This window comes from Ptychodera flava, chromosome 10, assembly GCF_041260155.1.
Source record: "Ptychodera flava strain L36383 chromosome 10, AS_Pfla_20210202, whole genome shotgun sequence".
Lineage (NCBI taxonomy): Eukaryota > Metazoa > Hemichordata > Enteropneusta > Ptychoderidae > Ptychodera > Ptychodera flava.
In genome coordinates, this window is record NC_091937.1 from 33806223 (window position 1) to 33862546 (window position 56324).

Consider the following 56324-nt stretch of genomic DNA (forward strand, 5'->3'; position numbering starts at 1 on the left):
TAACACAGCAAAGTGTAACACTTTGCAGCAGGGGAAATACGTACCCGTTATCGACGCGATTACATATGCAAATCTTAATGGCACAAAGGTTTCAAGAACCATTTTGTGACATGCTCATACGCATAAAAAGTCGAGCCTAATATTGAGCAATAGACGTAGGAAAGCAATCAGTTCAGAGTATATGCATTTGCTTTTCTGAAGACAATGTTATCAATAAAAACGGCAGAGTGCTTCATTGTAAAATAGAAAGACAATTAACAGATCTGTTTGAGTACCAAACCAGGTTTGGCATGACATCAGGAAAAATATTGATTCAATAAATTCTATATAAAAGGATATAGAACAATGTGCATTCTATCAGCAATGTAGAAGTACCGTTGTCGATGAAGTCAGAAAGGCCAAGATATCTTACGAAAATGTTTAGTAGGCCACATAAAATATAAAACTAAATCAAAGGGCATCTTTGCATACACCAACTCAAAATACATAAGTAAGGACATACATATACAATTCTTAATGATATTGCAAGGTTTCTGGAATACTTATGGAGTGTTGAATATTGTTTCATATTTTCGTAAGGCTATATAAGAACATATAAGGAAAGAAAAAGAAAGGATAAAAAGAGATGAAATATTATTATTAATATATAAAAAGAATCTGATGAATCTGAGGATGTGACACGTACATTACAATTAACGAATCAGGTTTGGAACGGGCATAAAGCGTTGGGTTTTGCCATTCAAAAGAGAGGGGATTCTATCATAGACCCTTGAAAACAAAGCTACAAAAACTAGGGTATTAGAAGACGAATTTTTAAGAATGTGTACTCAGAAGAATCGATTGGCAATTGACAATTTTAGATGTTTATTTTACATGGGATGTGACTTGATAAGTGCAAGAGAAATACCAGTCTGTCAAGAAGCAAGAACAGAAAGGAAGTTTACAACCAGACGGAATGGCATTGTTCAGGTATAAGAATTTGGAACAAAGAACAATCAGTCGATACAGGGGAAGAATGTTGTATAAATACTGCACTAAATTATTTATGTTCAAAAAATTCTGAATGTCTATACTGAGACAATTACCATTACTATCCAATGCTATAAGAGTTTTAATGACCCAATTACCAAAGGCCGTCGCATTAATAATAAATTCGAAACGTCAAAAAAACATCAAGATACATTTAAAGACTACGTTATCTTGTGTATGTACCAACGCCCAGAGTAAAATAAGCCACCGGGAGGAATCTGTCTGTCTGTTTTCTGTCTGTCTGTCTGTCTGTCTGCATGTCTGTCTGTACGTACGTACGTACGTACGTATGTATGTATGTATGTATGTATGTATGTATGTATGTATGTATGTATGTATGTATGTATGTATGTTATGTATGTATGTATGTACGTACGTACGTACGTACGTATGTATGTATGTATGTATGTATGTATGTATGTATGTATGTATGTTATTTAGCGTAAATCCATTCTGGCCTACATGTCTGTAGCCGGAGGCTATATTTTGTAAAATTTTGTTGTTTTTAACCTAAAATTGTGCAGTTGCTGCAGTTAGGTTGTTCACTATGTTAACCAAAGGAACCCAATGTGATGTCGGCAAAGAGTTCAGCTAGGTATTAAACATTATCATATACCTACATTCACGTGCCTATGCAAAGCTATGGGGCAAAGCGCCCTCACATCCATTCATTTTTTACTTATCTCGTGCATTTCGTGCATATCATGCATTTCTGCTACCCGTAAACCATTCGTACAGAAAGCCATCACAAGATTAGGTAAACGTCTGCTCACTCAGATCGTAGTTGCGCTGGAGTCGCGACGGTGACATCGGCTTTTATTTCTAAATTCTAGTGAAATCCTTGTATACTAAGTGCGTGCCTGTTCAGTGTAAATTACAATAAATTTACATCACGCTTTTGTCCTTTTTACACCTCGATTTCAGCCTGAATCTCTGTTGGTCACGTACTAGTACGCATGTTGCTTTGTGCGTTTTAGAATTCTGCAGGTAAACAAATGATGTCATCATATATGTCAATCCGCGACGGGAAGCGGCCATCGCTTCTCTGAAAAATTGACACAAATGGCGATGAATTTATCTCCAAAACAATGCTGAATATTATGTAAACTACATATTTATCATTCCATAAGGCATATGATAAAACCTTTACGGCCTTGGTCGTACGGCGTACGGGGCCCTCGCTCGCTTGGGCCCTTCCACCGTACGACGTCGGTCCGGAAAAGCCGTATCAGGGCCGTAAAGATTAGTACAGTGTTTACTTGTCGGTAGAAGTTAAAGCTGGAAAGTGAAGTAGTTATGTTGGTATTTTTAATTTAACGTCATAGAATTGCAAGTTGTGAGAATAAAGAAGCAAAGCAACCTGGCCTATCTTCCTCAGCGAAAATGCGTACGATGACAGAGTTGTTATTAGAATTCTGTTTACTCAAAAATGTTAACCGATACCATGAGAGTTTTGATGAGCTTACTTACTAAATGGCAATAAATTGACGGTAAAATATAAAACTCAAACGACATCAAGATAACGTTTACAATAGATTTATGGAAACAACGTTAACTAGATAACATGAAGACGACCCCGGCCATCTACCAACGCCAAGAGAACAACAAATAAGCTGGACGAACTATCCGTTTTAATCATAGAAAGAAAGTATGACATAAGGGATCGTTCAGTTATTATAGCTTGGGTGTGGCTAGCAAATTCGTCTTGTGCTTCCATGAAAATAATACGACCCCTCCTCTTACCAACCCCAAAAAATTGACGACCCTTCTTAAAAGCTGATAAAAATGTGATGACATCCCTACACACGCCATTGCTAAAGGAAATTTTGATATTTTATCAATTTAGTCCTTTGTGTAAAAACTGCCTGTATAGTAGCTATCTTGTAACGTGTTATTGTGCATTGTTTTCGGTGAAAAATAAATTTGAACCTGACTTTGATTATCAACACTAAATAACACAAATATGTAGTCAATGGCAACAAGCTGAGTACTGTGTATCTCATCACTCTACGGGAAGTACACAACTAGAAACTGTTGACGACACATGCAACAAGACCCTGGACCTTTACAAAATTACCAAGAGGAACAGTTATTAGGACTTTAATTACACATGTTGCAATGAGCATCATTTGGTGTGGAATCACAGTCTGGGTATACATAACGCGATCGGAGCTAATTTGGGATAGTTGGATGTTGAAGTAATTTCGGTTTAATATGCAAGTGTAAGCTCATCTGCTTTCTTTTTAAGTTATACACTTGTTTTATGAGCAATTTGTAATATTACATTTGCCACCCAACACTTTTGAGAAATTTGAAAATAAGAAGATCCAATTATCCAAAATTAGTTCTTATCGTGGTGTATTTATACACAATCTATTTCAACGTATTATTTGAAATCAATTCGTAACAACAGAATAGCACATCTGTGTCAAAGAGCTTACTGGTTCTCAAAATATTTGTTATGGAACTGATGAGAATGGAACTTAAAATAATATATCCCAATTAATATATCTGACATGGGTCCTACTTTAGGTCCTACCGTAGTGAAAATAACTTGAGCCAAGTTTCAAATGTTTTGTGCACTATTGGCCCATTTATAGGGCGTCAGCTACGCTATATGTCATATGTAAACACTTCCCAATGATTTTAAGACTGTTGGTATGGCAAATTCAATTCAAATAAATTTAGTGTACTAAATTAAGTATTGTAAATCCCGAATGGGGTTACAATAATCGGTGTCAAATATGATATTTTTGAGTTATATGAGTCCAAATGTATGAGGTGCAGGCTACACCACATGTTTCATAGGTCAGCGCTTCCCAAACTTTCTCTAGAAAGATGTTGCAATGAAACTTCAAATAAATTTAGTGTATTAAATGTTGTATCAACCATGGAATAAAAGAACTTTTATCACATATTTTGTGCAAGATCGGCCACACTGTATGAGATGTTGGTTAAGTCATGTCTCACAGGTAAACATGTCTCCTTTTTAGAAGAAAGCTGTTGATGTTGATGTTGAAACTGCAATGACTTTTTATTGCAAAGAAAATGTATTATCCTAACTAGATCCTACTTTGATACAAATCTATAATGGAGTGTCAACTCCATTATGTTTTGCATTACATGGACCCATGTAAAAGGCATATGCTATAATGAACGTCTCATACCTTGCACTTATGGTTTGCTTACTTCAAACATAGCATGCCGAGAACCTGCAGTTCACACTCAGCTGGTAAAAAAACTGTTGTATGACAAGCATATACTGGTACATACACTGGTACCGAGATAAGAAATGAGTAATACAGTATCCCGATCATAGTGTACAGACAAGAGAGAATGAAAACACAATACAAGGAGTGTCAACTTTCTATCCCGGAATTCAGCTTTATTTCCCGTAATATTTTGTACACTGTAACACGGTTTTTAGGAAGAGTGTTTATTTTTGAAATCAAGTGACTTCCAAACACCTCCATCCCTATGCTTTTTGATAAAAAAACATGACGCCCCTGGAGTTTTCGACTTTGAAAGGACCCCTGGATTTTGCTAGCTCACTCCATGGCTACAGCAAGTGAAGTTTCCTTATTGCATTAAAGGTATACAGTCACCAGTAATCTAAATATGTCCATATATGGTCAAAGAGGCGTTCCTTGGTATTCCAAATGCCCATGTGAGGGCGCTCTTTTTAAAAGGCGACCACGCGCTTAAAATCTGTGATTGGTCAGATTTTCTCTTTCCATTGTAAATGTAGCAAAATTGGAACATGTGACAGCATACCTTTAACAGAATCGTGGACACATACTGATAGTTGGCCCACACTCAGTGGTGTTCTCTTCAAGTGACCAAAACTGCGTCTGCTTCTATACAGTGTAAAAACGAGTTGCACTCTACTTTATTATGTTTAGTTGTCTAAGATTTATGTATGCAGAGTGTTGAGAGTGATTTTGAAGAGACAATGAGGGAAAGTTAGTAAGTTTCGATACCTTCGGGCACCAGTCACTACCTGAACGCTCATGGAATTATTAAAATAAATCAAGCCTTACATTTAAGAATCTAAACGGAAGGGAAATCAATTCTCGAATCAGAATATTGGACTTTTTAAAGACACTGTTATCAACGCAACATTGATTATCTGCATTAAACATACAATCATCACGTTAACAATGCTGTGGTGACTAGATTTGAAGATCAGTCTCCTGCCGGACATACTCATTTCACCAGTTCAGTTTTTCCAAAACCCACACACATCATTTACGTACCATTTTTGCTCGACAGAAACCAAGTAGGCATTTCAATTAGGCAGTACATACTAAAGGGTACAAATTACAAACAAAGGCAAAATAATGTACACATAGGTAACAGAATAATATACACTTATTACTATGTAAGTCTACATACTTGCTGCGTTACACATGCTTACCGCCAGCACGTGCTCAGCGACGTACCCAAGCTTGTGTTGTAATCGGATATGTTATATTCTCCAAGGGGCGTTCTGCCATCGTATACTATATGAATCACCGCACTCTTACAAATGTCACCGTGACAGTCTAGCATGCTCGCACTGTCTTGTCCTTCTGTTCTCTTGTGAAATTTAGAATTCAACAGAAGACATCATGTGTTTCTGTCCTTAAATTGAAAGTCAGACTACGACAGGCAGCTAGCTTGTCAACTAAAAAGGCTCAAATATTGAAGTTTTCTGTCTAGTTTTTCTGCAACTGCAATCTGGTGGCGTTCTTCTTCAGATGGAATACAACGTATCTCGTTTTAGCAGAATATTTTGGCAATATCTAATATATCTGGGAAATCACTGACAACGTCGTAATTCTTCCCTCTTTGAAATGCTCTTCTCTCACGGAACACAAAATCCGACCAATTCGACTTTCCGATGCCGACAAATACTTTGCTTCCTTTAAAATGAAAGTGAAAACAAGAAAAAGAGATTTATTTTGGGGTCACTGAAAACAAGACTGGTTGTAGAGTAGGGCAAAGTATTTATCCGGTTAGCCAAAATATGGAGCGTCAGGTAATTAAAGATGGTAAAAAAAAGAGGAATGGATAACAAAAAGAGATTGTCAAACGATGTAATACATACATCCATACATTCATACATCCATACATCCACACACATACACACACACATACACACATACACACATACACACATACACACATACATACATACATACATACATACATACATACATACATACATACATACATACATACATGTACATACATACATACATGTACATACATACATACATACATACATACATACATACATACATACATACATACATACATACATACATACATACTGATACTCAAGGTCCCCACCACAACTTTGTTTGCACCAAACAAAATAGAAACGTTTTCGAAATGGATACATGCCACACGATAGGTAAAGTTGTGCAGCTTCTCATCTCCTTTATGTATATGTCTCCTCGGTTGGAATTATTTCACGTTATTTCATGTTTGACAATACATACATACATATATACATGAACACATACAAATATTATTCTCTCCCTCCAGACTTAAATCGTGTGAACGCCAACACATCAAATGATTAAAAGACGTACTTGCACAAAGTTCCTGTTCAATCAAGGATAAAAAGTAATCATCATCACGGTACGTTTCAACCTGTGGGATATGCAGCTTGATGACGTCATCAATCGTTAGGATTTTTGAGAGCTTGTGAGTAGCCAATTGACGCAAAACGTTCTGAAAGATAGCACACAGACAGTAAGAAATGGCGTGGTGGAAGTAAGTCATTTTCATGTGGGTATGGAGGTTAGGTTTCAAGCACAGGCACGAGCAATGTTGCCAATTAAGAGCGCCTCCCACGGCTATTCATGTGAGGCGAGTGTCTGGCCGATCCGTAGTGGCTCTCCTTACCACTACGGCTCGACCAAGGCCTCGCCTCGAATGGATGGCAGTTGGAGGCTCTCTAACCATAGTTTTCTTGGAGGGCCTATGCTCCAACTTAGCAACACTGCACGTGCCTGTGGTTGCAAGCATTCAGAAGATCGTCCTCCGGTTATTTCAGTCGTGACCTTTGGAAGGTCTATATGTAATATTTATAAGTAGGTAGTTGAAGCTCACTTGAATAGGCAAAATTCTACTCATTAATTAGCCTTGATGCTTCACTGTCATAGAGCAAAGGTGCAAGTACTAAGCGATGCATTTACCATGGCATGCATATGACATTCTAATTTTTCAAGACTTGCTTCAATATGAAAACTGGCGCCTCAGCATTGAAAAGCTATATACTCCTATTAGCTTACGACCAAATGAAGTTGTTCATATAGAATTCAAGAGCGAAGTACATACATCGTGTGATTGGTTTCATCATCAGGGATAAAAGGTTATTAATAGGTCACGAAAGAAGGATTTTCTGAAGATGTTACCTCTCGAGGTTCTTTCGGCGCGCTGGCCATGAAAATGCAACCTGTATCCTCCTCTGATATTATCAACGACATGTGTGATGCTATACTCTCCACAATTCTGTACTGTGCCTGTAAAAGCTTACGACACACGGGGTCGTTAGTCTGTCCTTTCTTGCCTATGCGACACCTGTGAAAGAAAACGATGCAGAGCTTTAGGTATAAGTAAAGGATATTCTAAACAGCAAATAAAAAACGTGTTCTTTGTCAAAGTAGTACAGTCGAAGCTAAGTAACATTTTATAATCTGAAGCCCTATTGAAGTAACAAAATATTCAAATGATCAAGTTGGTTGTGCCTGGAAAGCACCACATTAATTTCATACATGCGCCAAGTAAACAATAATCTGGCAATACCCTCAGCGATTATGAATCAACATGCGTGCAGATTCGACAGCAAGACCAAATATTTCGTTCTGATTATCATTTTCTTCGATTATTGAATAACCTTTCCCTTTATGTCTTAGTTTTCGACGTTTTCACACTTCTAATTGTATTCCTTCAAGTTTGAACTTGTGGCCCTTTTCATCTCCTTAGATATATAATGTTATAACATTATGATCATTTCAATACACGGGCGACGCAATGATAGTTTTTGGCATGTTTAGTCCGATTCCTAAAAATGTCGACCAAGGTATGCGCCAATGTCACTTTCCACTTTCTTTAGTTTATTGCATGCCTCGATGTGAGTGCAAATCAGTGCATTAATTTGAATAGGAACATCCGGGTAGTTAGCGGTCAATGTGAACGATGTACTGACCAATTTCCGTAGTTCACGGTCCGGTGACACCTTTCAACGTTTTTGAAGTCAAAGTAGACGTTGAACGTTAGATGTGAAATATCCATGAGTGCACTGCTATTTTGACTTTCGTTAAAATCTCTTTGATGCTGGTCGATAATCGTAAAATTGTGTGGGGAATGCTCTGTAACTAAATGTCAAATAGCGTTAACTGGGAAGAGGCATGTAATAAAAATATTATTGCCTGAATACATGGGTTTATGTGCCCTCGCAGCAGGAGACAATTTGCCCATCTGGCGTCGGGCAAATTGTCACCTGCTCTCTGGTACATAAACCTATGTAATCGGGCAATGATATATAAAGTTGAAATTTGCTTCTAAATTTGGACTGCATGTATTCTTCTGACACATGATTTCATGTCTTGATAACAATGTACGTCGCGTATGCTGAATGTTTGACTATGAAATAATCAAATTTCTTTAATTGTAGCTTATTCATTTCCGTAAGGTTCAGTGGCAGTACGCTACTTTTTCTTTGAATGTTTAATGAATGCATACCTGGGTTTCCTATAAAATAAATTAAAACACGACACATTGTATTATCATATACGAAAGCCCATGTCGCTCTATTCTGGTGACGTTTACCGTTAATACCACCATTGATAGTTTTGAAATGCACATGAAAAACGTCATATCAGTTTTGAAGTCTTTCCGAACTACATTTGCAATTGGATAGTACACAAAGTGAACAGACTGAATGGCTATGACCTACGATGCGATGTTGCCCTCATCATAAAAATTTGAAGGGCTTTGAGGAACAGGGATATTTCAGGTAGCTAAATATGGGAATAATATGTGAATCTTCTAAAGTCATCCCGTGGTTATTGTAATTTTTAGACAAGCTCTAGCAAACATTTTGCACGGCATGGTCTACCTCCAGATAGACAATCTCTGACAATAATGGATAGCTATAACTTTGCTAGGGTGTCTGACCAAGGGCCACAATCTGTTGGGTGCGAGGTCAACAACTAAGGTTCTCCTGCTATACGCTAAAATGCCTGTGTTGAGATTGCCGAGTAGGTGAGCGCCCGGCTATGTCTCTTTTGACATGACAACTCTCGATGTATACAAACGAAATATCGAAATAGTCTACAAATGTATTGCTGCCATTGAATTTTCATAAAATAGTTCTTGCTGTCTCCCTATACAGCATGCTGAAACGCAGTATTCAATTTGTTGACAAAGTCTGTATATGTAAACAGTATTAGTCGATAATTGAAATAGAGTCAAGATTGAAAGTCATTGTTGGAAAACGAGTTAGACGCATTAGGCAACCTGAATGGATGAATACCGGTATTTCAAATGTAATGCATGAAAGAGATTCTCTGCTAAACCATGGCAAGTGAAATCGGACCCTAGTAAACTTTGTCAGTATAGATTGGCAAGGAATAAGGTTGTTCAAATGATTGAAAAAACTAAACGCGAGTACTTTCTGCAAGAACTAAGAAGTAATGATTCTAATCCTAAGGCAGTTTGGAACATTTATAAAAACAATGCAAAACCTGCAAAAGAAAATTCCACACCAATAATGGTTGACAGTACCCTTGCCTCGGACCCTTCTGTTATTGCTGATGCGGTTAATTCCTTCCTCGTGAATATTTCAAGTTCTCTTATTGTTTCCGTCGACAATAATATATATTTTTCTCCATTGGCAGAACATCTCTGTGGCAAATGTGACGATTTATGACGAAATATTGACAATGGTCGTCTCTCAGCAGTCCTTTTTCTAGGTATTTCTAAAGCATTTGATCATGTTGATCACGGCATTCTTCTTAAGAAATTGTCCCTGTATGGGCTGAAAGGTAAAGATCTAAAGTGGTTCAAATCTTACTTGTCTGGTCGTTCACAGATTGTCTGTCATAGGGGCAAGCTCTCAGAAAGACAAAAAGTCATGGTTGGTGTACCACAAGGCTGAATACTTGGTCCTTTGCTCTTTACAATTTTTATCAATGATTTACCATTGTCCCTAACTTGTAGTTCTAACTTAGACATGTACGCCGATGACCAGACTCTTCTTTCATCTAGTCCTTCGATTTCCCAAGTTAACAATTCACGTCAATCTCTGTTAACAATTGGGTCAAAAGTAACGGTATGGTTATGAATGCGAGCAAAACAAAAGTTATGTTAACTGGGTCTCGCCTGAAACTGCATAATGCAGACTCAAATGATGATAAAATTGAATTGTTATAAATGATACTTGTATTGCTAATGATACCTTTCAGAAGATTCTTTGTGTAACTCTTGATAATTTGGTCTCTTGGGATAAGCACATTGACAACTTATGTGCCACTTTGAGTCAAAGAATTGGTTAACTTAGACGTCTACAAACATTTATTCCTTCCCATCTTCGAATGATCCTATACTATGGTTAAATCCAATCTGCAATTGACTTCTGTTGCGTTGTTTGGGGAAATGCAACCTTGAAAAATATCGATAGGGTTTGTAAACGGATAGAGTGAGTATATATATATATATATATATATATATATATATATATATATATATATATATATATATATATATATATTATTCACACTATCTATGCAACACCAGATTACCAGATGTCCAGAAGTCTCCCTGTATACATAATTGATGTCAATGACTTATATCGAACAGAGAACAGTTGTAAATCAAAAACGTCAGTAGGTATACTGTTTGCAGCCATCATGTTAGGTATTTAGAAATCCATGCTTGGCTCATTGAAAGCCTGGTTTTTCCCCATTTTTTGTAAAGCTAAATTATTGAAGGGACATTTATCTGTATCTTATCAATCCAAAAAGTCCACTGATGCGTTTAAAAATGAATCTATTGAAACCTGCAAACTGCTGAAATTGCTATAACACCTCGAAAAAAGGTATTGTCCAACATCTGCGAGCAATACATGTTTATTTTTTCTTCGTATACATCCCTAATAAATATCCGGCCATATGATAGTTTAAGGAATGGACATTTGATAATTTTTGATCATATAGATGGAGTTTGGCATTTGAAACTTTTGAGGGTATTGAGGGGGGTCTAAAAGAAAATATTTAAATCGCGATTCCTTCAGACCACCCCCACCATTATTTGTGAATGTAACCTTATACGATTGTAATGACATACGTTACTGTACACCTGCGTCTGTAACCTATTGAGTTTTATCGCACAGGAAGTTTCGGTATCAGGGGACGGGGATTCCAATAACTTTAACAATGAAGCCTGTTTACACTAATATTTTTATATTTATGTCTGTCGCAGCACAAATGCCACTCACACTGGTACGACACATGATCATACGATATTAGGTGATGACCTCTAACAAGTGCCCATATGCGGCCCGAGACACCAGTCAACAACCACAGCCGCACGTGGGCTGGGTTGTCTGCTTGATCCATCGATTGCCTGTTGGATCTATTGACCGCTTACCCTTTGCTCTGCCCTTCACTGCAACTAAAATAGCTCAAGGAATGAAACAGAATCACTCAATCTCCATGCTACCTGATTTTCAACGTGCCTTGCGCTCACGCAAAACATTCAGAATTATCATTTCATATATCTTGTTGGATCATAAAATTAGCCATCTTCCCGAACATGACGCCGAAAAACATGTAACTCGCATCATCTTGAAGGAATCGGCATCGTTTTGAGGCCATACGTTGTGAAACACGGTCTCCAGAATGGTTCTACCGTAGATAACGTAATTTATTCAAATCCTTTGCTGCTGATTGGTTAATCGCTTAATATGAGCAGCGCCTCTGTCGACCAAATCGAGAGAGACAATTTAAAATAAAGCAAGGCTGGATCTCCTCGTGTGGGAAAATGTTAGGTATATCGAAAGCAACACAGTGTAATTCGCTCCTAGACCCTTTGACATAAGTAATTCGTGATGTATCGGTTATTGAAATACGTCACTTGGGCTGGATTTAAGTCGCCGTGGAGGGCGGAGGAAAGAGTATGAGATCGATAGATCGAGCAGATCAAGAAGACTACCCAGCCCACGAGCGCCTGTCTCAAAAGCCCAGTATGAACAGGTATATTGAAATGTTGTGATCTACTCACTGTTCGCCCGTCTTATTCCTCCAATGGAAGCCCAATATTGGATTCCCATCACAAATCCTGGCTAGCACGTCCACTACTGCCTTCTGCAAAAACGACGTTCTCACCAAATGCCCGTCGATGGCGTCTGACATCATTTGTTTATTAGGCAGTTGCACCGATTCAAAACCCACGGGAGATACCATTACTACGCAGCGGTCAGCGGCCGTTTTCTCTAGCTTGCGCCATGATTCCGGTATAGATTTCGGAAAACTGACTGACTTTACATCTGGGATTTGCACATTTGCTCTCTCAAGTAACCACTGTCTGCTTTGTTGGTAGAATCCAGCGATTGAATCATACCTGTATCTCGTGCTGTGGTAAAATGTCCAAGCTGCTCCAACGCGTGGTCCACACTTCTCTCGGAAGTCCTGTATGCTTACAGCTGGCATAAGTTGTTTGAATACGCTCGCATTGAATGTGTCCTCGAAAAGAGCCCTCCCAACGTTATGTCGTTTGCGATGATACCTGAAATCCGATAAAACGATGGTTCTGTTCGTGTAAACTGCGAACTCAATGGCGAGTTTCAACTGTCTGTATTGAAAACTAGGTCCGCCCCCAAAGTGTAGTATGGGAAATAGGAAACGATTTTGCATCGCTTGACGTAAATCACTCGGCAGCGTGTACGAGTAATTGCTTTGCTGCGCATATTTTATAGACTTCGTTGGCTTCAATTCATAAGAATCCGTTAACGTTGCGGCTGAGTACGCGTACGACGGAAACCCTAAAGTGTAATCCGGTGCAAATGTCTCCGGGTTGATTGTTGTCTCGACATCGCCTGCTACAGTGGTATGATGTACAGCTATGTCGGTACTCAGAGAGGATATGGACCTTGCAGAGTCACTTGGCTCACCTTGCGTTGTTAAATTCGGGTTCTAAAACAGAAATCAGACAAGATCACAGTCTTCATTACACTCACAAAATATTGGTTATTAACTCAAAGTTAAAGACGATTATAAAGAGAATTAAAACACAAATAATAATCTTCTTTCTTGTATAGAGGTTAAAAAGTGGAAATTTTGCAATTACATCGATATTTAGGTAATATGCCACGTAAAACTGTTCATAGACCCTAACTCCGTTTTTAGGGTCTCTGATCTCTCAGGAAGCCTATTATTTGTTCATTTTTCATTTAAGAAGCCTTTCCATCATATAATTTTCAAACAAGGAAAATGGTGTAACCATGGACATTCTTCTTGGCTTCCTTAAAATCACGAGGATGTACCGTTATCCACACTTCTCTCTCTCTCTCTCTCTCTCTCTCTCTCTCTCTCTCTCTCTCTCTCTCTCTCTCTCTCTCTCTCTCTCTCTCTCTCTCTCTCTCTCCACTCTATGAAAGTCAAACGAACAAGCCCTAGTCGGGCCTACAACTTGTATGTACAAATTAAAACACATCAACAACACATACTTGAACACAAATATAAGAAATATATGAATGTGATATATGAAGTTGTCATTCCATAGGAAATACCATGGCAGAGAAGTGGTCGTTTTTACGTCAGATTTTAATCAGAGTGTCTCAAACCTTTATAATCAAGATGTAACAGCCGCACTGGTAACTTTAATAACCTCATTGGCCCATTTCGAACGGCTACGTAGTCTACAATGTTAACAAAGTTATCGATACTCGAGTGAACACAAAGAACAAGTGCTGTCTGAGAGGAGATTAGGGAGCAGTCATAATTTAGGGCCTTGGGGTCGGAGGAATGTGAGAGGGGTCACTCAAAAAATTGAAAACTTCAAGGGGGTGCTCAAAATGTGGAAAGGAAGAAGGGTATTACTCAATTTTTTTGTGCAAAATAAATTGTAACACCTCTCGGATTGCACCATTGCACACATCAATTTCTCAAAATTCTCGATGCCAGAGGCGGGACACCCCTCTCGTTCTCTCCCCTTTGGATGTTCTAACAGTTTTACTAGTAAACGACAAATTGAAAACAACTCTCAGATTGCACTAGACTGCACCATTGCGCACATCAATTTCTCATTATTTTCCATGCAAGATAGGGAACAGCCCCTCTGACACTCTTCCCCTTAGCGTCTGGCGTGTTATCCCCATGTACTTTAAAATTCTGCCCAGTCAGATATCATAGAGAAAACCTTGTCATGATACCCATCCAACTTAAACAATACTATGTGGTTGGATACTGGTTATAGCGTAAGCTTTTATATCTGTATTTTGTTATCACTTTGAACTTCATTTTGTTGGTTTCACTTTTTTCAACCGTCATTAACCGACGATAATCTAGCAAGGTACACCAGGATTTGAAAGATCTTTACTAATGCTCTACATGTACTTTGTAAATTTTACAAATATTGGTATTTAACTTTTCTAAGGGGGTAATCAAAATTTCGTAGTTAGGGAGAGGATTACTCAAATTCGTCATGGATGGCAGGAGAGTTACACGAAATTTCGGAGTTTTCAATGAAATTCCTACGACCCCCCAGGCCGTCAAAACTGGTGGCTACCTTACAACGGTCTACTGTGCGGATGAATGTATATGTTTGGTAAAATTCTACTGACTCAATCATTTCCCAAGATTCAACAACAGACCCTAGGCTATTGAATGAGCTCTGAATTGTCAAAACATATTGTGTGTTGCGGGTAGTCATGGTCGGCTTTCAAGTTGATCCATACACTCTGGGGTAGAACGTCGGGCCGCGGGGTAGAAGAGATGGCAACAGGTACACAGATATACTCTAAGTCGGCGTACTTTATTAGTTGAGTAACGTACTAGTTACACGGTAAGCTTCTATGACTATATACTAGTCTAACAATAGTCGTCGGGTCACAGTCGAAAGTCGTCTCGGGACGTCTCAACAGGTTCTCCATCTAACACACTAGAATACACAGTTTACATTGAGTGAGGGTCTGCGTATTGTCATGACTTTGGTATGCCTCTATAACTAACTAAAGACAATCGGCAAAGTGGAAGGCAGGAAGGCCGTTCCATCAGTAAATCTGTCAACATAGTGTCGGTTCAATGCTAATGGCTTGAGCAGACATCAAAACAATACATTCACTAAAGAAAATGAATAGTTACTTCAAAAGATCACGAAAATAAACAAGGATGATGATTCTCACTATGCACCACGTGCAGAAGGGGTTATTGTCGGTCAGTTCATTGTTAGTTGTTACAATGAAATTCAAGGGTAAAATTCTGAGCTGTCATCGGGCTATATCACAATATTTTGAAACGTAAAACCAAAAAGCAAACATTCAAGACATTCTGGTTAATTTCTTTCGGCCCGAGAGGCAAGGTATCGAAACGTGACTAAGCATTTATCCTTGTCTAACAATAAAGGTACTGTATGGCTTAAATGGTCGGTAACCGTAACTTTTGTGAACTTTTCACTACATATTTCAACAACAGTTTCTTGTTCTACTCCTGAAAGCATGTTTAGAAGCAGAGTGTTTAGCTAGCTGACCAAGCCTTTACATTTATTAACGGAATCGTCATCGTTTACAGGTGAATTCTAATTGGGTCTACAATTCAAATGTCAACAAAGGCAATGCACTTAATACGTATAAATGCTGTCTTCACAAGCTGGATACTGGGCGTTTCATCATGCTTTGGCGGTGGTACAAGAATTTGCTTATGACTTATTAAAGACAAAACAGTGAAAAAAATAATTAAACGCTAAAGCTACTGCCCTTTAGAGTAACCATGATAGATCCTATTTTATCGATATCGATGAATATCCGATTGTCGTCTTGAAAATAGAGGTTACCTGACGGGAGTGCAGTGATAAAACCTTGTGTAACAAAAGATTGCCAAGCAGAAAAGTTGATTTAAGGTAGAATGCACCTAGCGGACAGATATTACATGTAAGGCACTCAGACTTTAACAATGTTCCTTTGGCCTGTCACTTGTTTGGGCTCTTTTTTAAGCTTATCGTCCTATTGGAGTCCTCTATTGGGTCAAATGTTCTTTTTTATCGGTAAAAAGTATCATGTTGAAGCTATCATTAATCAATTGTCAGGAATGATTTACTGACGATGTCTTACTGTTTCATGACATTTCCCTTGAAATTGACAACGCTAAAATGTGTGTAGAACCAAGTTTAAAGGAAAAGTTCAAGAAAACCATTTATCGTTTCTAACTTTTGGAGAATGTTGTATCCATCCAATTTCGGGCAAAACCACGCAAAATATACGAGTCATTTCTTTGGAAACACTCTTTTTCGCCTTATTGAAGCGTCATCTAGCGGCTCTTATGGTGTATGATGACGTAGGGGTCTTGCTAGGGCGTCTTGAAACCTATGAACAACAAGGTCATACACGGTTAGACCCTAATATGGTTACAGTGGCAATGAATACGAACATTCTCGACCTTCAACCTTACTGTTTTCAGCCTAAATTTAGCGACTCAGAACTGATTCAGTCGAAAACACACGATTTCGATGATTGCTCGTCCATGCTTTTATTGATTCCGAGGGTACACTTCCATCGACAATGCTCTACGAGGTATGTGACCGGCCTGTAGCATATCGTCCACAGGTCAATGATCACTAAGAGAGAGTATTCGTTTATTACAGGGAGGGGTTGGTCGGGGGAACGTAAGTGATATGTTTTGTTCACATCTGCTCTTTCAAACTTAATTTTCTCATCGCGTACATTTATATCAATTGTCAAACATTAATAAAAACACAGATTTATGGTTAATTTTCCCAATAGACTACAATGTAAGTGAATCAACATTTCAGTGAAATTCCACAGTCAATTAATTTTGCACACGCATGCACTTGTAACCACCCAAGTCTAATCAGGTACATTAATATCAATAATCAAGCATCTAAAAATACACAGATTTAGCTAATTTTTTATTGATAAAATCTTCATAGTTTCCTCATAGACTACAATGTATAAAGAATCAACAATTTTGAATTGACGAAACCAAAGGTGACGAAACTTTATATGTACATTAAAGATACTATGTCCTAACGACCCCGGATCACCCACCAGGATTTCTTTGATAATCATGCAGAGATAATGTACATTCTTCTCGATATAGAGCGCACGCGCTACCGTCAGTGCAATGTTGAGCGTTCTGAACTCAGCTAGTATCGGTACGATGCATTGGCAAACACGTCCAGTAGACCAAAGCAGGCGCTAGCGCTCAGTACCGTCGAAAACGGAAGAAACCGGGGCCACGAAAGCGAACCAGAAAGAGACAGAAAAGTGCGCAAAGGTCGCTTTATAACAGCCCGACATTGGCCAATACTGCAAAAACAATCAAGAATGTAGTGAATAGTCTGATTCGGACGAGGACTCGTCGTTAGTCGGACTTCTTGGCTACAAAATGTACCGCATCGGCCGTTTCACAAATCGTTGATTTTCTCAGTTCCGTTTTTGGTAGTGTGTACTTTATTCAAAAATTGGACAGTGAATAATGAAAACTGAATGACCGTGTCTCAGAGTTCCGGTAAAAAAGCCTGGACGTGAAGATATCGTCACAAAAGTGAACAAAGGCTGATAATTTATACAAAAATCGTCAAGTTGACACTTTGAAGGTTCATTCTGCCAAAACAAAAGCGGATTTCAAGATTCTAAGACACTGAAAGGCGTGTAAAACCAAGTTAAAACTTTCACCATGCACCTATTTAGTTCCCCTGACTCTCTGTATAGTGTTTCAAAGAGAACAGTCCGTACTTTTTAATTTGTCAACTCTGACTACCCACATTATTGCACACTGCCAAGTACCAACCTTCACGTGCAGCAATGTCGCTACAATTGTTCAAAAGGTAAGGTAAAAGACGAACAAGCGTGTTCATGTCTGAAGGATGACTAATGACCAAGCATCTAATTTATTCTTTAATAGTGTGAAGCTGTTGTTTCGAAACATTTTATATCAAAGACCAACGAGGAGAGTCGGCATTTCATCAGTCAGTCTGCAAGTGCGTCCATATATGGGCTGACAGTCAAATTTGCGAGCTACCATCTGCCACAACTCATTACGGCGCTAAGCCTAACTCCATTGGCGCAGTTGTTACATCGTCTGAATTTTATCACCGAAATCATGAATATATATACAAACATTATATCTACTTAAGGTAGCTTGATACCTTGTAGACACTTTCATATTTTTATTTTTTCTAAGTTAAAGAAGTCCCAAATCCCAATAAACTAATACTATATATTTTCTGAAAGCCCTGATATTGGGAAATCCGACCGTGCACAGTACACAGTCATTATTTGTATAATAGTCAAAATTTGTTTTTCCTTCCCTTAGCGAACACGCTGCACGATTTCCGGTTGAAATTTATGCATTTACAAGCCTTAGCAATACCCTTCAAATCCATGTCTGTGATTTTTTCTCCGAGTCTCCATTGAAATTATATGGCGCGACAATTACAATTCCTTGAAAAGCACCTCAGTCTTACACCTTTAACTGTGCATAACAAAAAAAACAAAAGCAAATAAAGGAAATCCCAGACACAGATTTGAAGGGTATTACCAAAGCTTGTCAATGCACAAATTTAAACCGGAAATCGTGCAGCATGTTTGCTAAAGGGAGGAAAACCCGATTTTGGGAATGTTCAGCTAAAAAAGCTTGTCACGTGATGGCTATGTACTGTGCTCGGTCAGATTTCCCAATATCAGGGCTTTCAGAAAATATATACTTTATTGGGGTTTGTAACTTCTATAACTGAGAAAAAAATAAAAATCTGAAGTTGTGTATTAGGTATCTAGCTACCTTAGTGTGGTTTCATGATTTCGATAGATGTAACTGCTGTAGTAATAATTTGTTGACTATCAAATCCTACTGTCGAAGTAGAGTCTATTTCAAAACGGCTATATGCTCTCTTCTTACCTTATGCCGGTTGATGAAAGTGATTCTTCCGTTCTTCCGGTTAAACGCCTTCCCAACTCCAAAGTATTTGCCGAATAGTGGTGAATATAGTGCAGCGAGAACGATCGCCGAACAGACGAGACAGAGGAAAGTTAGTTTAAATCTGCCCATGGCGGAGGAGAGGTATAGTAAAAGTGCGATGAAAGTATTGACTAGTCTGATGTACACAATTATAGCACTGGTACACGGTCCCTCCACAAAGGGAGGGACCGTGACTGGTACAACACTCTGCGTCAGAATTAGTATTCAGTTTAATGTTTGCTGAAGGAATTGCGACCCTTGTTATATAAATCAGCAGATTAATTTTGAATACTGTGCATGTTGAGTGTCTGGGGGTTTTTTGGTGTGTTATTGTTCCCGAAGTGAATTTTACCTTAAAGACAACAGTCCATTTGTAACTTCAGCAACGATGATATGCTCTTTAGCCACATCAATAGAAATTGCTGTGATTGTCAGATTCATTTCAAAATGAACGTTTTACTTTTTATTCATTGGTGTTCCAGTCCCACGTACTGTTTTCGCCACAGAACTTTTGATGGTACAAGGGGTTCCTGATTCTAATACTATTGTCGTACATAAAGAAAAGGAAAATGTTGGGGGAAAAATCAAGAACACGCCTTTTTTACAAATGAACTGCTGATTTTGTGTGCTGCATGTTGTAACTGGATAATTGCATAACATAATTGCAGTTTATCATCAGTATGTCATAATTGCATTCAAGCATACTGTCATTTTATGATTGAATAATATCGTTCCAGCACTACATTATTGCATAGACGAACTGCAGTATCCCATTGGTGAATTTTGGCGGGCATCCTACGCCATATAGTATGGGTCAGCTATCTGTGTTTGATTTTTGGAGTGAGAAGGAGATTTTTAACTTTCTGTTTGCTATGTGTCTGCCGACGGTCCAAAATGTGAGCTCGTCGATCAGTCACTGCTGTTTACTAAAATCGTTTAACGAACAAATTTCGTCATTGTCGATAGATTATTGCATTTGCAAAGTTGCCTTTGGTTTCACATCGAAATAAAGCTGCAGTGAATTTGGATGATGAAACGAATTGGAGTTGCGAATACGTCAGCCCTGTACTGCAGCTTACATGTTAGGGATTCGTGACGCCTACAGAAACAACAGTCAAGTGATTTGATACATGTAATCTTTCATTGTATACAGACTGAACAGAATAAGCTTTTATCGGAATGTACTGGTTCTGTACGACATAAATTGTTTCCGGATCAGCAAAACTGAGTTAACGAGTTTTAAGATTTCAGATCGTGTTAGATAAATATTGTGCATAATCAATATATACAAGTTACATGATGACTATGCAAACAGTGACATTGAGCCTGAATGAGAGGTAGAATTATGTAGTGTTCTCAATGAAGGGGAGAAGAATTAATATTGTGACTGAAAAAGGTGATTTTGATGGGGTTTTTTTGGTTTGTTTTGATTTGTTTTGTTTCGCCATCCCTGAAAAATCTTTGATCTGCAGTCTCTGGCACAGTGAAAGCTGATCAAATGCCGATCTGTACAGAATGTGTGAGGCTGTCATTTGTCTGCAGCAATTCGAGTAACTCTGAAAGACGAAATGCAAATTTGTGCAGCTATTGGATACATATCATAGGGATACATATCTGAATTGACTTGATCAAGGTTGATGAAACTGGTTATGTACATTAAAGATACTACGATACAATATTATTGAAAGTCATTACGCGCTTTCACTTCAGCCATTCCTTATTTGCATATTTTATGAACTTTCTTAATTAGGGATATTTATCTGAATTGACGAAACCAAAGGTGACGAAACTTTATATGTACATTAAAGATACTATGTCCTAACGACCCCGGATCACCAACCAGGATTTCTTTGATGATCATGCAGAGATAATGTACATTCTTCTCGATATAGAGCGCACGCCGCTACCTTCAGTGCAATGTTGAGCGTTCTGAACTCAGCTAGTATCGGTACGATGCATTGGCAAACACGTCCAGCAGACAAAAGCCGGCGCTCGCGTCGAAAACGGAAGAAACCGGGGCCACGAAAGCGAACCAGAAAGAGACGAAAAAGTGCGCAAAGGTCGCTTTATAACAGCCCGACCTTGGCCAATACTGCAACAACAATCAAGAATGTAGTGAAGAGTCTGATTCGGCCGAGGACTCGTCGTGAGTCGGACCTCTTGGCTACAAAATATACCCGGCGCATCAGTCGTTTCAAAAATCGTTGATTTTCTCAGTTCCGTTTTTGGTAGTGTGTACTTTATTCAAAAAGTGTAAGTCCTCGCCGAGGACACCGCGACATTGGCACTATAGGCATTATCGGATAATATTTTCTAAGTTATCTAAGTTAGAGTCTAATATTAGAGGGATTTGGAAGTGGCTGATGCCAGATATACTGTTTTATCGGATAATATCCGATAAAATCGATAATATCGTCTAAACTCTAAGTTTAGTCTAATATTAGACGAGTGGGGAAGAGGCAGATGCCCGACATGCTGTTTTATCCGATAATATCCGATAAAATCGATAATATCGTCTAAAATCTAAGTTAGAGTCTAAAATTAGACGGGTGGGCAAGAGGCAGATGCCCGACATGCTGTTTTATCGGATAATATCCGATAAAATCGATAATATCGTCTAAACCCTAAGTTAGAGTCTAATATTAGACGAGTGGGAAGAGGCAGGGCGCGACATGCTGTTTTATCGGATAATATCCGATAAAATCGATAATATCGTCTAAAATCTAAGTTAGAGTCTAATATTAGACGAGTTGGGAAGAGCAGATGCCCGACATGCTGTTTTATCGGATAATATCCGATAAAATCGATAATATCGTCTAAAATCTAAGTTAGAGTCTAATATTAGACGAGTGGGGAAGAGGCAGATGCCCGACATGCTGTTTTAATAATAATAATAATAATAATAATAATAATTTATTGTTTAAAGACCACTACACACCTTGTCTCAGTGGTCTGTACATTACAGAAAATTACTGGAAGAACTAAAATTAACGCAGAAAATACAAAATAAGTCACAGAGGAAAGAGTGAAATTAAAAACAATCGATAAAATCAAGCAAGCTAAAATCTAGACTAAAGGATCCTACCTAAAAACAGCAAAGAAAGTAGTTTAAAAAATTTCACTAAAAATGATAAAAAAATAAATAAACTATAAAACATGCAGGTAAAAATCGGATTATATCCGATAAAATCGATAATATCGTCTAAATATAAGTTAGAGTCTTGTATTAGACGAGTGGGGAAGAGGCAGATGCCAGACATGCTCTTTTATTGGATAATATAGTTGCCACTTCACTACCCGTCTAATATTACACTCTAACATAGATTTTAGATGATATTATCGATTTTATCGATATTATCCGATAAAACAGCATGTCGGGCATCAGCCATACCTCACTCGTCTAATATTAGACACTAACACCTAAGTGAGAGTCTAAATATTAGACGAGTTGGGAAGAGGCAGATGCCCGAAATGCTGTTTTATCGGATAATATCCGATAAAATCGATAATATCGTCTAAAATCTAAGTTAGAGTCTAATATTAGACGGGTGGGCAAGAGGCAGATGCCCGACATGCTGTTTTATCGGATAATATCCGATAAAATCGATAATATCGTCTAAACTCTAAGTTAGAGTCTAATATTAGACGAGTGGGGAAGAGGCAGATGCCCGACATGCTGTTTTATCGGATAATATCCGATAAAATCGATAATATCGTCTAAAATCTAAGTTAGAGTCTAAAATTAGACGGGTGGGCAAGAGGCAGATGCCCGACATGCTGTTTTATCGGATAATATCCGATAAAATCGATAATATCGTCAAAATCTAAGTTAGAGTCTAATATTAGACGAGTTGGGAAGAGGCAGATGCCCGACATGCTGTTTTATCGGATAATATCCGATAAAATCGATAATATCGTCTAAAATCTAAGTTAGAGTCTAATATTAGACGAGTTGGGAAGAGGCAGATGCCCGACATGCTGTTTTATCGGATAATATCCGATAAAATCGATAATATCGTCTAAAATCTAAGTTAAAGTCTAATATTAGAAGCAGATGGGTGGAAAATTCTAAAAACGCTGTTTTATCGGATAAAATCGATAATATTATCCCTATTAGATCACTTTGGTCTCATGTTCCTGGAACTCTCTAACTTAGAAATTTTAGACGATATTATCCGATAATAAAGAAAAAGCCTATATCGCGCCTTCATGTCCTCGGCGACGTGACAGATTCGCCTGATTTTTCACCTGTGGACAGTGAATGAAGATATCTGAATGACAGTGTCTCACAGTTCCGGTAAAAAGCCTGGACGTGAAGATATCGTCACAAAAGTGAACAAAGACTGATAATTTATACAAAATCGTCGAGTTGACACTTTGAAGGTTCATTCTGCCAAAACAAAAGCGGATTTCAAGATTCTAAGACACTAAAAGGCGTGTAAAACCAAGTTAAAACTTTCACCATGCACCTATCTAGTTCCCCTGACTTTCTGTATAGTGTTCTAAAGAGAACAGTCCGTGCTTTTAATTTGCTGACCCTGACTAGCCACATTATTGCACACTGCCAAGTACCAACCTTCACGTGCAGCAATGTCGCTACAATTGTTCAAAAGGTAAGGTAAAAGACGAACAAGCGTGTTCATGTCTGAAGGATGACTAATGACCAAGCATCTAATTTATTCTTTAATAGTGTGAAGCTGTTGTTTCGAAACATTTTATATCAAAGACCAACGAGGAGAGTCGGCATTTCATCAGTCAGTCTGCAAGTGCGTCCATATATGGGCTGACAGTCAAATTTGCGAGCTACCATCTGCCACAACTCATTACGACGCTAAGCCTAACTCAATTGCCGCAGATGTTACACCGTCTGAATTTTATTACCGAAATCATGAATATATATACAAACATTACATCTACGTAAGGTAGCTAGATACCTTGTAGACACTTTCATATTTTTATTTTTTCTAAGTTAAAGAAGTCCCAAATCCCAATAAACTAATACTATATATTTTCTGAAAGCCATGATATTGGGAAATCCGACCGTGCACAGTACACAGTCATTATTTGTATAATAGTCAAAATTTGTTTTTCCTCCCCTTAGCGAACACGCTGCACGATTTCCGGTTGAAATTTATGCATTTACAAGCCTTAGCAATACCCTTCAAATCCATGTCTGTGATTTTTTCTCCGAGTCTGCATTGAAATTATATGGCGCGACAATTACAATTCCTTGAAAAGCACCTCAGTCTTACACCTTTAACTGTGCATAACAAAAAAAACAAAAGCAAATAAAGGAAATCCCAGACAGATTAAAGGGTATTACCAAAGCTTGTCAATGCACAAATTTAAACCGGAAATCGTGTAGCGTGTTTGCTAAAGGGAGGAAAACCCGATTTTGGGAATGTTCAGCTAAAAAAAGCTTGTCACGTGATGGCTATGTACTGTGCTCGGTCAGAATTCCCAATATCAGGGCTTTCAGAAAATATATACTTTATTGGGGTTTGTAACTTCTATAACTGAGAAAAAAATAAAAATCTGAAGTTGTGTATTAGGTATCTAGCTACCTTAGTGTGGTTTCATGATTTCGATAGCTGTAACTGCTGTAGTAATAATTTGTTGACTATCAAATCCTACTGTCGCAGTAGAGTCTATTTCAAAACGGCTCTATGCTCTCTTCTTACCTTATGCCGGTTGATTAAAGTGATTCTTCCGTTCTTCCAGTTAAGCGCCTTCCCAACTCCAAAGTATTTGCCGCATAGTGGCGAATACAGTGCAGCGAGAAACGATCGCCGAACAGACGAGACAGAGGAATGTTAGTTTAAATCTACCCATGGCGGAGGAGAGGTATAGTAAAAGTGCGAGGAAAGTATTGACTAGTCTGATGTACACAATTATAGCACTGGTACAACACTCTACGTCAGAATTAGTATTCAGTTTAATGTTTGCTGAAGGAATTTCGACCCTTGTTATATAAATCAGCAGATTATTTCTGAATACTGTGCATGTTGAGTGTCTGGGGGTTTTTTGGTGTGTTATTGTTCCCGAAGTGAATTTTACCTTAAAGACAACGGTCCATTTGTAACTTCAGCAACGATGATATGCTCTTTAGTTACATCAATAGAAATTACTGTGATTGTCAGATTCATTTCATAATGAACGTTTACTTTTTATTCATTGGTGTTCCAGTCCCACGTACTGTTTTCGCCACAGAACTTTTGATGTTACAAGGGGTTCCTGATGCTAATACTATTGTCGTACATAAAGAAAAGGAAAATGTTGGGAAAAAATCAAGAACACGCCTTTTTCTACAAATGAACTGCTGATTTTGTGTGCTGAATGTTGTAACTGGATAATTGCATAACAAAATTGCAGTTTATCATCAGTATGTCATAATTGCATTCAAGCATACTGTCATTTTATGATTGAATAATATCGTTCCAGCACTACATTATTGCATAGACGAACTGCAGTATCCCATTGGTGAATTTTGGCGGGCATCCTACGCCATATAGTATGGGTCAGCTATCTGTGTTTGATTTTGGAGTGAGAAGGAGATTTTTAACTTTCTGTTTGCTATGTGTTTGCCGAAGGTCCGAAATGTGAGCTCGTCGATCAGTCACTGCTGTTTACTAAAATCGTTTAACGAACAAATTTCGTCATTGTCGGTAGATTATTGCATTTGCAAATTTGTCTTTAGTTTTACATCGAAATAAAGCTGCAGTGAATTTGGATGATGAAACGAATTGAAGTTGCGAATACGTCAGTCCTGTACTGCAGCTTACATGTGAAACAACAGTCAAGTGATACATGTAATCTTTCATTGTATACAGACTGAACAGAATAAGCTTTTATCGGACTGTACGGGTTCTGTACGACATAAATTGTTTCCGGATCAGCAAAACTGAGTTAACGAATTTTAAGATTTCAGATCGTGTTAGATAAATATTGTGCATAATCAATATATACAAGTTACATGGTGACCATGCAAACAGTGACATTGAGCCTGAATGAGAGGTAGAATTCTGTAGTGTTCTCAATGAAGAGGAGAAGAATTAAAATTGTGATTGAAAAAGGTGATTTTGATGGTTGATTTTTTTTTTTTTTTTGCCATTCCTGCAAAAATTTTTTATCTGCAGTCTCTGGCACACTGAAAGCTGATCAAATGCCGGTCTGTACAGAATGTTTGGAGCTTTCATTTGTCTGCAGCAATTCGAGTAACTCTGAAAGACGAAATGCAAATTTGTGCAGCTATTGGATACATATCATAGGGATACATATCTGAATTGACTTGATCAAGGTCGATGAAACTGGTTATGTACATTATCGATAAAGATACTATGATACAATATTATTGAAAGTCATTACACACTTTCACTTCAGCCATTCCTTATTTGCATATTAATGAACTTTCTTAATTAGGGATATTTATCTGAAAAGGTGACGAAACTTTATATGTACATTAAAGATACTATGTCCTAACATAGACTTTAAAAACGGATCCGTTTTTAAGGTCTATGGTCCTAACGACCCCGGATCACTCACCAGGATTTCTTTGATAAACATGCAGAGATAATGTACATTCTTCTCGATATAGAGCGCACGCGCTACCTTCAGTGCAATGTTGAGCGTTCTGAACTCAGCTAGTATCGGTACGATGCATTGGCAAACACGTCCAGCAGACCAAAGCCGGAGCTCACGCTCAGTACCGTCGAAAACGGAAGTAAGGGCCACGAAAGCGAACCAGAAAGAGACGGAAAAGTGCGCAAAGGTCGCTTTATAACAGCCCGACCTTGGCCAATACTGCAAAAACAATCAAGAATGTAGTGAATAGTCTGATTCGGACGAGGACTCGTCGTTAGTCGGACTTCTTGGCTACAAAATGTACCGCATCGGCCGTTTCACAAATCGTTGATTTTCTCAGTTCCGTTTTTGGTAGTGTGTACTTTATTCAAAAGTGTAAGTCCTCGGCGACGTGACAGATTCGCCTGATTTTCACCTGTGGACAGTGAATGAAGATATCTGAATGACCGTGTCTCAGAGTTCCGGTAAAAAGCCTGCACGTGTAAAACCAAGTTAAAACTTTCACCATGCACCTATCTAGTTCCCCTGACTCTCTGTATAGTGTTTCAAAGAGAACAGTCCGTGCTTTTAATTTGTTGACTATCCACATTATTTCACACTGCCAAGTACCAATCTTCACGTGCAGCAATGTCGCTACAATTGTTCAAAAGGTAAGTAAAAGACGAACAAGCGTGTTCATGTCTGAAGGATGACTAATGACCAAACATCTAATTTATTCTTTAATAGTGTGAAGCTGTTGTTTCGAAACATTTTATATCAAAGACCAACGAGGAGAGTCAGCATTTCATCAGTCAGTCTGCAAGTGCGTCCATATATGGGCTGACAGTCAAATTTGCGAGCTACCATCTGCCACAACTCATTACGGCGCTAAGCCTAACTCCATTGGCGCAGTTGTTACATCGTCTTAATTTTATCACCGAAATCATGAATATATATACAAACATTACATCTACGTAAGGTAGCTAGATACCTTGTAGACACTTTCATATTTTTATTTTTTCTAAGTTAAAGAAGTCCCAATCCCAATAAACTAATACTATATATTTTCTGAAAGCCCTGATATTGGGATATCCGACCGTGCACAGTACACAGTCATTATTTGTATAATAGTCAAAATTTGTTTTTCCTTCCCTTAGCGAACACGCTGCACGATTTCCGGTTGAAATTTATGCATTTACAAGCCTTAGCAATGCCCTTCAATCCATGTCTGTGATTTTTTCTCCGAGTCTGCATTGAAATTATATGGCGCGACAATTACAATTCCTTGAAAAGCACCTCAGTCTTACACCTTTAACTGTGCATAACAAAAAAAACAAAAGCAAATAAAGGAAATCCCAGACAGATTTGAAGGGTATTACCAAAGCTTGTCAATGCACAAATTTAAACCGGAAATCGTGCAGCATGTTTGCTAAAGGGAGGAAAACCCGATTTTGGGAATGTTCAGCTAAAAAAGCTTGTCACGTGATGGCTATGTACTGTGCTCGGTCAGAATTCCCAATATCAGGGCTTTCAGAAAATATATACTTTATTGGGTTTGTAACTTCTAAACTGAGAAAAAAATAAAAATCTGAAGTTGTGTATTAGGTATCTAGCTACCTTAGTGTGGTTTCATGATTTCGATAGCTGTAACTGCTGTAGTAATAATTTGTTGACTATCAAATCCTACTGTCGCAGTAGAGTCTATTTCAAAACGGCTCTATGCTCTCTTCTTACCTTATGCCGGTTGATTAAAGTGATTCTTCCGTTCTTCCAGTTAAGCGCCTTCCCAACTCCAAAGTATTTGCCGCATAGTGGCGAATACAGTGCAGCGAGAACGATCGCCGAACAGACGAGACAGAGGAATGTTAGTTTAAATCTACCCATGGCGGAGGAGAGGTATAGTAAAAGTGCGAGGAAAGTATTGACTAGTCTGATGTACACAATTATAGCACTGGTACAACACTCTACGTCAGAATTAGTATTCAGTTTAATGTTTGCTGAAGGAATTTCGACCCTTGTTATATAAATCAGCAGATTATTTCTGAATACTGTGCATGTTGAGTGTCTGGGGGTTTTTTGGTGTGTTATTGTTCCCGAAGTGAATTTTACCTTAAAGACAACGGTCCATTTGTAACTTCAGCAACGATGATATGCTCTTTAGTTACATCAATAGAAATTACTGTGATTGTCAGATTCATTTCATAATGAACGTTTTACTTTTTATTCATTGGTGTTCCAGTCCCACGTACTGTTTCGCCACAGAACTTTTGATGTTACAAGGGGTTCCTGATGCTAATACTATTGTCGTACATAAAGAAAAGGAAAATGTTGGGAAAAAAATCAAGAACACGCCTTTTTCTACAAATGAACTGCTGATTTTGTGTGCTGAATGTTGTAACTGGATAATTGCATAACAAAATTGCAGTTTATCATCAGTATGTCATAATTGCATTCAAGCATACTGTCATTTTATGATTGAATAATATCGTTCCAGCACTACATTATTGCATAGACGAACTGCAGTATCCCATTGGTGAATTTGGCGGGCATCCTACGCCATATAGTATGGGTCAGCTATCTGTGTTTGATTTTGGAGTGAGAAGGAGATTTTTAACTTTCTGTTTGCTATGTGTTTGCCGAAGGTCCGAAATGTGAGCTCGTCGATCAGTCACTGCTGTTTACTAAAATCGTTTAACGAACAAATTTCGTCATTGTCGGTAGATTATTGCATTTGCAAATTTGTCTTTAGTTTTACATCGAAATAAAGCTGCAGTGAATTTGGATGATGAAACGAATTGAAGTTGCGAATACGTCAGTCCTGTACTGCAGCTTACATGTGAAACAACAGTCAAGTGATACATGTAATCTTTCATTGTATACAGACTGAACAGAATAAGCTTTTATCGGACTGTACGGGTTCTGTACGACATAAATTGTTTCCGGATCAGCAAAACTGAGTTAACGAATTTTAAGATTTCAGATCGTGTTAGATAAATATTGTGCATAATCAATATATACAAGTTACATGGTGACCATGCAAACAGTGACATTGAGCCTGAATGAGAGGTAGAATTCTGTAGTGTTCTCAATGAAGAGGAGAAGAATTAAAATTGTGATTGAAAAAGGTGATTTTGATGGGTGATTTTTTTTTTTTTTTGCCATTCCTGCAAAAATTTTTTATCTGCAGTCTCTGGCACACTGAAAGCTGATCAAATGCCGGTCTGTACAGAATGTTTGGAGCTTTCATTTGTCTGCAGCAATTCGAGTAACTCTGAAAGACGAAATGCAAATTTGTGCAGCTATTGGATACATATCATAGGGATACATATCTGAATTGACTTGATCAAGGTCGATGAAACTGGTTATGTACATTATCGATAAAGATACTATGATACAATATTATTGAAAGTCATTACACACTTTCACTTCAGCCATTCCTTATTTGCATATTTAATGAACTTTCTTAATTAGGGATATTTATCTGAAAAGGTGACGAAACTTTATATGTACATTAAAGATACTATGTCCTAACATAGACTTTAAAACGGATCCGTTTTTAAGGTCTATGGTCCTAACGACCCCGGATCACCTACCAGGATTTCTTTGATAAACATGCAGAGATAATGTACATTCTTCTCGATATAGAGCGCACGCGCTACCTTCAGTGCAATGTTGAGCGTTCTGAACTCAGCTGGTATCGGTACGATGCATTGGCAAACACGTCCAGCAGACAAAAGCCGGCGCTCGCGCTCAGTACCGTCGAAAACGGAAGAAACCGGGGCCACGAAAGCGAACCAGAAAGAGACGGAAAAGTGCGCAAAGGTCGCTTTATAACAGCCCGACCTTGGCCAATACTGCAACAACAATCAAGATGTAGTGAAGAGTCTGATTCGGCCGAGGACTCGTCGTGAGTCGGACTTCTTGGCTACAAAATGTACCGCATCGGTCGTTCCACAAATCGTTGATTTTCTCAATTCCGTTTTTGGTAGTGTGTACTTTATTCAAAAAGTGTAAGTCCTCGGCGACGTGACAGATTCGCCTGATTTTTCACCTGTGGACAGTGAATGAAGATATCTGAATGACCGTGTCTCAGAGTTCCGGTAAAAGCCTGCACGTGTAAAACCAAGTTAAAACTTTCACCATGCACCTATCTAGTTCCCCTGACTCTCTGTATAGTGTTTCAAAGAGAACAGTCCGTGCTTTTAATTTGTTGACTATCCACATTATTTCACACTGCCAAGTACCAATCTTCACGTGCAGCAATGTCGCTACAATTGTTCAAAAGGTAAGGTAAAAGACGAACAAGCGTGTTCATGTCTGAAGGATGACTAATGACCAAGCATCTAATTTATTCTTTAATAGTGTGAAGCTGTTGTTTCGAAACATTTTATATCAAAGACCAACGAGGAGAGTCGGCATTTCATCAGTCAGTCTGCAAGTGCGTCCATATATGGGCTGACAGTCAAATTTGCGAGCTACCATCTGCCACAACTCATTACGGCGCTAAGCCTAACTCCATTGGCGCAGTTGTTACATCGTCTGAATTTTATCACCGAAATCATGAATATATATACAAACATTACATCTACGTAAGGTAGCTAGATACCTTGTAGACACTTTCATATTTTTATTTTTCTAAGTTAAAGAAGTCCCAAATCCCAATAAACTAATACTATATATTTTCTGAAAGCCCTGATATTGGGAAATCCGACCGTGCACAGTACACAGTCATTATTTGTATAATAGTCAAAATTTGTTTTTCCTTCCCTTAGCGAACACGCTGCACGATTTCCGGTTGAAATTTATGCATTGACAAGCCTTAGCAATACCCTTCAAATCCATGTCTGCGATTTTTTCTCCGAGTCTCCATTCAAATTATATGGCGCGACAATTACAATTCCTTGAAAAGCACCTCAGTCTTACACCTTTAACTGTGCATAACAAAAAAACAAAAGCAAATAAAGGAAATCCCAGACAGATTTGAAGGGTATTACCAAAGCTTGTAAATGCACAAATTTCAACCGGAAATCGTGCAGCGTGTTTGCTAAAGGGAGGAAAACCCGATTTTGGGAATGTTCAGCTAAAAAAGCTTGTCACGTGATGGCTATGTACTGTGCTCGGTCAGAATTCCCAATATCAGGGCTTTCAGAAAATATATACTTTATTGGGTTTGTAACTTCTATAACTGAGAAAAAAATAAAAATCTGAAGTTGTGTATTAGGTATCTAGCTACCTTAGTGTGGTTTCATGATTTCGATAGCTGTAACTGCTGTAGTAATAATTTGTTGACTATCAAATCCTACTGTCGCAGTAGAGTCTATTTCAAAACGGCTCTATGCTCTCTTCTTACCTTATGCCGGTTGATTAAAGTGATTCTTCCGTTCTTCCAGTTAAGCGCCTTCCCAACTCCAAAGTATTTGCCGCATAGTGGCGAATACAGTGCAGCGAGAACGATCGCCGAACAGACGAGACAGAGGAATGTTAGTTTAAATCTACCCATGGCGGAGGAGAGGTATAGTAAAAGTGCGAGGAAAGTATTGACTAGTCTGATGTACACAATTATAGCACTGGTACAACACTCTACGTCAGAATTAGTATTCAGTTTAATGTTTGCTGAAGGAATTTCGACCCTTGTTATATAAATCAGCAGATTATTTCTGAATACTGTGCATGTTGAGTGTCTGGGGGTTTTTTGGTGTGTTATTGTTCCCGAAGTGAATTTTACCTTAAAGACAACGGTCCATTTGTAACTTCAGCAACGATGATATGCTCTTTAGTTACATCAATAGAAATTACTGTGATTGTCAGATTCATTTCATAATGAACGTTTTACTTTTTATTCATTGGTGTTCCAGTCCCACGTACTGTTTTCGCCACAGAACTTTTGATGTTACAAGGGGTTCCTGATGCTAATACTATTGTCGTACATAAAGAAAAGGAAAATGTTGGGAAAAAAATCAAGAACACGCCTTTTTCTACAAATGAACTGCTGATTTTGTGTGCTGAATGTTGTAACTGGATAATTGCATAACAAAATTGCAGTTTATCATCAGTATGTCATAATTGCATTCAAGCATACTGTCATTTTATGATTGAATAATATCGTTCCAGCACTACATTATTGCATAGACGAACTGCAGTATCCCATTGGTGAATTTTGGCGGGCATCCTACGCCATATAGTATGGGTCAGCTATCTGTGTTTGATTTTGGAGTGAGAAGGAGATTTTTAACTTTCTGTTTGCTATGTGTTTGCCGAAGGTCCGAAATGTGAGCTCGTCGATCAGTCACTGCTGTTTACTAAAATCGTTTAACGAACAAATTTCGTCATTGTCGGTAGATTATTGCATTTGCAAATTTGTCTTTAGTTTTACATCGAAATAAAGCTGCAGTGAATTTGGATGATGAAACGAATTGAAGTTGCGAATACGTCAGTCCTGTACTGCAGCTTACATGTGAAACAACAGTCAAGTGATACATGTAATCTTTCATTGTATACAGACTGAACAGAATAAGCTTTTATCGGACTGTACGGGTTCTGTACGACATAATTGTTTCCGGATCAGCAAAACTGAGTTAACGAATTTTAAGATTTCAGATCGTGTTAGATAAATATTGTGCATAATCAATATATACAAGTTACATGGTGACCATGCAAACAGTGACATTGAGCCTGAATGAGAGGTAGAATTCTGTAGTGTTCTCAATGAAGAGGAGAAGAATTAAAATTGTGATTGAAAAAGGTGATTTTGATGGTGGATTTTTTTTTTTTTTTGCCATTCCTGCAAAAATTTTTTATCTGCAGTCTCTGGCACACTGAAAGCTGATCAAATGCCGGTCTGTACAGAATGTTTGGAGCTTTCATTTGTCTGCAGCAATTCGAGTAACTCTGAAAGACGAAATGCAAATTTGTGCAGCTATTGGATACATATCATAGGGATACATATCTGAATTGACTTGATCAAGGTCGATGAAACTGGTTATGTACATTATCGATAAAGATACTATGATACAATATTATTGAAAGTCATTACACACTTTCACTTCAGCCATTCCTTATTTGCATATTTAATGAACTTTCTTAATTAGGGATATTTATCTGAAAAGGTGACGAAACTTTATATGTACATTAAAGATACTATGTCCTAACATAGACTTTAAAAACGGATCCGTTTTTAAGGTCTATGGTCCTAACGACCCCGGATCACCTACCAGGATTTCTTTGATAAACATGCAGAGATAATGTACATTCTTCTCGATATAGAGCGCACGCGCTACCTTCAGTGCAATGTTGAGCGTTCTGAACTCAGCTGGTATCGGTACGATGCATTGGCAAACACGTCCAGCAGACAAAAGCCGGCGCTCGCGCTCAGTACCGTCGAAAACGGAAGAAACCGGGGCCACGAAAGCGAACCAGAAAGAGACGGAAAAGTGCGCAAAGGTCGCTTTATAACAGCCCGACCTTGGCCAATACTGCAACAACAATCAAGAATGTAGTGAAGAGTCTGACTCGGCCGAGGACTCGTCGTGAGTCGGACTTCTTGGCTACAAAATGTACCGCATCGGTCGTTTCACAAATCGTTGATTTTCTCAGTTCCGTTTTTGGTAGTGTGTACTTTATTCAAAAAGTGTAAGTCCTCGGCGACGTGACAGATTCGCCTGATTTTTCACCTGTGGACAGTGAATGAAGATATCTGAATGACCGTGTCTCAGAGTTCCGGTAAAAAGCCTGCACGTGTAAAACCAAGTTAAAACTTTCACCATGCACCTATCTAGTTCCCCTGACTCTCTGTATAGTGTTTCAAAGAGAACAGTCCGTGCTTTAATTTGTTGACTATCCACATTATTTCACACTGCCAAGTACCAATCTTCACGTGCAGCAATGTCGCTACAATTGTTCAAAAGGTAAAGTAAAAGACGAACAAGCGTGTTCATGTCTGAAGGATGACTAATGACCAAACATCTAATTTATTCTTTAATAGTGTGAAGCTGTTGTTTCGAAACATTTTATATCAAAGACCAACGAGGAGAGTCAGCATTTCATCAGTCAGTCTGCAAGTGCGTCCATATATGGGCTGACAGTCAAATTTGCGAGCTACCATCTGCCACAACTCATTACGGCGCTAAGCCGAACTCCATTGGCGCAGTTGTTACATCGTCTTAATTTTATCACCGAAATCATGAATATATATACAAACATTACATCTACGTAAGGTAGCTAGATACCTTGTAGACACTTTCATATTTTATTTTTTCTAAGTTAAAGAAGTCCCAAATCCCAATAACTAATACTATATATTTTCTGAAAGCCCTGATATTGGGATATCCGACCGTGCACAGTACACAGTCATTATTTGTATAATAGTCAAAATTTGTTTTTCCTCCACTTAGCGAACACGCTGCACGATTTCCGGTTGAAATGTATGCATTTACAAGCCTTAGCAATACCCTTCAAATCCATGTCTGCGATTTTTTCTCCGAGTCTGCATTGAAATTATATGGCGCGACAATTACAATTCCTTGAAAAGCACCTCAGTCTTACACCTTTAACTGTGCATAACAAAAAAACAAAAGCAAATAAAGGAAATCCCAGACAGATTTGAAGGGTATTACCAAAACTTGTCAATGCACAAATTTAAACCGGAAATCGTGCAGCATGTTTGCTAAAGGGAGGAAAACCCGATTTTGGGAATGTTCAGCTAAAAAAGCTTGTCACGTGATGGCTATGTACTGTGCTCGGTCAGATTTCCCAATATCAGGGCTTTCAGAAAATATATACTTTATTGGGGTTTGTAACTTCTATAACTGAGAAAAAAATAAAAATCTGAAGTTGTGTATTAGGTATCTAGCTACCTTAGTGTGGTTTCATGATTTCGATAGCTGTAACTGCTGTAGTAATAATTTGTTGACTATCAAATCCTACTGTCGCAGTAGAGTCTATTTCAAAACGGCTCTATGCTCTCTTCTTACCTTATGCCGGTTGATTAAAGTGATTCTTCCGTTCTTCCAGTTAAGCGCCTTCCCAACTCCAAAGTATTTGCCGCATAGTGGCGAATACAGTGCAGCGAGAACGATCGCCGAACAGACGAGACAGAGGAATGTTAGTTTAAATCTACCCATGGCGGAGGAGAGGTATAGTAAAAGTGCGAGGAAAGTATTGACTAGTCTGATGTACACAATTATAGCACTGGTACAACACTCTACGTCAGAATTAGTATTCAGTTTAATGTTTGCTGAAGGAATTCGACCCTTGTTATATAAATCAGCAGATTATTTCTGAATACTGTGCATGTTGAGTGTCTGGGGGTTTTTTGGTGTGTTATTGTTCCCGAAGTGAATTTTACCTTAAAGACAACGGTCCATTTGTAACTTCAGCAACGATGATATGCTCTTTAGTTACATCAATAGAAATTACTGTGATTGTCAGATTCATTTCATAATGAACGTTTTACTTTTTATTCATTGGTGTTCCAGTCCCACGTACTGTTTTCGCCACAGAACTTTTGATGTTACAAGGGGTTCCTGATGCTAATACTATTGTCGTACATAAAGAAAAGGAAAATGTTGGGAAAAAAATCAAGAACACGCCTTTTTCTACAAATGAACTGCTGATTTTGTGTGCTGAATGTTGTAACTGGATAATTGCATAACAAAATTGCAGTTTATCATCAGTATGTCATAATTGCATTCAAGCATACTGTCATTTTATGATTGAATAATATCGTTCCAGCACTACATTATTGCATAGACGAACTGCAGTATCCCATTGGTGAATTTTGGCGGGCATCCTACGCCATATAGTATGGGTCAGCTATCTGTGTTTGATTTTGGAGTGAGAAGGAGATTTTTAACTTTCTGTTTGCTATGTGTTTGCCGAAGGTCCGAAATGTGAGCTCGTCGATCAGTCACTGCTGTTTACTAAAATCGTTTAACGAACAAATTTCGTCATTGTCGGTAGATTATTGCATTTGCAAATTTGTCTTTAGTTTTACATCGAAATAAAGCTGCAGTGAATTTGGATGATGAAACGAATTGAAGTTGCGAATACGTCAGTCCTGTACTGCAGCTTACATGTGAAACAACAGTCAAGTGATACATGTAATCTTTCATTGTATACAGACTGAACAGAATAAGCTTTTATCGGACTGTACGGGTTCTGTACGACATAATTGTTTCCGGATCAGCAAAACTGAGTTAACGAATTTTAAGATTTCAGATCGTGTTAGATAAATATTGTGCATAATCAATATATACAAGTTACATGGTGACCATGCAAACAGTGACATTGAGCCTGAATGAGAGGTAGAATTCTGTAGTGTTCTCAATGAAGAGGAGAAGAATTAAAATTGTGATTGAAAAAGGTGATTTTGATGGGTGATTTTTTTTTTTTTTTTTTGCCATTCCTGCAAAAATTTTTTATCTGCAGTCTCTGGCACACTGAAAGCTGATCAAATGCCGGTCTGTACAGAATGTTTGGAGCTTTCATTTGTCTGCAGCAATTCGAGTACTCTGAAAGACGAAATGCAAATTTGTGCAGCTATTGGATACATATCATAGGGATACATATCTGAATTGACTTGATCAAGGTCGATGAAACTGGTTATGTACATTATCGATAAAGATACTATGATACAATATTATTGAAAGTCATTACACACTTTCACTTCAGCCATTCCTTATTTGCATATTTAATGAACTTTCTTAATTAGGGATATTTATCTGAAAAGGTGACGAAACTTTATATGTACATTAAAGATACTATGTCCTAACATAGACTTTAAAAACGGATCCGTTTTTAAGGTCTATGGTCCTAACGACCCCGGATCACCTACCAGGATTTCTTTGATAAACATGCAGAGATAATGTACATTCTTCTCGATATAGAGCGCACGCGCTACCTTCAGTGCAATGTTGAGCGTTCTGAACTCAGCTGGTATCGGTACGATGCATTGGCAAACACGTCCAGCAGACAAAAGCCGGCGCTCGCGCTCAGTACCGTCGAAAACGGAAGAAACCGGGGCCACGAAAGCGAACCAGAAAGAGACGGAAAAGTGCGCAAGGTCGCTTTATAACAGCCCGACCTTGGCCAATACTGCAACAACAATCAAGAATGTAGTGAAGAGTCTGATTCGGCCGAGGACTCGTCGTGAGTCGGACTTCTTGGCTACAAAATGTACCGCATCGGTCGTTCCACAAATCGTTGATTTTCTCAATTCCGTTTTGGTAGTGTGTACTTTATTCAAAAAGTGTAAGTCCTCGGCGACGTGACAGATTCGCCTGATTTTTCACCTGTGGACAGTGAATGAAGATATCTGAATGACCGTGTCTCAGAGTTCCGGTAAAAAGCCTGCACGTGTAAAACCAAGTTAAAACTTTCACCATGCACCTATCTAGTTCCCCTGACTCTCTGTATAGTGTTTCAAAGAGAACAGTCCGTGCTTTTAATTTGTTGACTATCCACATTATTTCACACTGCCAAGTACCAATCTTCACGTGCAGCAATGTCGCTACAATTGTTCAAAAGGTAAAGTAAAAGACGAACAAGCGTGTTCATGTCTGAAGGATGACTATGACCAAACATCTAATTTATTCTTTAATAGTGTGAAGCTGTTGTTTCGAAACATTTTATATCAAAGACCAACGAGGAGAGTCAGCATTTCATCAGTCAGTCTGCAAGTGCGTCCATATATGGGCTGACAGTCAAATTTGCGAGCTACCATCTGCCACAACTCATTACGGCGCTAAGCCGAACTCCATTGCGCAGTTGTTACATCGTCTTAATTTTATCACCGAAATCATGAATATATATACAAACATTATATCTACTTAAGGTAGCTAGATACCTTGTAGGCACTTTCATATTTTTATTTTTTCTAAGTTAAAGAAGTCCCAAATCCCAATAAACTAATACTATATATTTTCTGAAAGCCCTGATATTGGGAAATCCGACCGTGCACAGTACACAGTCATTATTTGTATAATAGTCAAAATTTGTTTTTCCTTCCCTTAGCGAACACGCTGCACGATTTCCGGTTGAAATTTATGCATTTACAAGCCTTAGCAATCCCCTTCAAATCCATGTCTGCGATTTTTTCTCCGAGTCTGCATTGAAATTATATGGCGCGACAATTACAATTCCTTGAAAAGCACCTCAGTCTTACACCTTTAATTGTGCATAACAAAAAAACAACAGCAAATAGAGAAATCCCAGACAGATTAAAGGGTATTACCAAAGCTTGTCAATGCACAAATTTAAACCGGAAATCGTGCAGCGTGTTTGCTAAAGGGAGGAAAACCCGATTTTGGGAATGTTCAGCTAAAAAAGCTTGTCACGTGATGGCTATGTACTGTGCTCGGTCAGATTTCCCAATATCAGGGCGTTCAGAAAATATATACTTTATTGGGGTTTGTAACTTCTATAACTGAGAAAAAAATAAAAATCTCAAAGTGTGTATTAGGTATCTAGCTACCTTAGTGTAGTTTCATGATGTCGATAGATGTAACTGCTGTAGTAATAATTTGTTGACTATCAAATCCTACTGTCGAAGTAGAGTCTATTTCAAAACGGCTCTATGCTCTCTTCTTACCTTATGCCGGTTGATGAAGTGATTCTTCCGTTCTTCCAGTTAAGCGCCTTCCCAACTCCAAAGTATTTGCCGCATAGTGGCGAATACAGTGCAGCGAGAACCACCGCCAAACAGACGAGACAGAGGAAAGTTAGTTTTAAATCTACCCATGGCGGAGGAGAGGTATAGTAAAAGTGCGAGGAAAGTATTGACTAGTCTGATGTACACAATTATAGCACTGGTACAACACTCTACGTCAGAATTAGTATTCAGTTTAATGTTTGCTGAAGGAATTGCGACCCTTGTTATATAAATCAGCAGATTATTTCTGAATACTGTGCATGTTGAGTGTCTGGGGTTTTTTTTGGTGTGTTATTGTTCCCGAAATGAATTTTAACAGTCCATTTGTAACTTCAGCAACGATGATATGCTCTTTAGCCACATCAATAGAAATTGCTGTGATTGTGAGATTCATTTCAAATGAACGTTTTACTTTTTATTCATTGGTGTTCCAGTCCCACGTACTGTTTTCGCCACAGAACTTTGATGTTACAAGGGGTTCCTGATTCTAATACTATTGTCGTACATAAAGAAAAGGAAAATGTTGGGAAAAAATCAAGAACACGCCTTTTTCTACAAATGAACTTCTGATTTTGTGTGCTGCATGTTGTAACTGGATAATTGCATAACATAATTGCAGTTTATCATCAGTATGTCATAATTGCATTCAAGCATACTGTCATTTTATGATTGAAATAATATTGTTCCAGCACTACATTATTGCATAGACGAACTGCAGTATCCCATTGGTGAATTTTGGCGGGTATCCTACGCCATATAGTATGGGTCAGCTATCTGTGTTTGATTTTTGGAGTGAGAAGGAGATTTTTAACTTTCTGTTTGCTATGTGTCTGCCGACGGTCCAAAATGTGAGCTCGTCGATCAGTCACTGCTGTTTACTAAAATCGTTTAACGAACAAATTTCGTCATTGTCGATAGATTATTGCATTTGCAAAGTTGCCTTTGGTTTCACATCGAAATAAAGCTGCAGTGAATTTGGATGATGAAACGAATTGGAGTTGCGAATACGTCAGCCCTGTACTGCAGCTTACAAGTTAGGGATTCGTGACGCCTACAGAAACAACAGTCAAGTGATTTAATACATGTAATCTTTCATTGTATACAGACTGAACAGAATAAGCTTTTATCGGCATGTACTGGTTCTGTACGACATAAATTGTTTCCGGATCCACAAAACTGAGTTAACGAGTTTTAAGATTTCAGATCGTGTTAGATAAATATTGTGCATAATCAATATATACAAGTTACATGGTGACCATGCAAACAGTCACATTGAGCCTGAATGAGAGGTAGAATTCTGTAGTGTTCTCAATTAAGAGGAGAAGAATTAAAATTGTGACTGAAAAAGGTGATTTTGATGGGTGATTTTTTATTTTTTTATTTTTTGTTTCGCCATCCCTGAAAAATCTTTGATCTGCAGTATCTGGCACACTGAAAGCTGATCAAATGCCGATCTGTACAGAATGTTTGAGGCTGTCATTTGTCTGCAGCAATTCGAATAACTCTGAAAGACGAAATACAAATTTGTGCAGCTATTGGATACATATCATAGGGATACATATCTGAATTGACTTGATCAAGGTTGATGAAACTGGTTATGTACATTAAAGATACTACGATACAATATTATTGAAAGTCATTACGCGCTTTCACTTCAGCCATTCCTTATTTGCATATTTTATGAACTTTCTTAATTAGGGATATTTATCTGAATTGACGAAACCAAAGGTGACGAAACTTTATATGTACATTAAAGATACTATGTCCTAACGACCCCGGATCACCCACCAGGATTTCTTTGATAATCATGCAGAGATAATGTACATTCTTCTCGATATACTTCACGCGCTACCTTCAGTGCAATGTTGAGCGTTCTGAACTCAGCTAGTATCGGTACGATGCATTGGCAAACACGTCCAGCAGACAAAAGCCGGCGCTCGCGTCGAAAACGGAAGAAACCGGGGCCACGAAAGCGAACCAGAAAGAGACGGAAAAGTGCGCAAAGGTCGCTTTATAACAGCCCGACCTTGGCCAATACTGCAACAACAATCAAGAATGTAGTGAAGAGTCTGACTCGGCCGAGGACTCGTCGTGAGTCGGACTTCTTGGCTACAAAATGTACCGCATCGGTCGTTTCACAAATCGTTGATTTTCTCAATTCCGTTTTTGGTAGTGTGTACTTTATTCAAAAAGTGTAAGTCCTCGGCGACGTGACAGATTCGCCTGATTTTCACCTGTGGACAGTGAATGAAGATATCTGAATGACCGTGTCTCAGAGTTCCGGTAAAAAGCCTGCACGTGTAAAACCAAGTTAAAACTTTCACCATGCACCTATCTAGTTCCCCTGACTCTCTGTATAGTGTTTCAAAGAGAACAGTCCGTGCTTTTAATTTGTTGACTATCCACATTATTTCACACTGCCAAGTACCAACCTTCACGTGCAGCAATGTCGCTACAATTGTTCAAAAGGTAAAGTAAAAGACGAACAAGCGTGTTCATGTCTGAAGGATGACTAATGACCAAACATCTAATTTATTCTTTAATAGTGTGAAGCTGTTGTTTCGAAACATTTTATATCAAAGACCAGCGAGGAGAGTCAGCATTTCATCAGTCAGTCTGCAAGTGCGTCCATATATGGGCTGACAGTCAATTTGCGAGCTACCATCTGCCACAACTCATTACGGCGCTAAGCCGAACTCAATTGCCGCAGTTGTTACATCGTCTTAATTTTATCACCGAAATCATGAATATATATACAAACATTACATCTACGTAAGGTAGCTAGATACCTTCTAGACACTTTCATATTTTATTTTTTCTAAGTTAAAGAAGTCCCAAATCCCAATAAACTAATACTATATATTTTCTGAAAGCCCTGATATTGGGATATCCGACCGTGCACAGTACACAGTCATTATTTGTATAATAGTCAAAATTTGTTTTTCCTCCACTTAGCGAACACGCTGCACGATTTTTGGTTGAAATGTATGCATTGACAAACTGTAGCAATACCCTTCAAATCCGTGTCTGCGATTTTTTTCTCCATTCAGATTATATGGCACGACAATTACAATTCCTTGAAAACACCTTCTGACAGCTGCACCTTGATTTGTGCATAACAAAAAAACAAAAGCAAATAAGGGAAATCCCACGGATTTGAAAGGTATTACCAAAGCTTGTCAATGCACAAATTTCAACTGGGAATATTGTAGCGTGTTTGCTAAAGGGAGGAAAACCCGATTTTGGGAATGTTCAGCTAAAAAAGCTTGCCACGTGATGGCTATGTACTGTGCTCGGACAGATTTCCCAATATCAGGGCTTTCAGAAAATATATACTTTATTGGGGTTTGTAACTTCTATAACTGAGAAAAAAATAAAAATCTCAAAGTGTGTATTAGGTATCTAGCTACCTTAGTGTGGTTTCATGATGTCGATAGATGTAACTGCTGTAGTAATAATTTGTTGACTATCAAATCCTACTGTCGCAGTAAAGTCTATTTGAAAACGGCTCTATGCTCTCTTCTTACCTTATGCCGGTTGATGAAAGTGATTCTTCCGTTCTTCCAGTTAAACGCCTTCCCAACTCCAAAGTATTTACCGCATAGTGGTGAATACAGTGCAGCGAGAACGATCGCCGAACAGACGAGACAGAGGAAAGTTAGTTTGAATCTACCCATGGCGGAGGAGAGGTATAGTAAAAGTGCGAGGAAAGTATTGACTAGTCTGATGTACACAATTATAGCACTGGTACAACAGTCTACGTCAGAATTAGTATTCAGTTGAATGTTTGCTGAAGGAATTGCGACCCTTGTTATATAAATCAGCAGATTATTCTGAATACTGTGCATGTTGAGTGTCTGGGGGTTTTTTGTGTATTATTGTTCCCGAAGTGAATTTTACCTTAAAGACAACGGTCCATTTGTAACTTCAGCAACGATGATATGCTCTTTAGTTACATCTATAGAAATTGCTGTGATTGTCAGATTCATTTCAAAATGAACGTTTTACTTTTTATTCATTGGTGTTCCAGTCCCACGTACTGTTTTCGCCACAGAACTTTTGATGTTACAAGGGGTTCCTGATTCTAATACTATTGTCGTACATAAAGAAAAGGAAAATGTTGGGGAAAAAATCAAGAACACGCCCTTTTTTACAAATGAACTGCTGATTTTGTGTGCTGCATGTTGTAACTGGATAATTGCATAACATAATTGCAGTATATCATCAGTATGTCATAATTGCATTCAAGCATACTGTCATTTTATGATTGAAAAATATCGTCCCAGCACCACATTATTACATAGACGAACTGCAGTATCCCATTGGTGAATTTTTGGCGGGCATACTACGCCATATAGTATGGGCCAGCTATCTGTGTTTGATTTTTGGGGTGAGAAGGAGAGTTTTAACTTTCTATTTGCTATGTGTTTGCCGACGGTCCGAAATGTGAGCTCGTCGATCAGTCACTGCCGTTTACTGAAATCGTTAGATTATTGCATTTGCAAAGTTGCCTTTGGTTTTACATCGAAATAAAGCTGCAATGAATTTGGATGATGAAACGAACTGAAGTTGCGAATACGTCAGCCCTGTACTGCAGCTTACATGTTAGGGATTCGTGACGCCTACAGAAACAACAGTCAAGTGATTTGATACATGTAATCTTTCATTGTATACAGACTGAACAGAATAAGCTTTTATCGGAATGTTCGGGTTCTGTACGACATAAATTGTTTCCGGATCAGCAATAATGAGTTAACGAGTTTTAAGATTTCAGATCGTGTAAGATAAATATTGTGCATAATCAATATATACAAGTTACATGGTGACCATGCAAACAGTGACATTGAGCCTGAATGAGAGGTAGAATTCTGTAGTGTTCTCAATGAAGGGGAGAAGAATTAAAATTGTGACTGAAAAAGGTGATTTTGATGGGTGATTTTTTTTTTTTTTTTTGCAATTCCTGAAAAATCTTTGATCTGCAGTCTCTGGCACACTGAAAGCTGATCAAATGCCAATCTGTACAGAATGTTTGGAGCTGTCATTTGTCTGCAGCAATTCGAGTAACTCTGAAAGACGAAATGCAAATTTGTGCAGCTGTTGGCAAATCGAAAAGCCGTTATGCAGCTTAATATCGTCTGAGGTGAAACTTTATTAACACTACATATGTCACGGCTCATAACTATGAGTGTTTCATTTCAGCAAAAGTCTACAAGTGAAGTGCGATTATTAGGGGGTATAGAATGTGTTGTGTCTGTTTTCGATCTCGGCTCAGATAATTTATTATATCTTGGAGTACGTATAAAATGATATACCACGTATCCTATGTGCACGTATGCACGCGTAACGCAGAAAAGCCCTGTAAGTCAATGAGAAGTTTAAATCACGGCCAACTGACAGTTATCAACGTGTCTTCCTCAGAATCATTATTCATTCGATGTTAGTGTTTTGAAAAGTTTGCTCCGTTTTACCTTTGTATTTTTAGTTCCGAACAAACGATATTATTTTCGCTACTCCGCACAGGTCGAACATCAATGCATACTGTACACATCGTGTGTGCACAAGTGTTACATCGCCGTGTCAGCCGGGCTGACACATGCATGACGACGTAGATTTATCACTTGAAAATCTGTCCGCGATTGATCGGATTTACTGAACAACCAAGGTCGATTCACTATACATGGAAACCTATGAGAAAAGGAGGCACCGTGGCCCAGTGGTTAGGGTAACGGATTCACTGTCAGAGGGTGGTGAGTTTGAGACCCGGTTCAAGACCCGGTAGGTCCAGAGTAACGGACTCACTGTCGGAGGATTGTGAGTTCGAGACTCCAGCACGATGTTGTGCCCTTGAGCAAGGCACTTTACTCCTCAGTGCTCCATTGGGGGAGTTAGTGGGTTATTACCTCATCCTGTAATTGGGCGAACGCCTGTTGGATGATGGACTGAATAAAATAAAATAAAATAAAACTGAACGCGTATTTTCCTCACTGTATGAGATGTTAACGTTGGTTAAAGTGTCTTTGCGACCCCTAAAATAAATTAATTTAAAATCAATCTCTATGCTTTGGAGATAAGTTCTAACCATGTCGGACATTGAGAATTGCGCGCTGTAGATACTTATTAGCAAGTAAAGGTTGCAGGTGGGTGTGTACCCTAAAGCCAAGGCGGTCAACTTTTTTCGCCTTTCCGAAGTTCACACGAAGGTTTATCTAAGTATTTCACACCTCTAAAGCTCTCCTTGAAAATAACTGAATTGCGAGGCATTCTGTTTACACAATGACCATACCGCTGAACTATTTCACTCAGTACTATTTCTTCACTGTCGAGTTTGAGTAGTCACTTCATAAACGCTGAACCCGTCGCTCCTGTTTATTTTCCGGTCAGCCAGGTGCAACAATTCGTGACGATTTGGAATTTTGTCAAATGAACGCGGGAAATGTGGGAAGATCGTACAGCAATTCACAGTTCTCTTGGCGATTGTTTGAGACCTAATAAGCTTGCACGATTTCAACTAGTTTGTGTGATTTGCTGAAACTAACATAGACATCTATCTGGTCAATTGCTACAATATTTCGTTCCTGGGATGAAATACCAGAAAGTGATCGTCCCAGAGGATTTTAGAGTACCGGGCCCGATGTCCTTTAATTTTTGCCGATATTTTATCAACCAGCAGCCCGATAACGTATCTGATATCTTATGAAACTGCACGTCCAATGAACTTGAGGTTTTGACGTCGGCCATTGTATTTTTATTCATAAAATCAACGCCTCTGAACTAAACATTGTAATATCGCATTTGATTGAGTACAGGGTGCAGTTGATGTTCGAACTTTCATGGCGTGCCTTGCTTGAGCGATTGACACAACGGCAATATAGAGATGTTAATGAGATATCGGCTGAAGCAAAATAGACGTTGGGCAAAGAACGGTCGCTTCAGAGGGACCGTGGTACCGACAATTATGCTGTTCGACGCGGACCACCAGTAAAATAGATCGGTATGGAAACTCAATATATTTGGCCGCAGTTTATCAGACCTTTTTTATGAATTTATATATCTTTCGAAGTGACAATCACCCCATGTCTGATGAGCAAGCACCCAATGGAAACTAACCGTCGATTCAAGCGGTATCGTGACTGAATGACGACGAGTATTAGTATTACTGCCTATAGGTAACCGACCAGTGCCGAACAATACCGGAGATAAACCGAGTAAGATTTCCAGGCTGCGTGAACACGAAAAAGGAAATCTGCTGTTGAAAACGTTGTCTTCATGCAGCTTTTTCGGACTATTTCCGGTTGGTAGGCACGCGGTAGAGTTTTGAGCGAAGGGATTTCACGTTATCTCATTATTTAAAGCACGATATCGCCAACAATGCAAATTTTCACCACGATCTTGTACTAGTCGCGTCGCTCAGTTGTGTCACAATCATGTCGTCACTTGTGTTATGCTCCATCATGCATGGACGTACGTACGTATAAGCGAGACGCACTCGTTAGGTGGAAGTGTAATACTAGTCTCTTCGATGTGAGATTTTGTCAGTCGTGAACGATCTTGCACAAAATAGGTAACATCATAAAATTATAAAATTAAATGTTCAAATCGGGGTTTTAATACGTGTGGTCAGAACATGGAAGTAGCGGGGCCAGCATAGCAACAGATGTCACGTCGTCAGCCCGGGAAATTTCAGAACAGGTAGTGGGTTGTTTTTTGTTGATGAACATGAATAAATTCTAAATTGATTTAATTTTTCTTTTTAAGTTAATAGTCTGTCTTTTTTTCTGTACAACTAATGCTTAACGCGTGCTGTACAATAAAACTGTCCGCAACACAATAATCCCCGGAACAACTTTCCGTCGAGTCAAAAGATTACCATGTCATAAACCACGCGTCTCTTTACGACAACAGCTTGACGCTACCCGTAAGATTTTTGCATGGCGAGAATGCTGCATATTTACTGTTGCACACATCCATGGCGATGACTGTTAATAACAGTCATCGCCATGGATGTGTGCAACAGTAAATATTACTTTATTATGATGCTGGTTGCTGGTACTTTGTTGCTTGTCCCACAGTCCATCATGTGCTTGTCCTGAGCGTCGCGTCCACCGGACTGTTTTGATTTTAGCGTTATTTGTGAATCGGATTTTAGAAGTAACGCTATGTTTGTTTTACATATCATGCATATCAATTAGGACGATTGACGTCATTCGTCCCTGGTCAACAGTATGCAAATACCTCAGCTTGCTTCAGAGACTCAACCAACCGAGCCTATACTATAGCACGGTCCCTCCACAAAATTTTGTGGAGGGACCGTGACTATAGCCAGGTGCCTGCCGACGTCCTACAGAAGTAGAAATGTCGCGTATTTTTCAGATTCCACATACGGCATCCTTCATCGAGGAAACACCGTTGCCCCAATAGATCTTCACCACCGACGCACTCTACAGCAGGAGCAGGCATTTAGGCGAACGACTCGTTTTGTACGCGAAGGTCAACGGACCACCGCGGCACAGCTGCACCGTGGCCCTACAATTGCAAAGTCAATTTGCAAGGGCTGCGTTCGATTATGATCCTCGGGGAGCCCTAAGTGACGTCATGACGTTACGATGGGGCTCCCCGGGGAAGTGGGAAAATCGAACGTTACCAGGGGATCAAAATGTCAGACGACAACAACAATACATCCGGAAATCAAAGATTTCGCTACAGATTAGCTATTTTTTTGCCTGTTTATTTTCAACAACTTCACCATGTCACGTCAATTGCTTTGATTAACTGTACCAACCAATAGGGCGATTTTTCTCCATGAGCACTAGTGTTGTCTGTTTGTCGTCGCGTCCGCCATATTTCATGTATTTGTTATACAGTGCCCCACATTTCCCCGACTCGACGAGCAGGGGCGGTGAAATCTACCCCGAGGTACCCCGACAATGACGTCACACGATAATCGAACAGAAACTGGGTCGCCCCGGGCCGCCCAAGGGCGCCTCGAGGAAGATAATCGAACGCACCCAAGAACACTGCACAATACTGCTTGCTTACAGACGGTGGCACCAATTCTGGGACCAACGCCACGGACAATATTACGACGATGCATATGATAAACTCCGGCACGTCCCTCAATACTACAGCCATGTCCTGCCTCCGCGAACTGTTCTGGCTTTCGCTCTTTCGGCCCTTTCGAACTGCTAAATTACAGCAAGATACGTCAACACGAACCATAATCTTGCGGCCCGTCGCCCAGCCAGTGGAAAAATCACTTCATGTTCCTACCGCCAGCGGCGCACTTTGCACTGGCGAAGCGACGAGGTCTGGAAGCGAGACTACCGTGCCCAGCCAGTGGAAAAATCACTTCATGTTCCTACCGCCAGCGGCGCACTTTGCACTGGCGAAGCGACGAGGTCTGGAAGCGAGACTAAGTGTATATGTGCTCGTGTATTCTCATGCTCGTGTATTCTCACAGATACCATGTGGACTTTAGCGTGTATATATGTATGTCCGTACGTATATACATGTACAAACATGTATGTATGTATGTATGTATGTATGTATGTATGTATGTATGTATGTATGTGTGTATGTCATTGTCTATGTATCTGTATGTCTGTCTTTCTGTCTGCCTAACTTTCTATCTGTCTGTCATTTTTAGCTCACGTGTTCACACACGTGAGCTAATGTCGCAGCGATGTCTGTCTGTCCATCTGTCTGTGTGCCCGATATCTCAAGATCGCCTAATCAGATCAGAATCAAATTTAGTATATAGATTGTTTGAAAATGGCAAAAACTAATTAGTTATTGGTGGGTGTGGCTTGCATATTTCACGCTCATTTGCATTATTAATAATTTTAGTAACAACAGACATCCAATGAGAACGGCTGCACAGAATTGGATGAGATTTGCTACAAATGTTGATCACACAAGGATTTATTCGCCATGAAAGACATAAAGCTGTGACATGAAAGTAAATTGCCAATTTGCATATTTAGTGAACTTTCTTAATTAGGCATATATACCTGAATTGACTGAATCAAAATTGACGAAACTTGGTATGTACATTAAAGATATCATGATTTAACATTACTGAAAGTCATTAAGCATTTTTACTTCATTCGATTTCTAATTTGCATATTTAATGAACTTTTCTAATTAGGGATATACATTTGGATTAACTTGACAAAAGTTGGCGACACTTGCTATGTACATCGAAGATACTATGATAAAACGTTGAAAGCCATTAAGCATTTTTACTTCACCCAATGCCTCATTTGCATATTTGATGAACTTTCCCGATTAGGGATATATACCTGAATTAACTTGATCAAAGTTGGCATAACATGCTATGTGCATAGAAGGTATTAGATTAAAACAATATTGAAAGTCACTTAGCATTTTTACTTCTCAGCTGATCACTTATAGCTTGCAGGACTTGGCCAAAGGCAATTACACATGATATGTAAAGTGGTAATACGATGACAGCAGTCAAAGAAATTTAGTTTATTTATTTCAGCTAATTACATATTTATATCCTTAATGACCCTGTACTTAATCTGTGATGAATATTGTTCATGATGTTGATCATGACACTTTCAATGAAGTCGCAAACATGTGGGAAAATTTTAAATTCACAGACAACTCCAATGTATACGGAAAGACGTGAGCATTTTCAGTTCATATCTGGTGTCAGCTTAGCTTGTTTTTTTTTGTCGGTAGACAACGAGATTAGTGCATGACTAATCCTTCAGATAACAGATATTTCTAATAGATTAACTGGCAAATCAAATAATTTTTATTAAAATGCGTAAAAGAAAATTTATTTTGTCACACTGGCTTTCTGTACGACAACAATCAGATCAGTGTATGAATAACCCTCAATATGAAACATATGTATGTATGTATGTATGTATGTATGTATGTATGTATGTATGTATGTATGTATGTATTCCTTCTATCGTCTAACAATCTCTTTTTGTTATTCATTCCTCTTTGTCTTACCACCTTTTATTACCTGACGCTCCATATTTTGGCTAACAGGATAAATACTTTGCCCTACTCTACAACCAGTTTTGTTTTCAGAGACCCCAAAATAAATCTATTTTTCTTGTTTGCACTTTCATTTTAAGAATACGACGGTGTTGCCAAATTCGAAAGAAAATTCGATTGCTGGACATAACTTAATACCGCTGCAAGCCTTTCAGGGGAGGGGGTTCAGTTTCAATTTAAACTAATGAAAGCAAAGGTTGAGCTAGCCGTTTTCAACAGACACTGTCCCTCAACCGTCTCGGGACTGCGCATGAATATTCGCTATTTATTGCCTGAAGAGGACGCCCCTTTTCGAAGGAGAGGGTCCTTGTAAGAACATTGTCGCATTCGATATGTAAAGAATAATTAATCCGTGGCCATCAAGAATATTCATCTATGGTTCGGCAATCGTCAGTGTGACTATAAAGGACGTTTTGCCTTTTTTGCGTGTCGGGTAACTACCAGTAGAGGTGCTTTTTGAAACACAATGGATGTACCAGTATATGGTATGGGAAACTCGGCAACAATTCAACAGTTCCCTTGTATAACAGGGAACAGCAGTCAGTCCCTTTGGTGGGAGAGGGGTGAGTTCTTTGTGCAAAGTTTTATTTTATTTTATTTTATTTTATTAATTTTGACTGTGATATTTCAAATAAAAGATTTCAACCCCAAACCGTCTGACTGCTTTCTTTATTATTACAAGTAATTTAAATAATTTTGACTGTGATATCTCAAATAAAGATTTCGACTCCAAACCGTCTGACTGCTTTCTACCTACAAGTCCTTTTATCTTCTCCAACCTGTGTACATACCACTTTAATCGCTCCGCAAACATTGCCAACTGGCCAATCGGCTGTCCGTATCAGCGGATTAACTGATTAAGTCTACACAACAGTCGTCCCACACGTAGTAAAATATATCTTATTCTACAGTTCAGCAAATCCTTTATTTGCAATATTATTGCAGATGCCTTTGTTTAATAAGGCTATTGTAGGGGCTATTTTAAAACACTAACCGTGTAGTACCTTGTTTTCAGAGTTTGTCATCTTTTTGTTGCAGTAGATGGTAAAATGCAGTGCAGGGGGAAAACCGGATATTCGGTTGCCGTGGCGACAATTTCAGGGTTAAAAATATGAGGAAATTTGTGGCAAAGATATCTATTGAACGAAAAGTCATACAACAACCGAATTTTTTCTGTAGCATTCAGATGTATATGTATTACAATATGAACCTAAATCTATGACTGTATAAGATGTCAATATAAATTAAATCATAGTCATCTCGGTAAGATTGAAAAATTAATAAATTTCACAACTTTCCGTCAAGTTTCTACTATGACATGATTGGATGACCTTGTTTTTTGAAGTTTATTTTGTAAAGTATTTAATTTCACATATGTTGGCTGATTTTCATTGCATTCCAACCATTCTTTCAAGAGTTATTACTGCCACAAGAAACGAATGCAGTACAAACACAATTTTTAGGAGTATTGGATTGAAATGTTTACAACATAAAGGTGATACTCATACTTCATGCAAAGTTTACGACCTCAAAATAGGGTATTGGACAAGTTTAAATTGTCAGTTAGAATTCTATTTACAAAAGCCTGGTTGTAATTGCTTTCTAAGTGAAAAATGAACTGTTAATTATCAAAAAAACATTGATTTTATAATCAGCATGATAATGAAATTCATGTGAGATTCTTTACTTGTTATGTATATGGACACCATAACGTCTAATATGGTTTGTTTTCTGGTTTAATTGCTATACCCGAATGAAAATCTTCATATGCCTTACAGTAATATCCACACAAAATATAAAACAGAATCATTTGTTGCAAATTTCTTCCCGATTACTCATTGATCTGGCTTTTTTAGACTGCAATTAGTCTCAAACTCACAATTTCCACAACGCCATATTTTTACCTCTGAAAAAGCTGCTTCAATAAGCAAGCAAATGGTCACTACTTCATACATGATGCCATAACTCAACAAAGTTTTTAGGCAACCAAAAATAGCGATTTACCTGTTTTGAATATATAATTAGACTAGATAAAATTTGACCAGGGTCAGTGGGAAAAAAACGCGATTTTTCTCGATTTTAGTTAATATTTTTTGAAGAATGATATAGCTTATTTGAAAGTATACATGTCGAGGGTGACAATGAAGGAAAAAAATAAAAACCGATTTTTTGAGCATTTTGACCGACATTAGCCCAGACGATGGCCTTATTAAATGGCTTATCCTGAGCCCTAGACTGGAAGATCCGTCGCTCGAGGGCCTCTCATACGCTCCCCCCTCTTATGACCCCCTATATCGATAACAATGCTTGACTTCTCTCATTCGCATTCAGTGTATCAATCAGGTAAACTATTCACTTTTCCCTTTGTCAATTTGTCACCCTAACTCTACCGGTATTATCCTTGTCAGAATGTCACTCCTTCCTAAATGCTGTGATACAAAGCCGTACGGTAACGCTATTTGGCTAATGTTTAAAACAGCGCCATCTTTTGGTCTCAGTTACGGTGGGACAATATTCCCATATTTGTGTCTATCGCTGACTCATCTGAAAGAATGAATTCTAAAGAGTATCATGTTAAGGTATCATGTGCCTCGAAAGTGAAAAACTTAAACGCTTGCTCAGACTTTTCTCAGGGAAAATTTAAAACATTGCCTTTCAAAATCAAAAATAAATCAGAGGTCACCGTGCAAAATTTGGTACGAGAAAAACACTTTACCTTTTAGTTGCCGATATTTGAAATTCAAAATAGCCACCGTCCCTGTTTTAACTCTTTTCGGACAGAAATAAGACCGGAACAAATTTATTTAGTTCAGAAGCTTCAAAATTACCCATAAGCGGTAGATAAAATCTTGAGCGTCTCAATATCCCCGAGGCACGTTCTACGTTAATTGACTGTCTGGCTATATGAAATCATTTGGAATAGATGGGCGATACATGTGTATATCTGAGTAGAATAATAGACACCGGACCGAGCGTCGATCTTACTTAAGAGTCTGAACAACAAATTGATGTTTCATTTCGAGAAAACAGCGAAGGACAAATTGCATTTTAAAAGTCACAAGTAGTCAACCAAATTTCCAGATGTGTAACACTTGGACTGACACGCTCTCACGATGACAAAGTCCTGACTTCCGGTCATAGATACAGCTTAAATACAGTTACAACCTTTAACGTTGTTAGTTTGTAATAAAAAAGTTCGATAAAATATATCAGAATAGAGAGATTAGATTGTAAGGAGTATACGAAATCAGAGCTGACGACATAGCACTGACTGAGTTCTTACACCTCGTAAGAAGCCATCAACTGCAATACAATAGACATGTTCATCTTTCATTACGTAAGTATTGTGGTTTGCTTCTGACGATTTCTAGTTTTGCAACCCAAGGGTTAACAATTAGTTTGGAATTTAAAAGTTACTAAAGCAATTGTCTGTTCTTCAGAGTTCATCACTATCTAGCTGTCAGTCATGTAAATCTACAGTGTCGAATTGTTTTCAAGAATTGTCATGGCACTCTCAAAGGATACAATAACGATCCATTCCTACGCTTTCAAAGTTGTTCCTTTATTAGCCTTTGCTGCTTGTTGACTTTCAAAGTTATGTTTACATAGAAAAGTATGCATTGTAAAACTATCTTTTTATGTATGTATGTATGTATGTATGTATGTATGTATGTATGTATGTATGTATTGTTATGACAGAAATGGGCAATATGGGACAAAATTGTCGATTTTTTTCGTAAAACTAAAGCCAAAAGGCCATACTACGTTGAAGTACTCTTCTTAGCCAAGCCTCTCACCAATCCCGGCACAAAAAAACACGTTCGTTTTGATACGTTGCGGCCACCTAGAAAAGCTGTTTTGTAAATAAACTTTAAAAACAAAAACGTTGGCTATTTCTGCTGTGCACGTGACGAATACCACCAAGATTGACGACATATCCCGAGAGTGCACGTTTGAAGGGCGATGTCGTCACAATAACAGAACTTGACATATATAATGAATAATTCATAGCTAACTTTGATAGCGTTACAATGTTTCGGAAATATACGTATATCGACGTGATAAAGTACAGCTCTACAAATGATCGTGGAATCGATTTTTCTCACCGATACATCAGCGCCGCGCCATATGTATCTGTGTAAGTTCGATCGAGCGTCCAGACCAAGTACATCGTATATATATCATTCCGTTTTTGTTCACCGCGTGCCTATCAGCGTTTCCGCAATCCTCTCCCTGTCGCAGGTTGTTATTTCCATTATATTTTTCATATTAAAAGGCGAGGTATCTGCATTCTATATTTATTTGACAGCTTTGCCCAGTTCAGTATCATCCAACCCCCGGCACCCGCCACTGCAGAGATCGGCAACGATCTTGCCCCTAACTCAGTCTCTCGTCTGTATAGACTGGAAGATCCGTCGCTCGAGGGCTCTCTCTAGTGGAGCGTAGGGAGCGTGCTCGAGTGACGGATCTTTCTTTCTCACGTTCCTGGCCGCTCGGAGTGCGGGATCGACGGTGGAAAAATCGATCCCACACTCTCAGAAATCGTCCCACACTCTGCAGTAAATATTACACCACAGGGAATTGAGTAATCTTATTGTTTGTTGTTGTTGTGTTGTTATTGTTGTTGTTGATGATGATGATGATGATGATGATGATGAAGATGATGATGATGACGGTAATAAAAAAATATTAAAAAAACAATGTGTCATTCCTTGCTGTTGTTTGTCGATGTTGTAGATAATTGTAAACGAAAACTGTAATCGTGACAAAAAAACGACGTAGGTCGCCCAACGTCACTCCCGTCCTATTATACAACCAAGGGTGGAATCGAGATGCCCCTAATCAAGGCTCATCAGCCACCTTCAAGGACCAGAAAAAACACCCCATTCACGAGCGATCGATTGAAATGTGCTATCACAGGCACTGAAATTTATATCACTGACCTAATTTGGCTCTGAACCATGCAGAGTTCAGTATACAAAGTTCTCAGTGTGGAGGTCTTGAAGTGATTTCTGTGTCGTCCTTATTTATACTCAGTGACAAGTAGGTAGGTAGGTAGGTAGGTAGATATAGGTAGGTGAGGATTCATTGAAGATTGGGTCATAATTAGTTGTCGTACTTGCAATATCTGCCATGCGTGCTAAGAACAATTTAGACCAAACAATCTTTTTTTTCTGCCATCTTGAACGAGAAAATGTAATGTTTGATTCCCATTCGAGTTTCAGGACTATCGTCAATTTACACATGTGAGATAAAAAGACTTCTTATGTTTAAGTTCAGCTGTTAGGGATTTGACCCGACAAAGTCCCTGTTCAACGAAATGATTTTACTTTTACAACAATTGGAACTAATTTGGGATAATGGGATCTTCATATTTTTCAAATTTCTCAAAAGTGTCAGGTACCCTATAGCTGAATGTTGCAATATTACAAATTACTCATAAAAACAAGTGTATAGCTTAATAAGAAAAGCAGATGAGTGAACATTTTCAGATTAAACCATCATTACTTCACCATCCAATTATAACAAATTAGTTCTAATCGTGTTCTTTCAAATATTAGTATGATACCCTGTGAGTAGTATAATTTTCAAGGCCGTGGGTAGAGGGTTTGAGCATGCAAATTTGTACTCTCATGTGCATACTTTGAGGTACGACTGTTGAATTCGGTATGCTGTGAATTTGTGATTCTACCTCTTATCACAGTCAGTTGTGGAGATGACGAAATGCGAAAGTTCACACAGCTGTCGCAGACTGCCCCGTTTGAGAGCAGCTTGCGTCGGAGCACACAAGCAACATACGCTGGACATATGTATTCACGAGCACGAATTTTAATGAACAGATTAAGATTTTTCTATGGGGTTATATA

At 38.5% G+C, this 56324-nt stretch overlaps 1 protein-coding gene across 2 annotated transcripts; it reads right to left on the minus strand.

The window, feature by feature from the left end:
• Positions 1-5279: 5279 nt before the first annotated feature.
• LOC139142587 (uncharacterized) lies at positions 5280-43101 on the minus strand. 2 transcript variants are annotated; one of them, XM_070712572.1, is made up of 5 exons: positions 42951-43101; positions 12307-13217; positions 7437-7602; positions 6609-6750; positions 5280-5933 (listed from the first exon to the last, which is right to left on the minus strand). In XM_070712572.1, exons 1-5 carry the CDS (start codon positions 43098-43100, stop codon positions 5791-5793), a joined length of 1512 nt encoding a protein of 503 aa, XP_070568673.1. In that variant the 5' UTR covers position 43101; the 3' UTR covers positions 5280-5790. The 2 variants fall into 2 exon arrangements, with proteins under 2 accessions (XP_070568673.1, XP_070568672.1); XM_070712571.1 differs by lacking the exon at positions 42951-43101 and adding an exon at positions 19158-20529.
• Between the last annotated feature and the right edge of the window lie 13223 nt (positions 43102-56324).

Bases quoted from the DNA above. Each gene is read 5' to 3' on its own strand.
- LOC139142587 (XM_070712572.1), bottom strand. From the start codon at position 43,100: ATGGGTAGATTCAAACTAACTTTCCTCTGTCTCGTCTGTTCGGCGATC. The intron at 13,218-42,950 runs GTAAGAAGAGAG...TTTCTGTTTTAG, and splicing joins CTTTCATCAACCGGCATAAG to AACCCGAATTTAACAACGCA. The intron at 7,603-12,306 runs GTGAGTAGATCA...TTTCTTTCACAG, and splicing joins AGGAATAAGACGGGCGAACA to GTGTCGCATAGGCAAGAAAG.